At 40.7% G+C, this 72,089-nt stretch overlaps 3 protein-coding genes and 1 long non-coding RNA gene across 4 annotated transcripts; 2 read left to right on the plus strand and 2 right to left on the minus strand.

Moving 5' to 3' along the window:
• The first annotated feature begins 4,349 nt into the window (after window positions 1-4,349).
• LOC139419761 (uncharacterized) lies at window positions 4,350-4,919 on the plus strand. The gene is made up of 3 exons (XR_011635438.1): window positions 4,350-4,425; window positions 4,575-4,643; window positions 4,814-4,919. It is a non-coding gene; the product is annotated as an uncharacterized lncRNA (long non-coding RNA).
• Window positions 4,920-27,352: 22,433 nt separating this feature from the next.
• LOC139419263 (uncharacterized) lies at window positions 27,353-34,525 on the plus strand. Its single transcript, XM_071169217.1, has 4 exons — window positions 27,353-27,361; window positions 27,478-27,534; window positions 28,011-28,257; window positions 34,508-34,525. The coding sequence occupies exons 2-4, from the start codon at window positions 27,485-27,487 to the stop codon at window positions 34,523-34,525; spliced, it is 315 nt and encodes a 104-aa protein (XP_071025318.1). The 5' UTR covers window positions 27,353-27,361; window positions 27,478-27,484.
• Window positions 34,526-42,236: 7,711 nt separating this feature from the next.
• On the minus strand, window positions 42,237-51,668 carry LOC139419264 (uncharacterized). The gene is made up of 4 exons (XM_071169218.1): window positions 51,636-51,668; window positions 51,463-51,519; window positions 50,753-50,987; window positions 42,237-42,290 (listed from the first exon to the last, which is right to left on the minus strand). Exons 2-4 carry the CDS (start codon window positions 51,510-51,512, stop codon window positions 42,237-42,239), a joined length of 339 nt encoding a protein of 112 aa, XP_071025319.1. The 5' UTR covers window positions 51,513-51,519; window positions 51,636-51,668.
• Window positions 51,669-62,594: 10,926 nt separating this feature from the next.
• On the minus strand, window positions 62,595-63,784 carry LOC139419265 (forkhead box protein D2-like). The gene is made up of 4 exons (XM_071169219.1): window positions 63,762-63,784; window positions 63,538-63,603; window positions 63,352-63,408; window positions 62,595-62,873 (listed from the first exon to the last, which is right to left on the minus strand). The coding sequence occupies exons 2-4, from the start codon at window positions 63,601-63,603 to the stop codon at window positions 62,595-62,597; spliced, it is 402 nt and encodes a 133-aa protein (XP_071025320.1). The 5' UTR covers window positions 63,762-63,784.
• Window positions 63,785-72,089: the final 8,305 nt, after the last annotated feature.

The raw sequence follows: 72,089 nt of genomic DNA on the forward strand, positions 1-72,089 counted from the left end.
ATTGATGGATGGTTGATCCTCAAATAGATACAGTGGCAAGAAAGAGTATGTGAACCCTTTGTAATTACCTCAATTCCTGCATTAATTAGTCATACAATTTGATCCGATTTTCATCTTAGTCACAACAATATTATTGTATTTTTCTTGCCTATATTTAATACATCAATTAAACATTCACAGTGCAGGTTGAAAAAATAATTTCAACCCCTAGGCTAATGACTTTTCTAAAAGCTAATTGGAGTCAGGAGTCAGCTAACATGGAGTCCAATCAGTGAGACGAGATTGGAGATGTTGTTTAGAGCTGCCCTGCCCTATGAAAAACACTCACAAAATATGAGTTTGCTATTCACAAGAAGCATTGCCTGATGTGAACCATGCCTCGAATAAAAGAGTTTCAGAAGACCTAAGATTAAGAATTGTTGACTTGCAAAAAGCTGGAAAGGGTTACAAAAGTATGTCTAAATGCCTTGATGTTCATCTTTCCACAGTAAGACAAATTGTCTATAAATGGAGAAAGTTCAGAACTGTTGTTACTCTCCCCAGGAGTGGCCGTCCTGCAAAGATGACTGCAAGAGCACAGAGCAGAATGCTCAGTGAGGTTAAGAAGAATCCTAGAGTGTCAGCTAAAGACTTACAGAAATCTCTGGAACATGCCAAAATCTCTGTTGACGAGTCTACGATATGTAAAACACTAAACAAGAATGGTGTTCATGGGAGGACACCATGGAAGAAGCCACTCCTGTCTGAAAAAATCATTGCTGCACGTCTGAAGTCTGCAATAGAGAACCTGGATGTTCCACAACGCATTTGGCAAAATATTCTGTGGACAGACATCGTAAGAATATTGCTGAACTGAAACAGTTTTGTAAAGATGAATGGTCCAAAATTCTTCCTGACCGTTGTGCAGGTCTGGTTCACAACTACAGAAAACGGTTGGTTGAGTTTATTGCTGCCAAAGGAGGGTCAACCAGTTATTAAATCCAAGGGTTCACATACTTTTCCCACCCTGCACTGTGAATGTTTACATAGTGTGTTCAATAAAGACATGAAAACGTATAATTGTTTGTGTGTTATTGGTTTAAGCAGACTGTGTTTGTCTATTGTTGTGACTTAGAAGATTTTATAGCCACTTTATGCAGAAATCCAGCTAATTCTAAAGGCTTCACAAACTTTTTCTTGCCACTGTATTTTCTGGACTCAGTGTTCTCCAGCAATCAAAGCTTCCCAGCCGAGTGTCAAAACACAACAAAACAAAATATTGATATATCATTCCAGACCTTACAGGCCGTCGGTCGATATCCCAAAACTAATCAAACAAACAAGCAAACAAGCCATCTGGTGAGTAGCGCACTACCACAAACTGATGCTGGCACTAAGACCAGACAGCATCAGATAGATGGCCTACAGAGAGAACAGTATAACAGTACAGAGGGGCGCAGTTTCACTCGTTCGGATGCGTTCTCCTGTCAAAACTTTGAAGAAGCTTGTTTTGTTTAACACTTTTTTGGACACATTTGATACACTGACGATTTTGCAGGTTTTCCTACTTACAAAGCATGTAGAGGTCTGTAATTTTTATCATAGGTACACTTCAACTGTGAGAGATGGAATCTAAAACAAAATTCCAGAAAATCACATTAAGTAATTAATTTGCATTTATTGCGTGACATAAGTATTTCATCACCTACCAACCAGTATGAATTCTGGCTCTCACAGACCTGTTAGTTTTTCTTTAAGAAGCCCTCCTGTTCTCCACTCATTACCTGTATTAACTGCACCTGTTTGAACTCGTTACCTGTATAAAAGACACCTGTCCACACACTCAATCAAAGAAACTCCAACCTCTCCACAATGGCCAATACCAGAGAGCTGTGTAAGGACATCAGGGTAAAATTGTAGTCCTGCACAAGGCTGGGATGGGCTACAGGACAATAGGCAAGCAGCTTGGTGAGAAGGCAACAACTGTTGACGCAATTATTAGAAAATGGAAGAAGTTCAAGATGACGGTCAATCACCCTCGGTCTGGGGCTCCATGCAAGATCTCACCTCGTGGGGCATCTATGATCATGAGAAAGGTGAGGGATCAGCCCAGAACTACACGGCAGGACCTGGTCAGTGACCCGAAGAGAACTGGGACCACAGTCTCAAAGAAAACCATTAGTAACACACTACGCCTTCATGGATTAAAATCCTGCAGTGCACGCAAGGTCCCCCTGATCAAGCCAGCACATGTCCAGGCCCGTCTGAAGTTTGCCAATGACCATCTGGATGATCCAGATGAGGAATGGGAGAAGGTCATGTGGTCTGATGCGACAAAAATAGAGCTTTTTGGTCTAAACTCCACTCGTCGAGTTTGGAGGAAGAAGAAGGATGAGTACAACCCCAATAACACCATCCCAACCATTAAGCATGGAGGTGGAAACATCATTCTTTGGGGATGATTTTCTGCAAAGGGGACAGGACGACTGCACCGTACTGAGGGGAGGATGGATGGGGCCATGTATCGCGAGATCTTGGCCAACAACCTCCTTCCCTCAGTAAAAGCATTGAAGATGGGTCGTGGCTGGGTCTTCCAGCATGACAACGACCCGAAACACACAGCAACTAAGGAGTGGCTCCGTAAGAAGCATCTCAAGGTCCTGGAGTGGAGGGAGCTGAAAGTCTGTATTGCCCAGCGACAGCCCCAAAACCTGAAGAATCTGGAGAAGGTCTATATGGAGGAGTGGGCCAAAATCAAAGCTGCAGTGTGTGCAAACCTGGTCAAGAACTACAGGAAATGTATGATTTCTGTAATTGCAAACAAACGTTTCTGTACCAAATATTAAGTTCTGCTTTTCTGATGTATCAAATACTTATGTCATGCAATGAAATGCAAAATAATTACTTAAAAATCATACAATGTGATTTTCTGGATTTTTGTTTTAGATTCCGTCTCACAGTTGAAGTGTACCTATGATAAAAATTACAGACCTCTACATGCTTTGTAAGTAGGAAGACCTGGAAAATTGGCAGTGTACCAAATACTTGTTCTCCCCACTGTATGTGTTATTTAATAGTTTTGATGTCTTCACTATTATTCTACAAAGTAGAAAATAATACAAATAAAGAAAAACCCTTGATTGAGTATGTTTGTCAAAACTTTTGACTGGTATTGTACATGTTGGTTGATTTGCTCTAGGGTGCCCACAGGCCTCACATGACTTGTCTGAATGTCACCCGATACCAGTTAAACAAATTATGGAAGTACTGTTTATTGCAAAAAAATAATGGTTTAAACACATTGTTTGCAAATCACTGGTATTGCATGAGTTTACAAAATAATGTATATCCATTTATATCACACAATCCCCTGAAAATTCACCTATTAGCTGGATGTAGTTGATATTTTGTCTTTATACAAACATTTATGATGAAGCTGTTTCAAATTCTAATAAATGTTCAGAAATGTGTAAAAACTGTTATATATTATAATAAAGATTTTAAAGGATTATACATTGTATGCTTATAATACTGTTGTAAATAACTAATAATAAACACATTATTGTGAAGAGTTACCAGTTTTTTTTATGCATACAGCACCAGTCGAAAGTTTGGACCCACCTACTCATTCAAAGTTATTTTTAAATTTTTACTATTTTCTACATTGTAGAATAATAGTGAAGACATCAAAACTATGAAGTAACACGTATGGAATAATGTAGTAATTTTTAAAAAGTGTTCAGATTCTTCAATGTAACCACCTTTTGCCTTGATGACAGCTTCGCACACACTTGGCATTCTCTTTGACGAATCTCAAATGTAAAATACATTTAATTAACACTTTTTTGGTTACTAGATGATTCTACATGTGTTATTTCATAGTTCTGATGTCTTCACTATTATTATACAGTGTAGAAAATAAAAAATGTTTAAAAAAAACTTGAATGAGTAGGTGTGTCTTAACCTTTGACTGGTACTGTATATCATACATTTCATGTGTGACTCATCTGTACAGTTATAATGCTAATCCCTTAGTATTACCCACACCTATCCTTCAACAGAGAGATTAAAGATTTCAGAACATTAAACATGATTATTTTCACAATAATACCGCCTAGTATTAGGGGTTGTGACATCAGTGCTCTTAACTCTATTTAAAGAGAACCAACCGACTGGGTAAAGCTCATTGTCTTCGCATCATTACACCTGATCAACTGCTGAAATTAACTGACTCGAAGGTAAGGGAATTGGTTGTGAAGCAGGGCTTTTGAATAGTGATAAATGTACTTACGCTCTAGTGTTAACATTTGACTTCAAAATTCAGAATAAAAAAAGGTCATCTAATTGCTTTTTTATCTTTTTATGTTTTTAGAACTGACCACCAAGATGATGATGAAGACTGTAATCTTTCTGGGCTGCCTCCTGGGCCTGTCATTGGCTCTTCCTGTGAGTTTAGCAAATATCAACATACAATATATTTGCCCCAAAATATATAATATTCTTCTTTATATCATATTTGATGTATATATATTTTAGTATATACTGTATATATAAATACATATGCATATTTAAATAATACAATTATACTTTTTCAGGCTGATGTGGATCATTTGAGAGTTGCACGTTCCAGCTCTGACTCCAACTCTAACTCAAACTCCAAGGAGGTACGTTCCATAGCTCCACAGATTATGAGCAGAAATTATTTAACATATAGTAGTGAACATCAATGTGTATGAAACAAATGTGAATATTCTGAAATATGATTCCATGTGTGGTGTGTATATCAAAAGGACATTGAATGAGAAAAAAACTGCTGTTTTCTTTTCCTATTTAGGCTGGTTCCTTTCTGCCCTCCCTGCCACAGTTGAATTCAAATCAGCTACTTCAACTTCTACTTAAACTGTTTGCTGCCTCTGTCCCAGCACCAGCCCCAGCCCCTGCCCCTGCCCCTGCCCCTGCCCTTGCCCCTGCCCCAGCCCCTGCCCCTGCCCCAGCCCCTGCGCCTGCCCCTGCCCCTGCCCCAGCCCCAGCCCCTGCCCCTGCCCCTGCACCAGCCCCTGCCCCAGGTGGACGTTAAACAGGTGAAAAGTACTACTTAAACAGTTTTTGGGAGTATCTGTACTTTACTTTACTATATATATATTTCTGACAATTTTTACTTTTGCTTCACAAAATTCCTGAAGATAATAATGTACATTTTACCCCATACATTGTCCTTGACATCCAAAAATTACCTTTTGAATGCTTAGCAGGTGTCACGACTTCCGCCGAGGTTGGCTCTCCTGCCTGTTCGGGCGGTGCTCGGCGGTCGTCGTCACCGTCCTACTAGCCACCACCGATCCCTTTTTCGTTTGTCTGTTGGTTTTGTCTTATTAGTTTCACCTGTGTGTATTTTAGTTTAATTGACGTCCTTATATGTAGTAGGTTGTCCCGCCCTTGTTTTGTGCGGGATTGTTTTGGATTCATGGATTTTGGGTTAATACGTGTGTGTTATTTTCTCCGATAATATTTTGATCCTGTGTTGGATTATTTCACCCTGTATATTTGGGTTGACCGTGTTTGGTTTCCGGAGAATAAAAAACTATTGACTCACTGTAACCTGCTCTCTGCGCCTGATTCCACCCACCTTGATATTACGTGACAGAATCCCGCACCAACGATGGAATCAGCAGGAGCAGCCGCGTCTCCTCTCCCATCGATGGAGGAGAGAGTCCTCCACCACACCAGCGTGCTTCATCGGATTGGTTCTGCCATGGACCAAATGATGGAGAGGATGGATCGATGGGAGAGGAGTGGTCTTCCCACATCATCGCTAGCACCCCCTTCTCCAGCACCTCCTGTTCCTGCGACCACATCGGGCTCCGGGGCTCTTCGTTTGACACTCCCACGGGAGTATGACGGAACGGCGGCTGGGTGCCAGGGTTTCCTCCTTCAACTGGAACTATACCTGGCTACCGTGCGTCCTGCTCCCTCTGGAGAGGAGAGTGTGAGCGCCCTCGTCTCCTGCTTGACTGGGCGAGCCCTCGAGTGGGCCAACGCAGTGTGGAATGGTCCGGACTCGGCGAGGGATAATTACCCAGAGTTCACCCGCCGATTCCGAGCTGTTTTTGACCATCCACCAGAGGGTCGGGCGGCGGGTGAACGGCTGTTCCACCTGCGGCAGGAGACGAGGAGCGCACAGGACTTCGCTCTGGAGTTCAGGACCTTGGCCGCAGGAGCAGGATGGAACGACAGGGCCTTGGTCGATCATTTCAGATGCAGTCTCAGGGAGGACGTCCGCAGGGAGCTGGCATGTCGGGACACCACCTGCACACTGGATGAGCTCATTGACTTGGCTATCCGTCTCGACAATCTGCTGGCTGCCCGCGGGCGTTCGGATCAGGCCCTGTCGTTTCCACTTCCCAGCCCTCCTGCCCCTATCCCTATGGAATTAGGAGGGGCAGCTTCGAGGGGGACCGGAGGAGGAGTGTCCTCCTGCACCAGTTGTGGTCGACGAGGGCACACGTCAGACCGGTGCTGGAGGAACTCGTCTGGGAGTCGGGATGGCAGGCGGAGCACTGCTCGATCACCCCAGGTGAGTAAGCACCAGACTCACCCAGAGCCTCCTGTCGGTCATGTGTATGTATTGACTTCTTTCCCTGGGTTTTTTCCCTCTCTACAGCATAAGGCGCTAGTCGATTCAGGCGCAGCTGGGAATTTCATGGATCGTGGGCTTGCGTTAAGGCTAGGGATTCCCCTGGTGTCGTTAGACCAACCCTTCCCCGTGCACTCCTTAGATAGCCGACCATTAGGGTCAGGAGTGATTAGGGAGGCTACGGTGCCACTGGACATGGTAACGCAGGGGGATCATAAGGAGCAGATTAGTCTGTTCCTTATAGATTCACCTGCGTTTCCAGTGGTGTTGGGGGTTCCCTGGTTAGCTCAACACAATCCGGTGATTTCCTGGCGACAGGGGGCTCTTAAGGGGTGGTCAGAGGAGTGTTCAGGTAGGTGTAGAGGAGTTGCCGTTGGTGCGACTACGGTGGAGAGTCCAGACCAAGTCTCCACCGTGCGCATTCCCTCTGAATATGCCGATTTGGCTATCGCCTTCAGTAAAAGGAAGGCGACCCAATTACCACCTCATCGTCGAGAGGACTGCGTGATAAACCTTCTGGAGAACGCTGCACTTCCTAGGAGTCACGTGTATCCATTGTCCCAGGAGGAGACGGTAGCGATGGAAACATACGTTGCTGAATCGCTGAGACAGGGGTACATTCGGCCCTCCGCATCACCCGTCTCCTCAAGCTTCTTTTTTGTGAAGAAGAAGGATGGAGGTCTGCGTCCGTGCATTGATTATAGAGGTCTAAATTCCATCACAGTGGGGTTTAGTTACCCACTACCTCTCATCGCTACGGCGGTGGAATCATTTCACGGGGCGCGCTTCTTCACAAAACTGGACCTGAGGAGCGCGTATAATCTGGTGCGTATCCGGGGAGGAGATGAGTGGAAAACTGCATTTAGTACTACATCTGGTCATTATGAGTACCGCGTCATGCCATACGGGTTGAAGAATGCTCCAGCCGTCTTCCAATCCTTCGTAGACGAAATTCTCCGAGACCTGCTCGGGCAGGGAGTGGTAGTGTACATCGATGACATCTTGATCTATTCTGCCACACGCGCGGCGCATGTGTCTCTGGTGCGTAAGGTACTTGGGCGACTGCTGGAGCATGACCTGTATTGCAAGGCGGAGAAATGTGAGTTTTTCAAGCAGTCCGTTTCCTTCCTGGGATATCGTATTTCCACCTCTGGGGTGGTGATGGAGGATGACCGCGTTACAGCCGTGCGTAATTGGCCGACTCCGACCACGGTGAAAGAGGTGCAGCGGTTTTTAGGGTTTGCCAATTACTACCGGAGGTTTATCCGGGGTTTTGGTCAGGTGGCTGCTCCCATCACCTCGCTGCTGAAGGGAGGACCGGTGCGCTTGCGCTGGTCAGCAGAGGCGGGCAGAGCATTCACTCGTTTGAAGGAGCTGTTCACCAATGCGCCCGTGTTGGCGCATCCGGACCCCTCTTTAGCGTTCATAGTGGAGGTGGATGCGTCCGAGGCTGGGGTCGGAGCCGTGCTGTCCCAACGCTCGGGCGTGCCACCCAAGCTTCGCCCTTGTGCTTTCTTTTCGAGCAAGCTCAGCCCAGCGGAGCGAAACTATGATGTGGGGGACCGGGAGTTGTTAGCTGTAGTCAAGGCTCTGAAGGTGTGGAGACATTGGCTTGAGGGGGCTAAACACCCCTTTCTCATCTGGACTGACCATCGTAATCTCGAGTATATCCGGGCAGCGAAGAGACTAAATCCACGTCAGGCTAGATGGGCCATGTTTTTTACCAGGTTCCGGTTTACCCTCTCATACCGGCCAGGCTCCCAAAACACCAAAGCCGACGAGCTGTCCCGCCTCTATGATACCGAGGAGCGGCCCGTTGAGCCAGCTCCCATCATTTCACCGTCATGTCTCGTGGCACCGGTGGTATGGGAGGTGGACGCGGAGATAGAGGAGGCCTCACGGTCAGAGCCGGCCCCCCCCAACTGTCCAGTGGGAACTCAGTACGTACCGAGGGGGGTCCGGGACAAGCTGATTCGGTGGGCTCATACTCTCCCCTCCTCGGGTCATCCTGGCATCGAGAGGACAGTACGGAGTCTGAGAGGGAGATACTGGTGGCCCACGCTAGCTAAAGACGTGAGATTTTATGTCTCCTCCTGCTCAGTGTGTGCTCAGAGCAAGGCTCCTCGGCACCTGCCTAGAGGGAAATTACAACCCCTCCCCGTTCCACAACGGCCGTGGACACACTTATCGGTGGACTTTCTTACCGACCTTCCCCCGTCCCAGGGAAGTACTACGATCCTGGTCGTTGTGGACCGGTTTTCTAAGTCCTGTCGTCTCATCCCGTTGCCCGGTCTCCCTACGGCCCTGCAGACTGCTGAGGCCTTGTTTACCCATGTCTTCCGGCACTATGGGGTGCCTGAGGACATCGTTTCTGATCGGGGTCCCCAATTCACGTCCAGAGTATGGAGGGCGTTTATGGAGAGACTGGGGGTCTCGGTCAGCTTAACCTCAGGTTTTCACCCCGAGAGTAATGGGCAGGTGGAGCGCGTAAACCAAGATGTGGGCAGGTTTCTGCGGTCCTATTGCCGGGACCGGCCTGGTGAGTGGGCAAGGTATGTTCCCTGGGCTGAACTAGCTCAGAACTCCCTACGCCACTCCTCAACTAACTTGTCTCCTTTTGAGTGTGTGTTAGGTTACCAGCCGGTCCTGGCCCCATGGCATCAGAGCCAGACCGAGGCTCCTGCGGTGGAGGAATGGGTACAGCGCTCCAAGGACACCTGGAAGGCCGTTCAGGACTCACTACGGTTAGCGGGCGAACGGCAGAAGAGGAGAGCTGACCAGCACCGCAGTGAGGCCCCCGTGTTTGCACCGGGGGACAGGGTCTGGCTCTCGACCCGAAACCTGTCCCTCCGCCTGCCCTGTCGGAAGCTGGGGCCGCAGTGTGTGGGGCCGTTCAAAGTCCTGAGGAGAATAAACGAGGTGTGTTACAGGTTACAACTTCCAGGTATTACCGTATTAACCCCTCGTTTCATGTGTCTCTCCTCAGGCCGGTGGTGGCTGGTCCCCTGCAAGAAGGTGAGGTGCCTGAGGTCCCTCCGCCCCCCCTGGACATCGAGGGGTCCCCGGCGTACACAGTTCGGGGCATTCTGGATTCGAGACGCCGGGTGGGGGGCCTACAGTACCTCGTGGACTGGGAGGGGTACGGTCCGGAGGAGAGATGCTGGGTTCCGGTGAGGGATATTTTGGACCCTTCTCTCCTGAGAGATTTCCACCGCCTCCACCCGGATCGCCCAGCACCTCGTCCTCCGGGTCGTCCTCGAGGACGGTGGCGGCGCGCTGCGGGGGCCGCGCGTCAGGGGGGGGTACTGTCACGACTTCCGCCGAGGTTGGCTCTCCTGCCTGTTCGGGCGGTGCTCGGCGGTCGTCGTCACCGTCCTACTAGCCACCACCGATCCCTTTTTCGTTTGTCTGTTGGTTTTGTCTTATTAGTTTCACCTGTGTGTATTTTAGTTTAATTGACGTCCTTATATGTAGTAGGTTGTCCCGCCCTTGTTTTGTGCGGGATTGTTTTGGATTCATGGATTTTGGGTTAATACGTGTGTGTTATTTTCTCCGATAATATTTTGATCCTGTGTTGGATTATTTCACCCTGTATATTTGGGTTGACCGTGTTTGGTTTCCGGAGAATAAAAAACTATCGACTCACTGTAACCTGCTCTCTGCGCCTGATTCCACCCACCTTGATATTACGTGACAGAAGGACAGGAAAATGGACAAATTCATATGCTTATCAAGAGAACATCCCTGCTCATCCCTACTGTCTCTGATCTGGTGGACTCACAAAACACAAATGCTTAGTTTATAAAGATGTCTGAGTGTTGGAGTGTACCCCTGGCTATCCGTAAATAAAGTAAACAAGAAAATGGTGGCGTCTGGTTTGTTTAATATAAGGTTTTTGTAATGATTTATACTTTTACTGTTGAGTATATTTGAGCAATTACATATACTTTTGATACTTAAGTATATTTAAAACCAAATACTTTTAGACTTTTACTCAAGTTGTATTTAAGTGGGTAACTTTATTTTCTATTAAGGTATCTTTACTTTTACTCAAGTACGACAATTGGGCACTTTTCCCAACACTGGATTCCCCAAACATCATAAGTACAATGTTTATCCTATAAATTCATTAATTCGCTTTTCTGTCTATCAGGTATTTCATGGAACTCCCAGACATTGACTATGAAGTGTGATTCCTTTATGCATTTCTGTTTAATAAACACATTTATATTTCAAGCTCAATTGTATGTCTATGCAGTCCTCTGATGAATGCTCATTAAGTTTATGGAAATTGTGAGAAATCTATACAAAGTGTGGTACATTACATTGCGTTATTTAATTTAAAAAAAAATGTTGTACATTATATTGCATGACAGGAGAAATCAAAATAAAGTCTGGTACTTGAGCTATATTGTATAAATTGAGAAATTAAAGTTAAACATTACAATTAAATGTCTTCATTTAGCCTCCGCAATGCCCCAAAACAGGTAGACGAATCATCGACAGTTTCAAAACCTTTCAATTTAGCTAAAGTTTCCTAACACTGATGAGACATTGTTCTTTGTGGGCACTGTGGGATATATAGATTTTGTAGGATTACCCACCAAATGCCTAATTTCATCACATTTTACATCTCCAGGACACAGGACACAAATAGTTTGTTTCAGCTCAGAACAATTATTCCAGCTCTCTCTCTCTCTCTCTCTCTCTCTCTCTCTCTCTCTCTCTCTCTCTCTCTACAGAAGTACAGGGGTTATGGCCGTGGTTTGGGAGGGTTTTACCCCTATCAGCAGCCTCAGTACCCATCCTACTTCCCTTATGCGCAGCCTTCTCAAGGTAACTCTGCCTTGATGGCCCTCCTGCCCTTCCTATTGGCCAGCCTTGCCTCTGCTCCTGCCGCAACTCCTGCTGCAGCTCCAGCTCCAGCCCCGGCAGCGGGTGGAAAATGAGACGGGCGTCGATAGGGGAAGGAGAAAAAACTTGTTTAAATCAAATATGTTGACATTAGCTCCTGTTCAGAGCTGATTATTCCATCATTAATAAATGAAATAAGTTAAGATCCGTCATTGTGTATGTCTTTGTCTGTTGTGTTCTGTTTGTTTGACAAACTATTTGAGATCCTTTCAAAACAAGTGTGAAACCTCTCTGAAATAAGGTGGAAGGCTCTACAAGTCCTAAAACAATTGTAAACAAGTATGAAATCAACAAAACTTCTGAATTCATAATCAGTTCCAGAGGTTTTGTTGTTTCCAAAAAGGGGTCAAGACCCACTAGCAGTTCTTCTTGGGTTGCAGATAACCAAATACACTCCATGGCCCAAAATACACCTGCTCATCGAACATCTCATTCCAATATCATGGGCATTAATATGGATTGGTCCCCCCTTTGCCGCTGTAATAGCCCCCAGCTTTCCTCTAGATGTTGGAACATTGCTGCGGGGACTGGCTTCCATTCAGTCACAAGATCATTATTGAGGTTGGGCACTGACTTTGTGCGATTAGGCCTGGCTCGCAGTTGGAGTGAAAAACAACAAAGACCATTTTTCCTCAACCACCAAACTTTAAAGTTGGCATTATGCATTGGGGCAGGTAGCGTTCTTCTGGCATCTGCCAAATCCATATTAATCCATCGGACTGCCAGATGATGAAGCGTGCTTCATCACTGGAGAGAACGTGTTTCCTCTTCTCCAGAGTCCAATAGCCGTGATCTTTACACCACTCAAGCCCACGCTTGGCATTGCTCAAGGCGATCTTAGAATTGTGTGCGGCTGTTTGGCCATGGAAACCCATTTAATTTACCTCATGACTAACAGTTATTGTGCTGACATTGCTTCCAGAGGCAGTTTAGAATTAGTTTGTGAGTGTTGCAACCGAGGAGAGACGGTTTTTACACGCTACGCACTTCATCATTCTACCGTCCCATTCTGTGAGCTTCCCTGGCTTATCACTTCGGGGCTGAGCCAGTGTTGCTCCTAGATGTTTCCACATCACAAAAACTGATTTACAGTTGCCGGTGGCAGCTCTAGCAGGAAATACATTTGACTAACTGACTCGTTGAAAAGGTAGCACCTTACGTTGGTGCCATGTTGAAAGTCACTGAGCTCTTCAGTACAGGCCAATCTACTGCCAATATTTGTCTGTAAATTGCATGGCTGTGTGCTCAATTGTATTCACCTGTCTGCAACTTGTGTGGCTTAAATTGCCAAATTCACTTATTTGAAGTGGTGTCCACATAGTGCATGTTTTTTATTGGTGGCTAAAAACTTGACCATTTTGAAAGACACGTTGAAAATGGATTGCAACATTAAACGTTTGTGAACCTCAATTCTTTAACTTCAGTAAGAACTCAGGCACTCTATATATATTTCCATAGCTCTGAGTCAGCATCAAGACTTAATAGTATACAATTATCCTGCTTAATTGTTCTGACAATTTATCAAACTTGTTTGCATACTTTCAGACAGTTGCATTAAACATTTGGACCACTTTGTGAGGGAGACACTTATTTGCTGGTAAGTCTGTCTCTACCCAGTCAGAGGTAAAATGGAAACTCACACAGAGAATCACACAGAGAATGTTCTCTAAATAAATGTAGATGTGGAATAAATATTGTTCTGGAATTAACAGAAGATGGGAAATAATGATACAGTAGGCCTATACTGACATTTTCAATTAGCACATTTGATTAATAGCAGTGGCAAGAGGATAATTTGTTTGCCTGTTTTGCAATGCCCAACGTTACATGGAACACCCAGAAATCATACAACATCCTTCATTGCAACACATTTAGGCTTCATTAGGGCTTTGTGATTGGCTGAGAAACACTATATATTGTTTGTGTATTGATGAGTGTGCAAGGACATACAGAGGCACTGAGAAGGCTTTTAACCCTGAGATACGTTGAGGTATGGTTATACTAATAATTCTAACACTTTGTTCAGAGTGAAGGCATTCTTATACACTCATTAACTGTGTAGTAGATTATACATATAATATAATCTGTAACTTGTAGGGAATAGATGGATTAATAAAGTGATGATGTTTATGTTTATACTCTTATTTAGATGAAGACTTTCAGCATGAAGATTGTTGTTCTACTTGGATTTGTGATGCTTCTCTCTATTGCTTTGGTAAGCCATGCATATAGTATGTACAGGAAATGTTGGTTAGACTTAGAAAGATCTTAAAGTTAGTATATTACATCCATATGTATATTAATTCATTGTCTTATTGTTTTCTTTTGAAGGCTGAGCATGAGCATGGCCATCAGCATGTCATTGAGAAGCGCTCTTCAAGTGAAGAGGTGAGTACTATGAATGAATAATCTTTTTTGAAGGAGTATTTTTGCCTTATTTGGGGACAGAGACATTGAGAGAAAGACAGGAAAGGCAAAGTTTGTGCCAGAAGGGTGTGGGCCGCATTCAAACTGAAGCTGCCATATTATACAATGCCTTCAAAAGATATTCAAACCCCTTGACTTTTTCTACATTTTGTTGAGTTACAAGGTGGGATTACAATTATCTACAGAAAATACTCTGTATTGTCAAAGTGGAAGAAAAATTAAAACATTTGTAAAGAAAACATGAAAAATAAAACACAAATATATTACAAAAATACATATAGTATCAGCATCTACATGGCCCTTTCTCTATACAGTTATTCAATAAAAATGATTTACTTCTAAAATAAACTATATACAGTTTTGTGTATGGTGTACACAATTGAGACTCCAGCGACTACATTCGTTTTGATTATCCTTCAATATCCCTCCTTCTTCTAGCGTGTCCGTGGCCCTGGCCCTGGCCGTGGCTTTCCAAACTTTCTGCAGCAGTTTGGAAAGCTGCAGCAGTACCAGTACCAGTACCAGCAGTACCTTCTGCTTCTGCAAAGACTTGGTCTTGTCCCAGCCCCTGCAGCACCAGCCCCAGCTCCAGCCCCAGCGCCTGCCCCAGCTCCTGCCCCAGCTCCAGCCCCAGCTCCTGCCCCAGCTCCAGCCCCAGCTCCAGCCCCAGCCCCAGCTCCAGCTGGTCGCTGAGAAAGGACATGAATCAGAAACTTCAACTCAACAAGAGCAAGCTATGGTTGATGAAATGACCAGAACATTAACTGACAATAAGTACTGTAATAGCTGTCTTCCATATTTTGCTTGAGTTTCCCTTTAATGTATTTGCTGTATGTCTGTCTGCATTGCAATAAAGAGGATTTGAAATGGCATATGTCCCCTCCTGCACACTTTCTTTTGCCTGACAAATTTCATTTTGTATTCAAACATATGTTCACAGTTTGTGCATTTGTTAGTCAGAGTTAGTCAAATCTGAGGATTAGCATCTAGTTTTGTCATTTGATATTTCTTGATATATTTAGTGAGGCTATATTGATTGTGAACAATATTTGAGTTATGTTTTAAACAATTAAACATGTTTTAAATTGTATTCACATTATGAGTAAAGTAGGTTAAAGGAAGTCAAGTAGCCAAATTCAATGGTCAAACATTTAAATCTTTTGGTGGTTGAAATCATTGAAAGCCTTGACATAATACAGTATAAATTTGACATACATTTAATCATTCAACTTATTCCCACTCCACTGCTTATTTTACCAGGCTGCTTACGATGAGGAAGTAAATGAGTCACTGGGTTACAGTTACTGTACCTGGATACAGTACAGCACATATTCTACCCACCACTGCGACCTGTATGCTCTCGTTGGCTGGCCCTCGCTTCATATTCGTCGCCAAACCCACTGGCTCCAAGTCATCTATAAGTCTCTGCTAGGTACTCACTTATCACCATAGCAGCACCCACCCGTAGCACGCGCTCCAGCAAGGTATATTTCACTGGTCACCCCCAAAGCCAATTCCTACTTTGGCCTCCTTTCCTTCCAGTTCTCTGCTGCCAATGAATGGAACAAATTGCAAAAATCACTGAAGCTGGAGACTCATATCTCCCTCTCTAACTTTAAGCACCAGCTGTCAGAGCAGCTCACAGATCACTGCACCTGTACACAGTCCATCTGTAAATTGCCCATCCAACTACCTCATCCCCATACTGTTATATATTTATTTGCTCCTTTGCACCACCGAATCTCTACTTGCACATTCATCTTCTGCACATGTATCACTGCAGTGTTTATTGCTATATTGTAATTATTTAACCTCTCTTTATAGACTTTTCTATTGTGTTATTGACTGAATGTCTGTTTATTCCATGTATAACTCTGTGTTGTTGTTTGTGTTGCACTGCTTTGCTTTATTTTGGCCACGTCGCAGTTGTAAATGAGAACTTATTCTCAACTGGCCTACTTGGATAAATAAAGGTGAAATAAAAAATAAATAAAATACAAATGAAATCATAAAAGGACACGGCAAGGTGCTTGGCTATATGTTGAAGGAATTTAATTCCTCTGTTTTAATTCCCAATCAAAATTTAACACTCTGTCAATTCATAAGAATATGTATGACCCTTATTTTATAACAATGGACAGAGCCCCGGTCTTAAAAGTCAAGTAACAGCCTTTAATTCAAGAGAGTACTGAGTTCATACACATTTTACCACAGGTTATAAACTGAAAAGGATGTCAGCGTTTTCTAAATGTTCCATCTCTTCTTGACACTGGTAGAAAGGCCCTATAGTTTTCAGGCCTTCCCTCCTCGCCTAGTGTCAAGGTCAGTCAGTGTAGATAAGCATTCTAGACAGTCTGGAGATAGTTCATTCATTTGTACAAAGGAACAGACCGTCATTGTTCTAACTTTTGCCCACGTTCACACACCTCCGTTCCAGTACCAAGGCTGTGTCTCAAGCCTTCCCACATCCGTCTCCCTACCAATTTAATATAATTTACGAGTCAAAGTTTTCTTGTGTAGATAAGCATTCTAGCCAGTCTGATTCATTTGTACCAATGAACAGACCGTCATTGTTACTAAACTCTTGACCACATTCACTTCAGTACTGGGATCAGATAAGAAAATTCATACATATACAGTAACATTTAGTATTCTGATTAGTACATGTATAGTAACATAATAGTATTCGGATTAGTCAGTCCTGATTGAAATGTATACATAATTAGTCATCATTGATCAAAATTCCCTTAACACTATACTGAAGGTAAGATTGTTCTAATTTCGGGAGATTTACTCTCAAAGTTACCATCATATCGACAAAGAAAACAAAGAGAAACAAAAAGACAGATTTAATGAAAATTATATGAATCAAGACACTACTGTAGTACTGAATTGTTATGGAAGCTACTTCAAATTCAATCCATTAGTGACACCATGTGGTTAAAGGTAATACCTCTCCTGGAGTGTGTGTGCATTTCCAGTGTGTGTGTGTGTGTGTGTGTGTGTGTGTGTGTGTGTGTGTGTGTGTGTGTGTGTGTGTGTGTGTGTTTGCCTGTGTGCGTGTGTGCGTGCGTGTGTAAGTGTGAAGACATTTTGACAGAGAATGACCATGTCCAACATAGTATTTCTTTAGATCTTTCTTTATTTCTGTCTTAGTAATGTATTTTTCATTGTAATGTCTTCTTCGTTATGTGTCGGACCCCAGTAAGACGAGCCTTCGCCATTGGCTAATGGGGATCCTAATAACAAAACATGTCAAATAATAAAAGACCTTGGGGGAGGATGGGTGATAAGCTGAGGTATGGAGTTGTTTTAACTTCTTGATTCTACTTGAGACGCATATGTCTCAAATAGGCACCTGGAAATGCAAATGCGCTACGCTAAATGCTAAATGTACTCGTTCAAACTCAAACCTTGATCAAAATTCACAAGCAGGGTATTGAATTAAAGCTACACTCGTTGTGAACCTAGCCAACAAGTCAGATTTTTAAAATGCTTTTCGGCGAAAGCATGAGAAGGTATTATCTGATAGCATGCACCACCTGAAAATGCCTGAATGCGACGTAAACAAAGACTCTGCTTATCCGACGCAGCACAAAACGCAGAAATAAAATATAAAACATTCATTACCTTTGACGAGCTTCTTTCTTGGCACTCCTATATGCCCCATAAACATCACTATTGGGTCTTTTTTTCGTTTAAATCGGTCCATATATACCCAAAATAGCTTTCTATGGAAGCTGTGTCATTCAGAAAAAAACATTGTTTTTTAACGCTGCATCATTTTTAAAAATTAAACAAGTTGACGATAAACTTTCACAAAACACTTCGAAATCCTTTTGTAATCCAACTTTAGGTATTAGTAAACGTTTATAATCTATCAAAATGATTACAGGGCGATGTATATTCAATAGCTCCTCGTCTTCAAATCAATGGCTGCCATTGTCCACTTTTACAGCGTCCTGGTGGAGACTGGAAGAAACGGATGCCAGATACTTGGATTTTCCAACAAAAAATTCAATTGAAAATGACGACAATGGCGACATCGTGTGGAATTTGTATGAATTGCATGCAGGTCGATATTAAATTTTGTCCTCTTTTAACAACCCATGAAAGTGACTTATGGAAATTATTTTTAGCTTTCAGAGAGCAGTTTTTCTTGCGTTTTTCAATGAAACACACGATCTGTTATAGTCACAGCCGTGATTTAACCAGTTTTAGAAACTTCAGAGTGTTTTCTATCCACACATACTAATCATATGCATATACTATATTCCTGGCATGAGTAGCAGGACGCTGAAAAGTTGCGCGATTTTTAACAGAATGTTTGAAAAAGGAGGGGGTAGAAGTAAGAGGATGGTCATACTTTTGATAATTTAGCTATTTGATTTTGAATTAGAGGACCGCTTGAGTCATCACAAAATATGTAAATGACTGATTTTAGCCTTTACTCCTAAATCCCATTAGAAATGCATTGAATAACACATTCATAAATGCAAAAAGGACTTTCAAAAAAATGTATAATAATATTGAGTATTGTAATAGTATATAAAAGTATTGAAGTGTCTGTCCTAAATCTAGGAAGAAATATACTCAGGAAATATATGTATATATACTTATTTTTTTGACACATATTTAACCCCTTTTTTTGGGGTAGGCATCAAACTACCTTCATGCTTCCGTTAGTTTTTTTAAACCTGTAACGATTACCTCAGACAAGTCCCGTGTCACTTGTCTGGGCCGTGTAGCAAAATCTGCCCTTTTCACAATGGGGTCCCATAAGATTGTCGCCTAAACGGGTGGTACCAAAAAGAACTTCAGACGACTCTACTGACAATTGTGAGAGACGTGGAGAATAACGGAGAACACCAAATGTTCGGACATTACAGGCATTTTTGTGAGAAGACTGATTTCCGGGATCTCTCATGGTCTGACATACACCGCTCTAGCTCTGACACCTTTCACTGCAGATGTGGAAGTGCGACACTGGTGGATGTGGTGGATTGAGACGCATCCAATGCGAAAATCCAATGCAGATATCTCTATTGTAAACTGACAGATTATGATGAGGATTTTCTTGTTATGTAACTTAGATTGATCCGCCGCTGCATCAATCTACTCTAGGGGGTTATGCCTGAGCAAAAATATTGAGACAGTGATATTTGGGAACAATTTGTATGACAATCCAGACATAATATTATTCCTCTCAGTCTCTACAAAGATCAAGAAGAAGCTAATATTGATTGTTAAATCTGATAAGTAGATAATAATTGTTTTCATTGCTAATTGGCATTTTTATTTCGAGGTTGACATGAGACAAACCACATGCGAATTTTGGCTTGTCCGTCTCCTCACCTGGTCAGAATCTTTGAGCTAAAAAGCTTCATCCTATGGACACTTTTATTAGACCATTAAGTGTTGTGCAATCTCTACACAGTTTGAGAAAACACAGCCTCTGTGTGATGTGTGCAAAAGGGCAATTATCACTCAGGCTTTGCTAATGAGGGTACCCCGTAGAGTAGATGTCCGCGCCCACATGGACATCGAATTAGCATAATATTTATTTTCCAAAATAGTCGGTCAGTTTAAGCTAGAGATATCAGCTAGAAAAACTCTCCGTAACAAACGGTCCTACAAACATTCCTATGCCTCTACGGATAGATGAGACTCCAACAAACACGATGGTGTTCTCCGTTTTGCTCTATGACCCCCACAAGTGTCTTGGGACTTGTCTGAAGTCGGTACAGACGATCTGCCAACTTCTATCTGTAGCGTCCAAACAGACTACTTTGCGTTGAGACACTGACGAACACGTACATGTTGGTTGATTTGCAGAAGGACACTCACAGGCCTCACAAAACGTGTCTGAATGTCACCCGGTACCAGTTGAAAAAATGTGTGGAAGTGCTGTATATGATGCATTCGGGAGGTATTCAGACCCCTTGACTTATTCAACATTTTGTTACATTACAGCCTTATTCTAAAATTGATAATATAGTTTTTTCCCCTCATCAATCTACACACAATACCCCACAATGACAAAGCGAAAACAGGTTTTTAGATTTTTTTGCAAATGTATAAAAAGAAAAAAAAAGAAAAATCACATTTACAGAAGTACTCAGTACTTTGTTCAAGCAATTTTGACAGTGATTACAGCCTCGACTCTTCTTGGATATGATGCTACAAGCTTGATTCTTCTATTCTTCAATGCAGATCCTCTCAAGCTCTGTCATGTTTGATGGGTAGTGTTGCTACACACCTATTTTCAGGTCTCTCCAGAGATGTTCGATCTGGTTCAAGTCTGGGCTTTGGCTAGGCCACTCAAGGACATTCAGAGACTTGTCCCGATGCCACTCCTGCGTTGTCTTGGCTGTGTGCTTAGGGTCGTTGACCTGTAGGAAGGTGAACCTCCGCCACAGTCTGAGGTCCCGAGCACTCTGGAGCAGGTTTTCATCAAGGATCGCTCTGTACTCCGTTCATCTTTCCCTTGATCCTGACTAGTCTCGCAATCCCTGCCACAGCTTGATGCTTCCACCACCATGCTTCACCGAAGGAATGGTGCCTGGTTTCCTCTAGATGTGTCACTTGGCATTCAAGCCAAAGTGTTCAATCTTGGTTTCATCAGACTAGAGAATCTTGTTGCTCATGGTCTGAGAGTCCTTTAGGTGCCTTTTGGCAAACTCCAAGTGAGCTGTCATGTGCCTTTTACTGAGGAGTGGCTTCCGTCTTGCCACTCTACCATAAAGGCCTAATTGGTGGAGTGCTGCAGAGACGGTTGTCCTTCTGGAAGGTTTTCCCATCTCCACAAATAAACTCTGTCAATCTGACCATCAGGTTCTTGGTCACCTCCCTGATCAAGGCCCGATTTCTCAGTTTGGCTGGGCGGACAGCTCTTGGAAGAGTCTTGGTGGTTCCAAACTTCTTTCATTTAAGAATGATGGAGTCCACTGTGTTCTTGGGAACCCTGTGCTCCAAAGACAATTCCTTTGACCTCAAGGCTTGGTTTTTGCTCTGACATGCATTGTCAACCCTGGGACCATATATAGACAGCTGTGTGCCTTTCCAAATCATGTTCAATCAATTGAATTTACAACAGGTAGACTCCAATCAAGTTGTTGAAACATCTATAGGATGATCAATGGAAACAGGATGCACCTTAGATCAGTTTCGAGTCTCATGGAAAGGGTTGAATACTTATGTAATTAAGATATATTTGTTTTTAAATGATTTTTTTTCTAAAAACCTTTATTCACTTGGTCATTATGGGTGTTGTGTGTAGAGTGATGAGGAATTGTTTTAATGTAATACATTTTACAATAAGGCTGTAACATAACAAAATGTGGAAAAGGTCAAGAGGTATGAATACTTTCCAAATGCACTGAAAAAGTGTCATCATTTAAACATTCACTGTGTAGGTTGGAAAAAGTATGTGAACCCCTAGGCTAATGACTTCTCCAAAAGCTAATCAATTGGAGATGCTGGTTAAGAGCTGCCTTGCCCTATAAAAAAACTCACAAAATATGAGTTTGCTATTGACAAGAAGCATTGCCTGATGTGAACCATGCCTTGAACAAAAAGGATCTCAGAAGACCTAAGATTAAGAATTGTTGACTTGCAAAAAGCTGGAAAGGGTTACAAAAGTATGTCTAAAAGCCTTGATGTTCATCAGTCCATGATAAGACAAATTGTCTATAAATGGAGAAAGTTCAGAACTGTTGCTACTCTCCCTAGGAGTGGCCGTCTTGCAAAGATGACTGCAAGAGCACAGAGCAGAATGCTCAATGACATAAAGAATAATCCTAGAGCGTCAGATAAAGACTTACAGAAATCTCTGGAACATGCTAACATGTCTGTTGACAAGTTTACGGTACGTAAAACAATTAACAAGGATAGTGTTCATGGGAGGACACCACGGAAGAAGCCACTGTTGTCCAAAAAAACATTGCCGCACGTCTGGAGTTTGCAAAAATGCACCTGGATGTTCCATAGCACTACTGGCAAAATATTCTGTCTATTGTTGTGACCTAGATGAAGTTCAGATCACATTTTATGACCAATTTATGCAGATGTCCAGGTATTTCCAAAGGGTTCACATACTTTTTCTTGCCACTGGAGAATGTTTAGTGCCAAAAATAAGGGTTTAAATACATGTAAAAAAAAAAGTTTTCTGATCCTTCTTATTGCTCTCAGTTATAGAATAGAATCTTCAGAACAAACTTCCTTTTGATTTTAATGGGGAGACTATCTGTTGTTCCAAGTAGTAAATATGTTATTCATTGAGTTTTTATGGGCTAAGACCATATAAATTTTTTCATCAAATAATTAAAATAAAAGTTTTTTGATGCTTCAAGGGGCCTTAAAAATCAATATTAAATAGCAAAATGATCCTTCTTAAAACATTCCCAAATTCATAGGTAGCACCTCCGTCACTCGATCACGTCATGCCACTGTTATGAACGTCCTCAAGACGCCCTCTATCGGCAGCGCCATAGTGGTGCCCTAAAGTTCTGATAAACCCAGTCATTCTGGACAGAGGCTAACTAATGTTAAGTCTACATTTCAATTAGGTGCCTGAATATTTGATGACATTGCTAAAGTAGCTAGCTAGAATCCGGTGGCCTCCCCTCAATCTTAGCTAGCTAGCTAACATTATACTGCATTTAAAGTCCAACTGGTGACATTGAAATAATGGAGGAAAAAATGTCCTACTAAATATTTGCCTCCTTTTGAATGTCATTGTATTTCCATACCACTGTAATGCACTTTTGATGAAATCTTCATCAGCGCTCATAGTCGATACATTTAGTAGAATGCTCAGTCCAAAACAAATGTTCAAAAGACAATATGGTGACGAAACCCTCCCGCCCCACACCACACTCCCAGCTTAGACAGGGCTTAGACTGTAGTGGGTTAATTGACCTTGAGTTCCGTAATGCCAGTTTGTCAACAGAAAGAGCCCTACAATGGCAGTTTGACAGAAGCTCGGATTAGTGTACTAAAGATGGGAAATATATATTGTATAATGAATATTAGTTTCCTTCTCTAAAGTAACTGATGTCTTAAAAAATGTCTGAACTTATAAAAAGGATCTGAAATAAACATTTTTGCTTGGGGCAACATATACATTCAATAAGTTACAAAAGTTGGACATTTGTCATGGCAAGGTGGGGATTGAGTTGCATATTATACTGTTTAAGCTGGTGACTCAGTTTAACTTGTAATCATAAGCCTACTTAATTCTACAATCAAGTACTTCCCATGATGATTTGGCAACATTCATAGGTGGGGAGTGAAGTGGGTGTTTGTTTGCAAAACAATGGTCCTGCATGTGTTTTCAGAACAAGGAAAATCCATTTCTATCACACATTCAAAAATTATTTCAGCGACTAGCTGGATGCAGTTGACATATTGTCTTTACTGTAAAACATTTGTACTGCATGTGTTCTCAGAATAAGGTGGACTCACAAAACACAAATGCTTAGTTTATAAAGATGTCTGAGTGTTGGAGTCTGCCCAAGGCTATCCGTAAAAAATAAAAAACAAGAAAATGGTGCCGTCTGGTCTGCTTAATATAAGGAATTTGAAATGATTTATACTTTTCCTTTTGATACTTAAGTATATTTTAGCAATTACAATTATTTGAATACTTAAGTATTTTTAAAGCCAAATACTTTTAGACTTTTACTCAAGCAGTATTTTACTGAGTGACTTTCACTTAAAATTGAGCCATTTTCTATTCAAGTATCTTTACTTTTACTCAAGTACGACAATTGGGCACTTTTCCCAACACTGGATTCCCCAAACATCATAAGTACAATGTATATCCTATAAATTCATTAATTCTGTCTATCAGGTATTTCATGGAACTCCCAGACATTGACTATGAAGTGTGATTCCTTTATGCATTTCTGTTTAATAAACACATTTATATTTCAAGCTGAATTGTATGTCTATCCAGTCCTCTGATGAATGCTCATTAACTTTATGGAAATTGTGAGAAATCTATACAAAGTGTGGTACATTACATTGTGTGATTTGAGAAATTAAAAAAAGTGTTGTACATTATATTGCATGATAGGAGAAATCTAAATAAAGTCTGGTACTTGAGCTATGCTGTATAAGTTGAGAAATAAAAAATGTACATTACAATTAAATGTGTTCATTTATCCTCCGCAATGCCCAAAAAACAAGGGTATAAATCATCAACAGTTTCAAAACCTGTCAACTTAGCATAAGTTTCCTAATACTGATGAGCCATTGTTCTTTGTGGACACTATGGATATATACAGATTTGTATAATGACACACCAAATGTCTAATTTCATCACATTTCACATCTCCAGGACACACCATTGATCATGGGACTGAAAGCTCATTGGTTGACAGTGGAATGAAATGGTCCATAAAAAGCATATGTTTGCTGTTAACTTATAATACAGCATTAGTCTCAAGTTGAATACTTTTAAAGCATCTTCACTTGAACAGGTAAGAATTTCAAAGAATACTGTTGTGGAGTTTAGTCATGCGTGTCTAGCTTTGAATTCACTGTATGTCTTTTTCATTTCAAGAACTCCATGGTGACCATGAAACTACTATTCCTAGTGATGTGCCTGATTGGACTTTGTTCTTCCATTCCTGTAAGAATTCTTGAAATACAACATCAACACTGTAATTTACACATCAATACACCAAGAGATTGCTGTTTCCACAGATTGCATTGCATTGGAATATGACAATATCTGAATTATTACAATATGATGGACTTAAGTTCACACTTTGAGTGTTGATTACTTTATACCATAATATAATTCATCCTGGGATTTTGTTTGTGTGCAGTTGTCTGAGGAACATGATCGAGAGGAGCGCTCAGCTAGCAATGAGGTGCAGTAATATTTAGTACTATCTATTAGGTATTCTGTCTATTAGAGTACTATAGTACGGTCTACTATTTGAATATGATTACTAGTTTGTTTCAGCTCAGAACAAATTATCCAGCTCTCTCTCTCTCTCTCTCTCTCTCTCTCTCTCTCTCTCTCTCTCTCTCTCTACAGAGGTACAGGGGTTATGGCCGTGGTTTGGGAGGGTTTTACCCCTATCAGCAGCCTCGGTACCAATCCTACTTCCCTTATGCGCAGCCTTCTCAAGGTAACTCTGCCTTGATGGCCCTCCTGCCCTTCCTATTGGCCAGCCTTGCCTCTGCTCCTGCCGCAACACCTGCTGCAGCTCCAGCTCCAGCCCCGGCAGCGGGTGGAAAATGAGACGGGTGTCGATAGGGGAAGGAGAAAAAACTTGTTTAAATCAAATATGTTGACATTAGCTCCTGTTCAAAGCTGATTATTCCATCATTAATAAATGAAATAAGTTAAGATCCGTCATTGTGTATGTATTTGTCTGTTGTGTTCTGTTTGTTTGACAAACTATTTGAGATCCTTTCAAAACAAGTGTGAAACCTCTCTGATATAAGTCCTAAAACAATTGTAAACAAGTATGAAATCAACAAAACTTCTGAATTCATAATCAGTTCCAGAGGTTTTGTTGTTTCCAAAAAGGGGTCAAGACCCACTAGCAGTTCTTCTTGGGTTGCAGATAACCAAATACACTCCATGGCCCAAAATACACCTGCTCTTCGAACATCTCATTCCAATAACATGGGCATTAATATGGATTGGTCCCCCCTTTGCCGCTGTAATAGCCCCCAGCTTTCCTCTAGATGTTGGAACATTGCTGCTGGGACTGGCTTCCATTCAGTCACAAGATCATTATTGAGGTTGGGCACTGACTTTGTGCGATTAGGCCTGGCTCGCAGTTGGAGTGAAAAACAACAAAGACCATTTTTCCTCAACCACCAAACTTTAAAGTTGGCATTATGCATTGGGGCAGGTAGCGTTCTTCTGGCATCTGCCAAATCCATATTAATCCATCGGACTGCCAGATGATGAAGCGTGCTTCATCACTGGAGAGAACATGTTTCCTCTTCTCCGGAGTCCAATAGCCGTGATCTTTACACCACTCAAGCCCACGCTTGGCATTGCTCAAGGCGATCTTAGAATTGTGTGCGGAAACCCATTTAATTTACCTCCTGACTAACAGTTATTGTGCTGACATTGCTTCCAGAGGCAGTTTGGAATTAGTTTGTGAGTGTTGCAACCGAGGAGAGACGGTTTTTACACGCTACGCGCTTCAGCATTCAGCCGTCCCATTCTGTGAGCTTCCCTGGCTTACCACTTCGGGGCTGAGCCGGTGTTGCTCCTAGATGTTTCCACATCACAAAAACAGCACTTACAGTTGCCGGTGGCAGCTCTAGCAGGAAATACATTTGACTAACTGACTCGTTGAAAAGGTAGCACCTTACGTTGGTGCCATGTTGAAAGTCACTGAGCTCTTCAGTACAGGCCACTCTACTGCCAATATTTGTCTGTAAATGGCATGGCTGTGTGCTCAATTGTATACACCTGTCTGCAACTAGTGTGGCTTAAATTGCCAAATTCACTTATTTGAAGTGGTGTCCACATAGTGCATGTTGTTTATTGGTGGCTAAAAACTTGACCATTTTGAAAGACACGTTGAAAATGGGTTGCAACATTAAACGTTTGTGAACTTCAACTCTTTAACTTCAGTAAGAACTCAGGCACTCTATATATATTTCCATAGCTCCGAGTCAGTATCAAGACTTAATAGTATACCATTATCCTGCTTAATTGTTCTAACAATTTATCAAACTTGTTTGCATACTTTCAGACAGTTGCATTAAACATTTGGACCACTTTGTGAGGGAGACACTTATTTGCTGGTAAGTCTGTCTCTACCCAGTCAGAGGTAAAATGGAAACTCACGCAGAGAATCACACAGAGAATGTTATCTCCATAAATGTAGATGTAGAATAAATATTGTTCTGGAATTAACAGCAGATGGGAAACAATGATACAGTAGGCCTATACTGACATTTTCAGTTAGCACATTTGATTAATAGCAGTGGCAAGAGGCTAATTTGTTTGCCTGTTTTGCAATGCCCAACGTTACATGGAACACCCAGACATCATACAACATCCTTCATTACAACACATTTAGGCTTCATTAGGGCTTTGTGATTGGCTGAGAAACACTATATATTGTTTGTGTATTGATGAGTGTGCAAGGACATACAGAGGCACTGAGAAGGCTTTTAACCCTGAGATACGTTAAGGTATGGTTATACTAATAATTCTAACACTTTGTTCAGAGTGAAGGCATTCTTATACACTCATTAACTGTGTAGTAGATTATACATATAATATAATCTGTAACTTGTAGGAAATAGATGGATTAATAAAGTGATGATGTTTATGTTTATACTCTTATTTAGATGAAGACTTTCAGCATGAAGATTGTTGTTCTACTTGGATTTGTGATGCTTCTCTCTATTGCTTTGGTAAGCCATGCATATAGTATGTACAGGAAATGTTGGTTAGACTTAGAAAGATCTTAAAGTTAGTATATTACATCCATATGTATATTAATTCATTGTCTTATTGTTTTCTTTTGAAGGCTGAGCATGAGCATGGCCATCAGCATGTCATTGAGAAGCGCTCTTCAAGTGAAGAGGTGAGTACTATGAATGAATAATCTTTTTTGAAGGACTATTTTTGCCTTATTTGGGGACAGAGACATTGAGAGAAAGACAGGAAAGGCAAAGTTTGTGCCAGAAGGGTGTGGGCCGCATTCAAACTGAAGCTGCCATATTATACAATGCCTTCAAAAGATATTCAAACCCCTCAACTTTTCTACATTTTGTTGAGTTACAAGGTGGGATTACAATTATCTACAGAAAATACTCTGTATTGTCAAAGTGGAAGAAAAATTAAAACATTTGTAAAGAAAACATGAAAAATATAACACAAATATATTACAAAAATACATATAGTATCAGCATCTACATGGCCCTTGCTCTATACAGTTATTCAATAAAAATGATTTACTTCTAAAATAAACTATATACAGTTTTGTGTATGGTGTACACAATTGAGACTCCAGCGACTACATTCGTTTTGATTATCCTTCAATATCCCTCCTTCTTCTAGCGTGTCCGTGGCCCTGGCCCTGGCCGTGGCTTTCCAAACTTTCTGCAGCAGTTTGGAAAGCTGCAGCAGTACCAGTACCAGTACCAGCAGTACCTTCTGCTTCTGCAAAGACTTGGTCTTGTCCCAGCCCCTGCAGCACCAGCCCCAGCTCCAGCCCCAGCTCCAGCCCCAGCTCCAGCCCCAGCTCCTGCCCCAGCTCCTGCCCCAGCTCCAGCCCCAGCTCCAGCCCCAGCCCCAGCTCCAGCTGGTCGCTGAGAAAGGACATGAATCAGAAACTTCAACTCAACAAGAGCAAGCTATGGTTGATGAAATGACTAGAACATTAACTGACAATAAGTACTGTAATAGCTGTCTTCCATATTTTGCTTGAGTTTCCCTTTAATGTATTTGCTGTATGTCTGTCTGCAATGCAATAAAGAGGATTTGAAATGGCATATGTCCCCTCCTGCACACTTTCTTTTGCCTGACAAATTTCATTTTGTATTCAAACATATGTTCACAGTTTGTGCATTTGTTAGTCAGAGTTAGTCAAATCTGAGGATTAGCATCTAGTTTTGTCATTTGATATTTCTTGATATATTTAGTGAGGCTATATTGATTGTGAACAATATTTGAGTTATGTTTTAAACAATTAAACATGTTTTAAATTGTATTCACATTATGAGTAAAGTAGGTTAAAGGAAGTCAAGTAGCCAAATTCAATGGTCAAACATTTAAATCTTTTGGTGGTTGAAATCATTGAAAGCCTTGACATAATACAGTATAAATTTTACATACATTTAATCATTCAACTTATTCCCACTCCACTGCTTATTTTACCAGGCTGCTTACGATGAGGAAGTAAATGAGTCACTGGGTTACAGTTACTGTACCTGGATACAGTACAGCACATATTCTACCCACCACTGCGACCTGTATGCTCTCGTTGGCTGGCCCTCGCTTCATATTCGTCGCCAAACCCACTGGCTCCAAGTCATCTATAAGTCTCTGCTAGGTACTCACTTATCACCATAGCAGCACCCACCCGTAGCACGCGCTCCAGCAAGGTATATTTCACTGGTCACCCCCAAAGCCAATTCCTACTTTGGCCGCCTTTCCTTCCAGTTCTCTGCTGCCAATGAATGGAACAAATTGCAAAAATCACTGAAGCTGGAGACTCATATCTCCCTCTCTAACTTTAAGCACCAGCTGTCAGAGCAGCTCACAGATCACTGCACCTGTACACAGTCCATCTGTAAATTGCCCATCCAACTACCTCATCCCCATACAGTTATATATTTATTTGCTCCTTTGCACCACCGAATCTCTACTTGCACATTCATCTTCTGCACATGTATCACTGCAGTGTTTATTGCTATATTGTAATTATTTAACCTCTCTTTATAGACTTTTCTATTGTGTTATTGACTGAATGTCTGTTTATTCCATGTATAACTCTGTGTTGTTGTTTGTGTTGCACTGCTTTGCTTTATTTTGGCCACGTCGCAGTTGTAAATGAGAACTTATTCTCAACTGGCCTACTTGGATAAATAAAGGTGAAATAAAAAATAAATAAAATACAAATGAAATCATAAAAGGACAAGGCAAGGTGCTTGGCTATATGTTGAAGGAATTTAATTCCTCTGTTTTAATTCCCAATCAAAATTTAACACTCTGTCAATTCATAAGAATTTGTATGACCCTTATTTTATAACAATGGACAGAGCCCCGGTCTTAAAAGTCAAGTAACAGCCTTTAATTCAAGAGAGTACTGAGTTCATACACATTTTACCACAGGTTATAAACTGAAAAGGATGTCAGCGTTTTCTAAATGTTCCATCTCTTCTTGACACTGGTAGAAAGGCCCTATAGTTTTCAGGCCTTCCCTCCTCGCCTAGTGTCAAGGTCAGTCAGTGTAGATAAGCATTCTAGACAGTCTGGAGATAGTTCATTCATTTGTACAAAGGAACAGACCGTCATTGTTCTAACTTTTGCCCACGTTCACACACCTCCGTTCCAGTACCAAGGCTGTGTCTCAAGCCTTCCCACATCCGTCTCCCTACCAATTTAATATAATTTACGAGTCAAAGTTTTCTTGTGTAGATAAGCATTCTAGCCAGTCTGATTCATTTGTACCAATGAACAGACCGTCATTGTTACTAAACTCTTGACCACATTCACTTCAGTACTGGGATCAGATAAGAAAATTCATACATATACAGTAACATTTAGTATTCTGATTAGTACATGTATAGTAACATAATAGTATTCGGATTAGTCAGTCCTGATTGAAATTAAGCATTCTAGCCAGTCTGATTCATTTGTACCAATGAACAGACCGTCATTGTTACTAAACTCTTGACCACATTCACTTCAGTACTGGGATCAGATAAGAAAATTCATACATATACAGTAACATTTAGTATTCTGATTAGTACATGTATAGTAACATAATAGTATTCGAATTAGTCAGTCCTGATTGAAATGTATACATAATTAGTCATCATTTATAAAAATTCCCTTAACATATCCACCCTTTGATTCAATATTAATATTATATTATTCAATCACACATTGTAGTTATATTGTAATATTAAAAAGTCAATTTCTATTTTTATTAGAGACATTTCTTGTCATCAAAACATCACCTAAACATAACCCAACACTTGCATTCGCCATAATTGTTTCTCAGGCCTACATCAGAATCATAACTCTTCTTATCAGGATTTTCGTTACAATCTTCATAAAAAAACAGTCTATTATTGAAACGTGATACAACCTAGCCTCTCTAAACATTCAAACATAATGTCCCCCGCAACTGAAGGATCCAGATTCGTCCACTTGTCCTATAGACATACAATCAGCACTCCGCGGGTCTGAACCTGGAATCCCCTGGTACCTCACCATCTATTGTCATCGATTTCTCCAGAGTCCTGGAAATAAGGCCTCATACACAGGGAATTAGACAACAGCCCCATAAAACTAAAACAGTCACACAGGTGAATGTAGCCCATAATACAGTGATCATAATTTTTTTCCCCTTTTCCGAACATACTATAAAACCAATTAGTCAGAGAAATATCCACCCCAGAGTTTTCTGCCAAACCGTGAGCCAGGGTGGTCAAACCAGCTGAGGCTTCGGGCACTGATTCCTCCGGAGCTGTGTTATTTGGGATGTAAGCACAAACATGGTCCCGATAATCACGCACACTTCTCCCTTTTCAGCCAATAACATATCTAATGCAATTCTATTCTGCCAAGCCATCAGGCTGGTTGCTTCAGTCTGTTCTGCAAAACCTTTAATAGCATCTCTGGTATAATTGTTAAAGCGCTGTTGATTATAATAAATATAATTAATCCAGTCCACGTCCGTGGAACCCCAATGTTATCAATGTATACTTTGTCAATAAGAGACCCGGATGGAGTAGCTCTTTTTACCCATTTGGCTAAACTTCATGTCTTGGTGTTGAATGAGTGTGAAAGGCATTCCCAAATGTACAAGGGAGCATAATCCTGTCCAATCTGTCGGTAAAACCTCGCCCTGACATCATTTCCCAAGAGTACTGTACCGGGACAAACTGTAATAATCTCCTCCGGTCACTGTAAAGGGAAGAAGTCTTGATTTAAAGGGAACCTGGGGATATAAATAGTGCAAATCAATACAACTGTCATTATCTGGCATTCCTGCTTTCGTGAACAGCTTTACCATACCGGCCTAAACTCCTCTACCCAGAACCGTACTAGGGTGTCGACCAAGACCTGGTCATATCCATACCACAACCCTAGATCCTCCTTAATTTCTGTTTAAAGGGTTAGGCGTATCTTTATGCAATACATCCCTCTCTCCTGATTACAATCAAAAACTCTCACCTTTACTATACTCTATCTTCTTCCATACTGGGTGAGTGGATTCATATAGCCCTCTCTCTCCAAATGAGCTATGACCTGTGTCTTACGATCAATATGGGAACCTGCACCGATATATGCCATAATGGCTCAGAGTCTTAGACTGCCATGTAGTTAGAGACCCCATTTGGTCTACATAAAACTCCATTGAAAGATCCTTCCCAACCTCTACTCTAACTTCCTGTCTACCCAGATCTAGGGATCTCTTATGCTTATTTTGGAACAAAATCCTCATCGTCTAAACCATGGGTCAAATTACCACTCTCCGCATACTCAAGTAGGACGTGCTGTATCAGGAATATGTCACCCACGATAAGACAGCTCAGACGAACAGCTTCCATGTGAAGCCCCACCCTCTCCCCGAGAACACATCACTTAGCAAGAGCCAGACACATCTTCACTTCTATGAACAAAAACAGGGGTGAAAGGACAGGTAGGATTACTTCATTCGAGAGATGGCCCCCGGAATTCTGTTAATTCCAGTTCTCCTTTCGAACACTGTTTATTGTTCGACAGTGTCTTTGTGTCTTACCCTCCCGACGTGCGATATGAATCTGGGTAGCTCTTTCAGCTAGCTGTCACCAGGAGTCCTTGGTATGGTCCCCTCAACAATCCTCTGGGACTGGATTGAGTGACTTCACCTGTAGTTCACCTGTAATGCATAAAATCCTGGACATACAGGTTTGGTTAACAAACAGTTTCTCATATGTTTTATCTGATTATATCTTTAACTTATATGCCTATTTGTTAGCTAAATTTTTTTATTTTTTATTATTTGTATTATTAGTTTCTTATCCAATAGGCCCCTAACTTACCCACCCCCCTTTTGATACCTGGCTCTGCCCAGGTAACAACCTTATATACCCTAAATAATGACTTAGGTAGGATTAGTAAATTATCCTTATTTTCTGACATTATCATGTATGTCCAATTCTCCCTTTTGTCTCCATTCAGTAACTGTTATCTACACATTATGTATCTTTGCTCATCCTGGCTCCCTTCTAAAACTTATCCTCTCTGCTCTCCAACCTTCAAGGTCTCTGCAGTGCGGGGGAGGGCTCTTCTGTCTGCCTTTTCCCCCTATCTGTCTGTAGCTCTTTTTCTCATGTTTCCAAATTTGAACTACATGTCTCACTGTTTGACTATCTAAAATCATTGATTTTAGAAAAAACAAAAAACAAATGCTAACCATATTGAAATCCTTCCTATACTTTACAAGCTCTTTCCTTCAGGGATCCTCAGTATCCTATCTGACAATAACATTAATTTAATATATGTTGCATAGTGTGAAATACCTTATCTACAGTAATTTATCACCCCTATTTATTCTCAATGATAAATATAACTATTTTCTGTTGTAATATCAAATCCATAATAGCCAATTCAAAAACTTCACAGCTAATATTGTAAATCAGCTTCAGTGATTCAAACAATAATTCCAAACCCCAAACTAACACTCCATTATAACTAATTTACCTTAAAATTAGTAACCCAACTGACCACAATTCATTATATAAATGGCTCTCCCCCGGGGCTGATCAGACCCCAAAAGATAGCCACGATAAGGTCAAAAGGTCATACCACCCTTTTTTAGTCATGTTCCATACCATATTAGACATATTAAAGAACCCTTTATCCTTAAAATAAAAAAAATCACTTGTGTAATTAAAACTCACAAAATAAAAACTCATAAGGTTCCATATGTGAGTGTGCCTCTTTAAAATACCTTTGCACTTAAACAAATAGTCCTAACATATGTTTTATGTGTATATATTTGCAAACCTTAATGGATAATCAAGACTTCCAGACCTTTTTCAATTTGGTCGTTTATGGCTGCTCTCTCCCCCACTCTCCCCAAGATTATAATCCCAGGAGGCTTCTAAAAGTGAGACACAACACGCCTAACTAGCATTCACTATGCTACTTCGATTTAGAAACTCAATAAGTGAACTATAACTAAACCTAATGATAATTCCCCTTTGACTCAAATCATTAATCATAAGTTTTAAACATCGTCTACGTATATGTTTACTTAAATGAACATGCTACCCTTAGATACAATTAAACCTGATAACATTATTATCCAATGTATTACTTTTTCCCTCTGCCGCAAATGTCGTACATTTCTCAGTGTAAGAAATCCGTAATTTAATCCCAGATATCTCCCATGGCTCCTTTAATTTACTTATTTTAGATAACTTCCATCCGTCCCGGAATAAAGAATCCTACTTAAACACGCCAGAACACAATGTTTAACTAAGTTAAATCAAACCCTAAAATTGACCATAACCAGTAAACAAACAAACCAAACACTTTTATCAGCAAAAAAACAACTATACGAAAACTCACTACTATAATGCTTCAGATGGCAAAATTACTCAGAGACTCACATTTACATTTGTTAGTTCCTCAAGAAAAAACAACTTGCCCCTGCTCCGGATGTCTACGTATCAGGGAAAAGCTCAAATAACCAAATTCAACCTCCTTATGTATCTGTTTTATAAGTGATTCCAGCTTTTCTACATTTAGACGGCCATCAAAATCGTATTTCTTAGACCGAAATCAATGTTTCTCTTGTCTCTCTGTTCCATATAACGCTCGTCTCCCGTTAGTTCCGGCGCTTCTTTTGAGGCATTTCCACCCATTCTTACCGTTACTTAGCTATGGTATTTAATCACTTATCTATGCCTTTCTATATTTAATTGTAAATCCTATGTGCGTGTCTTTCTACGAATTTGCAATTTACCGTTACTTAGTTACTTTTAGTCCTTTTCTGTCTGACTATGTGTGTGTCTCTTTAAAAATAATCAGTATGTATTTTCCTTCCTGTGAACCGCGTCCATAGAAGACTTTTGATCGGACATCACATTTCACCCATAGGATATTCTTTTTGGGACTTTCAATGTTAATGTCTCATATCTCACTACTCTAGACTAAGTTAACCGCATTATTTGATATTAATTTCTTTCAGCATTGTACAGGTTCAATTATTCTGTTCGCCTAGAATTACCCTGCCTTCTCACCAAGCCTAATTTATCCTCACCTGTTATATATATATCTTATCTGCTACTTCTTGATAGTCAGACTACTTCCCATAAACAGATAGACTACTCAGGTTCAAACTTTATTTAGGTATGTTTTTTGAATTAATGGCTATCCTATTTGTATGGAACAAGCGTCCTAATTCTCCAATGCGTACTATATCTCTCCTTAATAACCTTCTGGCTTGCAAAACCAGGATTTATTAAACTCTAGTTATTTATGGTAGTGCACCTTACCACAGGTCAATTTCAGACCTGTTTCCTTCCTATTGATTTTGGTTAAAACCCAAGGTAGAAACCCATTTTATTTGTTCAGAATATTCAAGCACCTATTATTGATCAAATCCAACTCCTTTATAACATTTTAATCAATAAATATCCTAAATAATCCCTCCCAAATTCGAGAATAAAGGCTACTGACCTGCTGCCGACTGGGAAAAGCACTGTTCGTTTGGATCTGTCATCGTATCTGCCATCTGGGTTAAACACCGGCCTGTTTTTAACCTCAATCCAGAAGCCAGGTCTTTTTAAAAAAATTGATTAACGTGCACGTTTTTTCTGGCGTACGACCTCCAGATGGCAGGGACGGATTTTTAGATCCCGGCTTCGAAGGACCAATTGTTGAAGGAATTTAATTCCTCTGTTTAATTCCCAATCAAAATGAAACACTCTGTCAATTCATAAGAATTTGTATGACCCTTATTTTATAACAATGGACAGAGCCCCGGTCTTAAAAGTCAAGTAACAGCCTTTAATTCAAGAGAGTACTGAGTTCATACACATTTTTACCACAGGTTATAAACTGAAAATGACGTCAGCGTTTTCTAAATGTTCCATCTCTTCTTGACACTGGTAGAAAGGCCCTATAGTTCTCAAGCCTTACCTCTTCGCCTAGAGCCAAGGTCAGTCAGTGTAGATAAGCATTCTAGACAGTCTGGAGATAGTTCATTCATTTGTACAAAGGAACAGACCGTCATTGTTCTAACTTTTGCCCACGTTCACACACCTCCGTTCCAGTACCAAGGCTGTGTCTCAAGCCTTCCCACATCCGTCTCCCTACCAATTTAATATAATTTACGAGTCAAGATTTTCTTGTGTAGATAAGCATTCTAGCCAGTCTGATTAATTTGTACCAATGAACAGACCGTCATTGTTACTAAACTCTTGACCACATTCACTTCAGTACTGGGATCAGATAAGAAAATTCATACATATACAGTAACATTTAGTATTCTGATTAGTACATGTATAGTAACATAATAGTATTCGGATTAGTCAGTCCTGATTGAAATGTATACATAATTAGTCATCATTGATCAAAATTCCCTTAACACTATACTGAAGGTAAGATTGTTCTAATTTCGGGAGATTTACTCTCAAAGTTACCATCATATCGACAAAGAAAACAAAGAGAAACAAAAAGACAGATTTAATGAAAATTATATGAATCAAGACACTACTGTAGTACTGAATTGTTATGGAAGCTACTTCAAATTCAATCCATTAGTGACACCATGTGGTTAAAGGTAATACCTCTCCTGGAGTATGTGTGCATTTCCAGTGTGTGTGTGTGTGTGTGTGTGTGTGTGTGTGTGTGTGTGTGTGTGTGTGTGTGTGTGTGTGTGTGTGTGTGTGTGTGTGTGTGTGTTTGCCTGTGTGCGTGTGTGTGGGTGCATGTGTGCGTACGTGTGTAAGTGTGAAGACATTTTGACAGAGAATGACCATGTCTCATCTATTGATAATTTATTCATTCAGAGTCCATTATAATAGATTAAACATAGTATTTCTTTAGATCTTTCTTTATTTCTGTCTTAGTAATGTCTTTTTCATTGTAATGTCTTCTTCGTTATGTGTCGGACCCCAGTAAGACGAGCCGTCGCCATTGGCTAATGGGGATCCTAATAACAAAACATGTCAAATAATAAAAGACCTTGGGGGAGGATGGGTGATAAGCTGAGGTATGGAGTTGTTTTAAGATGGTCATACTTTTGATAATTTAGCTATTTGATTTTGAATTAGAGGACCGCTTGAGTCATCACAAAATATGTAAATGACTGATTTTAGACTTTACGACTAAATCCCATAGAAATGCATTGAATAACACATTCATAAATGCAAAAAGAAATTTCTAAAAAAAGCATAATAATATTGAGTATTGTAATAGTATATAATGGTATTGAAGTGTTTGTCCTAAATCTAGGAGGAAATATACTCAGGAAATGTACTGCTTATAAATATATGTATATACACTTATTTTTTTGACACATATTTAACCCCTTTTTTTGGGGTAGGCATAAAACTACCTTCATGCTTCCATTAGTTTTTTGAACCCTGTAACGATTACCATCATACAAGTCCCGTGTCACTTGTCTGGGCCGTGTAGCAAAATCTGCCCTTTTCACAATGGGGTCCCATAATATTGTCGCCTAAACGGACGGTACCAAAAATAACTTCAGACGACTCTACTGACAATTGTGAGAGACGTGGAGAATAACGGAGAACACCAAATGTTCGGACATTACAGAAATTTTTGTGAGATGACTGATTTCCGGGATCTCTCATGGTCTGCCATACACCGCTCTAGCTCTGACACCTTTCACTGCAGATGTGGAAGTGCGACACTGGTGGATGTGGTGGATTGAGACGCATCCAATGCAAAATCCAATGCAGATATCTCTATTGTAAACTGACAGATTATGATGAGGATTTTCTTGTTATGTAACTTAGATTGATCCGCCGCTGCATCAATCTACTCTAGGGGGTTATGCCTGAGCAAAAATATTGAGACAGTGATATTTGGAGACAATTTGTATGACAATCCAGACATAGTATTATTCCCCTCAGTCTCTGCAAGATCAACAAAGAGCTAATATTGATTGTTAAATCTGATAAGTAGATAATAATTGTTTTCATTGCTAATTGACATATTTATTTAGAGGTTGACATGAGACAAACCACATGTGAATTTAGGCTTGCCCGTCTCTTCACCTGGTCAGAATCTTTGAGCTTTACGCTTCATCCTATGGACACTTTTATTAGACCATTAAGTGTTGTGCAATCTCTACACAGTTTGAGAAAACACAGCCTCTGTGTGATATGTGCAAAAGGGCAATTATCACTCAGGCTTTGCTAATGAGGGTACCCCGTAGAGTAGATGTCCAAGCCCACATGGACATTGAATTAGCATAATAAAAAAATCCCCATAATACTCAGTCCCCATAATACTCTAACAGACTCCTTTGCGGTGAGACACTCACGAACACGTACATGTTGGTTGATTTGCAGTAGGACACTCACAGGCCTCACACTACTGGTCTGAATGTCACCCGGCACCAGTTGAAAAAATGTATGGAAGTACTGTATACGGTGCATTCAGGAAGTATTCAGACCCCTTGACTTATTCCATATTTTGTTACATTACAGCCTTATTCTAAAATTGATTACATAGTTGTTTTACCTCATCAATCTACACACAATACCCCACAATGACAAAGCAAAAACAGTTTTTATTAAATGTATTAAAATAAAAAACTGAAAAACCAACATTTACAGAAGTGTTCAGAACCTTTACTCTGTACTTTGTTCAAGCACCTTTGACAGCGATTACAGCTTTGAATCTTCTTGAATATGATGCTACAAGCTTGTTTCTTCTATTCTTCAATGCAGATCCTCTCAAGCTCTGTCATGTTTGATGGGGAGCATTGCTAAACAGCTATTAAACAGGTCTCTCCAGAGATGTTCGATCGGGTTCAAGTCTGGGCTCTGGCTGGGCCACTCAAGGACATTCAGAGACTTGTCCCGAAGCCACTCTTGCGTTGTCTTGGCTGTGTGCTTTGGGTTGTTGGAAGGTGTACTTTTGCCCAAGTCCCGAGCGCTCTGGAGCAGGTTTTCATCAAGGATCTCTCTGTACTTTGCTCCGTTCGTCTTTCCCTCGATCGTGACTAGTCTCCCAATCCCTGCCACAGCATGATGCTGCCACCACCATGCTTCACCGAAGGGATGGTGCCAGGTTTCCTCTAGATGTGTCGCTAAGCATTCAAGCCAAAGAGTTCAACCTGGTTTCATCAGACTAGAGAATCTTGTTGCTCATGGTCTGAGAGTCCTTTAGGTGCCTTTTGGCAAACTCCAAGCGTGCTGTCATGTGTCTTTTACTGAGGAGTGGCTTCCGTCTGGCCACTCTACCATAAAGGCCTAATTGGTGGAGTGCTCCAGAGATGGTTGTCCTTCTGGAAGGTTTTCCCATCTCCACAAAAAAACTCTGGAGCTCTGTCAATCTAACCATCAGGTTCTTGGTCACCTCCCTGACCAAGGCCCTTCTCCCCCGATTGCTCAGTTTCGCCGTGCGGACAGCTCTTGGAAGAGTCTGCACAGCACACCAACATCAAAACCTCATCCCAACTGTAAATTATGGTGGAGGGAGCATCATGGTTTGGGGCTGCTTTGCTGCCTCAGGGCCTGGATAGCTTGCTATTACCGGCGGAAAAATGAATTCCCAACTTTATCAAGACATTTTGCAGGAGAATGTCAGGCTACCTGTCTGCCAAATGAAGCTCAACAGAAGTTGGGTGATGCAACAGGACAACAACCCAAAACACAGAAGTAAATCGACAACAGAATGACTTCAACAGAATAAAATACGCATTCTGGACTGGCCCAGTCAGAGTCCTGACCTCAACCCGATTGAGATGCTGTGGCATGACCTCAAGAGAGCAGTTCACACCAGACATCCCATGAATATTGCTGAACTGAAACAGTTTTGTACAGAGGAATAGTCCAAAATTCCTCCTGACCGTTGTGGAGGTCTGATCCGTAACTACAGAAAACGTTTGGTTGAGGTTATTACTGAAAAAGGGGGCCAACCAGTTATTAAATCCAAGGGTTCACATACATTTTCCACCCTGCACTGAATGTTTACACGATGTGTTCAATGAAGACATGAAAACATATAATTGTTTGTGTGTTATTAGTTTAACAGACTGTGTTTGTCTATTGTTGCGACCTAGGTGAAGATCAGATCACATTTAAAAATAAATGTTTTCTGATCCTTCTTTATGTCTCTCAGTTATTGCATAGACTCTTCAGAACAAACTTCCTTTTGATTTTTATGGGGGGACTATCTGTTGTTCCTTGTAGTATAACTGTTATTCATTGAGTTTTTATTGGCTTATAAGACCATATACATTTTATTATTAAATTTGGATTATTATTTTTCTTGATACTTCAAGGGGCTTTAAAAATCAATATCAAATAGCAAAATGATCCTTCTGAAAACATTCCCAAATTCATAGGTAGCACCTCCGTCACTCGGTCACGTCATGCCACTGTTATGAACGTTCTCAAGCCGCCCTCTATCGGCAGCGCCATAGTGGTGCCCTAAAGTTCTGATAAACCCAGTCATTCTGGACAGAGGCTAACTAATGTTAAGTCTACATTTCAATTAGGTGCCTGAATATTTGATGACATTGCTAAAGTAGCTAGCTAGAATCCGGTGGCCTCCCCTCAATCTTAGCTAGCTAGCTAACATTATACCGCATTTAAAGTCCAACTGGTGACATTGAAATAATGGGGGAAAAACTGTCCTACTAAATATTTGCCTCCTTTTGAATGTCATTGTATTTCCATACCACTGTAATGCACTTTTGATGAAATCTTCATCAGCGCTCATAGTCGATACATTTAGTAGAAATGCTGGGGCATCAGTCCAAAACAAATGTTCAAAAGACAATATTGTGACGAAACATGCCAAACACTCCCAGCTTAGAAGAGCCCTCCCGCCCCACACCACACTCCCAGCTTAGACAGGGCTTAGACTGTAGTGGGTTAATTGACCTTGAGTTCCGTAATGCCAGTTTGTCAACAGAAAGAGCCCTACAATGGCAGTTTGACAGGAGCTCGGATGAGTGTACTAAAGATGGAAAATATATATTGAATAATGAATATTAGTTTACTTCTCTAAAGTAACTGATGTCTTAAAAAATGTCTGAACTTATTAAAAAGATCTGAAATAAAACAAATTTGCTTGGGGCAACATATACATTCAATAAGTTACAAAAGTTGGACATTTGTCCTGGCAAGGTGGGGATTGAGTTGCATATTATACTGTTTAAGCTGGTGACTCAGTTTAACTTGTAATCATAAGCCTACTTAATTCTACAATCAAGTACTTCCCATGATGATTTGGCAACGTTCCAAGGTGGGGAGTGAAGTGGGTGTTTGTTTGCAAAACAATGGTACTGCATGTGTTTTCAGAACAAGGAAAATCCATTTCTATCACACATTCAAAAATGATTTCAGCGACTAGCTGGATAAAGTTGACATTTTGTCTTTACTGTAAAACATTGGTAATGCATGTGTTTTCAGAATAAGGTGGACTCACAAAACACAAATGCTTAGTTTATAAAGATGTCTGAGTGTTGGAGTGTGCCCAAGGCTATCCGTAAAAAATAAAAAACAAGAAAATGGTGCCGTCTGGTCTGCTTAATATAAGGAATTTGAAATGATTTATGCTTTTCCTTTTGATACTTAAGTATATTTTAGCAATTACAATTGTTTTAATACTTAAGTATTTTTAAAGCCAAATACTTTTAGACTTTTACTCAAGCAGTATTTTACTGAGTGACTTTCACTTAAAATTGAGCCATTTTCTATTAAAGTATCTTTACTTTTACTCAAGTACGACAATTGGGCACTTTTCCCAACACTGGATTCCCCAAACATCATAAGTACAATGTATATCCTATAAATTCATTAATTTGCTTTTATGTCAATCAGGTATTTCATGGAACTCCCAGACATTGACTATGAAGTGTGATTCCTTTATGCATTTCTGGTTAACTTATTTCATTTATTAATGATGGAATAATCAGCTCTGAACAGGAGCTAATGTCAACATATTTGATTTAAACAAGTTTTTTCTCCTTCCCCTATCGACACCCGTCTCATTTTCCACCCGCTGCCGGGGCTGGAGCTGGAGCTGCAGCAGGTGTTGCGGCAGGAGCAGAGGCAAGGCTGGCCAATAGGAAGGGCAGGAGGGCCATCAAGGCAGAGTTACCTTGAGAAGGCTGCGCATAAGGGAAGTAGGATGGGTACCGAGGCTGCTGATAGGGGTAAAACCCTCCCAAACCACGGCCATAACCCCTGTACCTCTGTAGAGAGAGAGAGAGAGAGAGAGAGAGAGAGAGAGAGAGAGAGAGAGATGGATAAATTGTTCTGAGCTGAAACAAACTAGTAATCATATTCAAATAGTAGACCGTACTATAGTACTCTAATAGACAGAATACCTAATAGATAGTACTAAATATTACTGCACCTCATTGCTAGTTGAGCGCTCCTCTCGATCATGTTCCTCAGACACCTGCACACACAAACAAAATCCCAGGATGAATGATATTATGGTATAAAGTAATCAACACTCAAAGTGTGAACTTAAGTCCATCATATTGTAATAATTCAGATATTGTCATATTCCAATGCAATGCAATCTGTGGAAACAGCAATCTCTTGTTGTATTGATGTGTAAATTGAAGGCTTGATGTTGTATTTCAGGAATTCTTACAGGAATGGAAGAACAAAGTCCAATCAGGCACATCACTAGGAAAAGTAGTTTCATGGTCACCATGGGGTTCTTGAAATGAAAAAGACATACAGTGAATTCAAAGCTAGACACGCATTAATAACCTCCACTACAGTATTCTTTGAAACTCTTACCTGTTCAAGTGAAGATGTAAAATGCTTTAAAAGTATTAAACTTGAGACTAATGCTGTATTGTAACTTAACAGCAAAAATATGCTTTTTATAGACCATTTCATTCCACTGTCAACCAATGAGCTTTCAGTCCCATGATCAATGGTGTGTCCTGGAGGTGTGAAATGTGATGAAATTAGACATTTGGTGTGTCATTCTACAAATCTGTATATATCCATAGTGTCCACAAAGAACAATGGCTCATCAGTATTAGGAAACTTATGCTAAGTTGACAGGTTTTGAAACTGTTGATGATTTATACCCTTGTTTTTTGGGCATTGTGGAGGATAAATGAACACATTTAATTGTAATGTACATTTTTTATTTCTCAACTTATACAGCATAGCTCAAGTACCAGACTTTATTTAGATTTCTCCTATCATGCAATATAATGTACAACACTTTTTTTTATTTCTCAAATCACACCATGTAATGTACCACACTTTGTATAGATTTCTCACAATTTCCATAAACTTAATGAGCATTCATCAGAGGACTGGATAGACATACAATTGAGCTTGAAATATAAATGTGTGTATTAAACAGAAATGCATAAAGGAATCACACTTTATAGTCAATGTCTGGGAGTTCCATGAAATACCTGATTGACAGAAAAGCGAATTAATTAATTTATAGGACATACATTGTACTTATGATGTTTGGGGAATCCAGTGTTGGGAAAAGTGCCCAATTGTCGTACTTGAGTAAAAGTAAAGATACTTGAATAGAAAATGGCTCAATTTTAAGTGAAAGTCACTCAGTAAAATACTGCTTGAGTAAAAGTCTAAAAGTATTTGGCTTTAAAAATACTTAAGTATTAAAATAATTGTAATTGCTAAAATATACTTAAGTATCAAAAGGAAAAGTATAAATAATTTCAAATTCCTTATATTAAGCAGACCATACGGCACCATTTTCTTGTTTTTTATTTTTTACGGATAGCCTTGGGCACACTCCAACACTCAGACATCTTTATAAACTAAGCATTTGTGTTTTGTGAGTCCACCTTATTCTGAGAACACATGCAGTACAAATGTTTTACAGTAAAGACAATATGTCAACTGCATCCAGCTAGTCGCTGAAATCATTTTTGAATGTGTAATAGAAATGGATTTTCCTTGTTCTGAAAACACATGCAGTACCATTGTTTTGCAAACAAACACCCACTTCACTCCCCACCTTGGAACGTTGCCAAATCATCATGGGAAGTACTTGATTGTAGAATTAAGTAGGCTTATGATTACAAGTTAAACTGAGTAACCAGCTTAAACAGTATAATATGCAACTCAATATCCACCTTGCCAGGACAAATATCCAACTTTTGTAACTTATTGAATGTATATGTTGCCCCAAGCAAAAATGTTTATTTCAGATCCTTTTAAAAAGTTCAGACATTTTTAAAGACATCGGTTACTTTAGAGAAGGAAACTAATATTCATTATTCAATATATATTTTCCATCTTTAGTACACTCATCCGAGCTCCTGTCAAACTGCCATTTTAGGGCTCTTTCTGTTGACAAACTGGCATTACGGAACTCAAGGTTAATTAACCCACTACAGTCTAAGCCCTGTCTAAGCTGGGAGTGTGGTGTGGTGCGGGAGGGCTCTTCTAAGCTATTCATGTGTGGCATGTTTCGTCACAATATTGTCTTTTGAACATTTGTTTTGGACTGATGCCCCAGCATTTCTACTAAATGTATCGACTATGAGCGCTGATGAAGATTTCATCAAAAGTACATTACAGTGGTATGGAAATACAATGACATTCAAAAGGAGGCAAATATTTAGTAGGACATTTTTTCCTCCATTATTTCAATGTCACCAGTTTGACTTTAAATGCAGTATAATACCTATGAATTTGGGAATGTTTTAAGAAGGATCATTTTGTTATTTGATATTGATTTTTAAGGCCCCTTGAAGTATCAAGAAAAATAATAATAATAATTTAATTAAAAAATGTATGTGGTCTTATTATTAATAAAAACTCAATGAATAACAGTTATACTACATGGAACAACAGATAGTCCCCCCATAAAAATCAAAAGGAAGTTTGTTCTGAAGAGTCTATCCAATAACTGAGAGACATAAGAAGGATCAGAAAACATTTATTTTAAAATGTGATCTGATCTTCTCCTAGGTCGCAACAATAGACAAACACAGTCTGTTAAACTAATAACACACAAACAATGATATGTTTTCATGTCTTAATTGAACACATCGTGTAAACATTCACAGTGCAGGGTGGAAAATGTATGTGAACCCTTGGATTTAATAACTGGTTGGCCCCCTTTTTCAGTAATAACATCAACCAAACGTTTTCTGTAGTTGCGGATCAGACCTCCACACCGGTCAGGAGGAATTTTGGACTATTCCTCTGTACAAAACTGTTTCAGTTCAGCAATATTCATGGGATGACTGGTGTGAACTGCTCTCTTGAGGTCATGCCACAGCATCTCAATCGGGTTGAGGTCAGGACTCTGACTGGGCCAGTCCAGAATGCGTATTTTATTCTGTTGAAGTCATTCTGTTGTCCATTTACTTCTGTGTTTTGGGTCGTTGTCCTGTTGCATCACCCAACTTCTGTTGAGCTTCATTTGGCAGACAGATAGCCTGACATTCTCCTGCAAAATGTCTTGATAAAGTTGGGAATTCATTTTTCCGCCGGTAATAGCAAGCTGTCAAGGCCCTGAGGCAGCAAAGCAGCCCCAAACCATGATGCTCCCTCCACCATACTTTACAGATGGGATGAGATTTTGATGTTGTTGTGCTGTGCAGACTCTTCCAAGAGCTGTCCGCACGGCGAAACTGAGCAATCGGGGGAGAAGGGCCTTGATCAGGGAGGTGACCAAGAACCTGATGGTCAGATTGAGAGTTTTTTTGTGGAGATGGAAAAACCTTCCAGAAGGACAACCATCTCTGCAGCACTCCACCATTTAGGCCTTTATGGTAGAGTGGCCAGACGGAAGCCACTCCTCAGTAAAAGGCACATGACAGCACGCTTGGAGTTTGCCAAAAGGCACCTAAAGGACTCTCAGACCATGAGCAATAAGATTCTCTAGTCTGATGAAACCAGGTTGAACTCTTTGACTTGAATGCTTAGCGACACATCTAGAGGAAACCTGGCACCATCCCTTCGGTGAAGCATGGTGGTGGCAGCATCATGCTGTGGCAGGGATTGGGAGACTAGTCACGATCGAGGGAAAGACGAACGGAGCAAAGTACAGAGAGATCCTTGATGAAAACCTGCTCCAGAGCGCTCGGGACTTGGGCAAAGGTACACCTTCCAACAACCCAAAGCACACAGCCAAGACAACGCAGGAGTGGCTTCGGGACAAGTCTCTGAATGTCCTTGAGTGGCCCAGCCAGAGCCCAGACTTGAACCCGATCGAACATCTCTGGAGAGACCTGTTTAATAGCTGTTTAGCAACGCTCCCCATCAAACATGACAGAGCTTGAGAGGATCTGCATTGAAGAATAGAAGAAACAAGCTTGTAGCATCATATTCAAGAAGAGTCGAGGCTGTAATCGCTGTCAAAGGTGTTTGAACAAAGTACAGAGTAAAGGTTCTGAACACTTCTGTAAATGTTGGTTTTTCAGTTTTTTATTTTAATACATTTAATAAAAACTGTTTTTGCTTTGTCATTGTGGGGTATTGTGTGTAGATTGATGAGGTAAAACAACTATGTAATCAATTTTAGAATAAGGCTGTAATGTAACAAAATATGGAATAAGTCAAGGGGTCTGAATACTTCCTGAATGCACCGTATACAGTACTTCCATACATTTTTTCAACTGGTGCCGGGTGACATTCAGACCAGTAGTGTGAGGCCTGTGAGTGTCCTACTGCAAATCAACCAACATGTACGTGTTCGTGAGTGTCTCACCGCAAAGGAGTCTGTTAGAGTATTATGGGGACTGAGTATTATGGGGATTTTTTTATTATGCTAATTCAATGTCCATGTGGGCTTGGACATCTACTCTACGGGGTACCCTCATTAGCAAAGCCTGAGTGATAATTGCCCTTTTGCACATATCACACAGAGGCTGTGTTTTCTCAAACTGTGTAGAGATTGCACAACACTTAATGGTCTAATAAAAGTGTCCATAGGATGAAGCGTAGAGCTCAAAGATTCTGACCAGGTGAAGAGACGGGCAAGCCTAAATTCACATGTGGTTTGTCTCATGTCAACCTCTAAATAAATATGTCAATTAGCAATGAAAACAATTATTATCTTATTATTATTAATTATTATCTACTTAGATCAGATTTAACAATCAATATTAGCTCTTTGTTGATCTTGCAGAGACTGAGGGGAATAATACTATGTCTGAATTGTCATACAAATTGTCTCCAAATATCACTGTCTCAATATTTTTGCTCAGGCATAACCCCCTAGAGTAGATTGATGCACCGGCGGATCAATCTAAGTTACATAACAAGAAAATCCTCATCATAATCTGTCAGTTTACAATAGAGATATCTGCATTGGATTTTGCATTGGATGCGTCTCAATCCACCACATCCACCAGTGTCGCACTTCCACATCTGCAGTGAAAGGTGTCAGAGCTAGAGCGGTGTATGTCAGACCATGAGAGATCCCGGAAATCAGTCATCTCACAAACATTTCTGTAATGTCCGAACATTTGGTGTTCTCCGTTATTCTCCACGTCTCTCACAATTGTCAGTAGAGTCGTCTGAAGTTATTTTTGGTACCGTCCGTTTAGGCGACAATCTTATGGGACCCCATTGTGAAAAGGGCAGATTTTGCTACACGGCCCAGACAAGTGACACGGGACTTGTATGATGGTAATCGTTACAGGTTTCAAAAAACTAATGGAAGCATTAAGGTAGTTTTATGCCTACCCCAAAAAAAGGGGTTAAATATGTGTCAAAAAAATAAGTGTATATACATATATTTATAAGCAGTACATTTCCTGAGTATATTTCCTCCTAGATTTAGGACAAACACTTCAATACTATTATATACTATTACAATACTCAATATTATTATGCTTTTTTTAGAAATTTCTTTTTGCATTTATGAATGTGTTATTCAATGCATTTCTATGGGATTTAGTCGTAAAGTCTAAAATCAGTCATTTACATATTTTGTGATGACTCAAGCGGTCCTCTAATTCAAAATCAAATAGCTAAATTATCAAAAGTATGACCATCTTAAAACAACTCCATACCTCAGCTTATCACCCATCCTCCCCCAAGGTCTTTTATTATTTGACATGTTTTGTTATTAGGATCCCCATTAGCCAATGGCGACGGCTCGTCTTACTGGGGTCCGACACATAACGAAGAAGACATTACAATGAAAAAGACATTACTAAGACAGAAATAAAGAAAGATCTAAAGAAATACTATGTTTAATCTATTATAATGGACTCTGAATGAATAAATTATCAATAGATGAGACATGGTCATTCTCTGTCAAAATGTCTTCACACTTACACACGTACGCACACATGCACCCACACACACGCACACAGGCAAACACACACACACACACACACACACACACACACACACACACACACACACACACACACACACACACACACACACACACACACACTGGAAATGCACACATACTCCAGGAGAGGTATTACCTTTAACCACATGGTGTCACTAATGGATTGAATTTGAAGTAGCTTCCATAACAATTCAGTACTACAGTAGTGTCTTGATTCATATAATTTTCATTAAATCTGTCTTTTTGTTTCTCTTTGTTTTCTTTGTCGATATGATGGTAACTTTGAGAGTAAATCTCCCGAAATTAGAACAATCTTACCTTCAGTATAGTGTTAAGGGAATTTTGATCAATGATGACTAATTATGTATACATTTCAATCAGGACTGACTAATTCGAATACTATTATGTTACTATACATGTACTAATCAGAATACTAAATGTTACTGTATATGTATGAATTTTCTTATCTGATCCCAGTACTGAAGTGAATGTGGTCAAGAGTTTAGTAACAATGACGGTCTGTTCATTGGTACAAATGAATCAGACTGGCTAGAATGCTTAATTTCAATCAGGACTGACTAATCCGAATACTATTATGTTACTATACATGTACTAATCAGAATACTAAATGTTACTGTATATGTATGAATTTTCTTATCTGATCCCAGTACTGAAGTGAATGTGGTCAAGAGTTTAGTAACAATGACGGTCTGTTCATTGGTACAAATGAATCAGACTGGCTAGAATGCTTATCTACACAAGAAAACTTTGACTCGTAAATTATATTAAATTGGTAGGGAGACGGATGTGGGAAGGCTTGAGACACAGCCTTGGTACTGGAACGGAGGTGTGTGAACGTGGGCAAAAGTTAGAACAATGACGGTCTGTTCCTTTGTACAAATGAATGAACTATCTCCAGACTGTCTAGAATGCTTATCTACACTGACTGACCTTGGCACTAGGCGAGGAGGGAAGGCCTGAAAACTATAGGGCCTTTCTACCAGTGTCAAGAAGAGATGGAACATTTAGAAAACGCTGACATCCTTTTCAGTTTATAACCTGTGGTAAAATGTGTATGAACTCAGTACTCTCTTGAATTAAAGGCTGTTACTTGACTTTTAAGACCGGGGCTCTGTCCATTGTTATAAAATAAGGGTCATACAAATTCTTATGAATTGACAGAGTGTTAAATTTTGATTGGGAATTAAAACAGAGGAATTAAATTCCTTCAACATATAGCCAAGCACCTTGCCTTGTCCTTTTATGATTTCATTTGTATTTTATTTATTTTTTATTTCACCTTTATTTATCCAAGTAGGCCAGTTGAGAATAAGTTCTCATTTACAACTGCGACGTGGCCAAAATAAAGCAAAGCAGTGCAACACAAACAACAACACAGAGTTATACATGGAATAAACAGACATTCAGTCAATAACACAATAGAAAAGTCTATAAAGAGAGGTTAAATAATTACAATATAGCAATAAACACTGCAGTGATACATGTGTAGAAGATGAATGTGCAAGTAGAGATTCGGTGGTGCAAAGGAGCAAATAAATATATAACTGTATGGGGATGAGGTAGTTGGATGGGCAATTTACAGATGGACTGTGTACAGGTGCAGTGATCTGTGAGCTGCTCTGACAGCTGGTGCTTAAAGTTAGAGAGGGAGATATGAGTCTCCAGCTTCAGTGATTTTTGCAATTTGTTCCATTCATTGGCAGCAGAGAACTGGAAGGAAAGGCGGCCAAAGTAGGAATTGGCTTTGGGGGTGACCAGTGAAATATACCTTGCTGGAGCGCGTGCTACGGGTGGGTGCTGCTATGGTGATAAGTGAGTACCTAGCAGAGACTTATAGATGACTTGGAGCCAGTGGGTTTGGCGACGAATATGAAGCGAGGGCCAGCCAACGAGAGCATACAGGTCGCAGTGGTGGGTAGAATATGTGCTGTACTGTATCCAGGTACAGTAACTGTAACCCAGTGACTCATTTACTTCCTCATCGTAAGCAGCCTGGTAAAATAAGCAGTGGAGTGGGAATAAGTTGAATGATTAAATGTATGTAAAATTTATACTGTATTATGTCAAGGCTTTCAATGATTTCAACCACCAAAAGATTTAAATGTTTGACCATTGAATTTGGCTACTTGACTTCCTTTAACCTACTTTACTCATAATGTGAATACAATTTAAAACATGTTTAATTGTTTAAAACATAACTCAAATATTGTTCACAATCAATATAGCCTCACTAAATATATCAAGAAATATCAAATGACAAAACTAGATGCTAATCCTCAGATTTGACTAACTCTGACTAACAAATGCACAAACTGTGAACATATGTTTGAATACAAAATGAAATTTGTCAGGCAAAATAAAGTGTGCAGGAGGGGACATATGCCATTTCAAATCCTCTTTATTGCATTGCAGACAGACATACAGCAAATACATTAAAGGTAAACTCAAGCAAAATATGAAAGACAGCTATTACAGTACTTATTGTCAGTTAATGTTCTGGTCATTTCATCAACCATAGCTTGCTCTTGTTGAGTTGAAGTTTCTGATTCATGTCCTTTCTCAGCGACCAGCTGGAGCTGGGGCTGGGGCTGGAGCTGGGGCTGGAGCTGGGGCAGGAGCTGGGGCAGGAGCTGGGGCTGGAGCTGGGGCTGGAGCTGGGGCTGGTGCTGCAGGGGCTGGGACAAGACCAAGTCTTTGCAGAAGCAGAAGGTACTGCTGGTACTGGTACTGGTACTGCTGCAGATTTCCAAACTGCTGCAGAAAGTTTGGAAAGCCACGGCCAGGGCCAGGGCCACGGACACGCTAGAAGAAGGAGGGATATTGAAGGATAATCAAAACGAATGTAGTCGCTGGAGTCTCAATTGTGTACACCATACACAAAACTGTATATAGTTTATTTTAGAAGTAAATCATTTTTTTGAATAACTGTATAGAGCAAGGGCCATGTAGATGCTGATACTATATGTATTTTTGTGATATATTTGTGTTATATTTTTCATGTTTTCTTTACAAATGTTTTAATTTTTCTTCCACTTTGACAATACAGAGTATTTTCTGTAGATAATTGTAATCCCACCTTGTAACTCAACAAAATGTAGAAAAGTTGAGGGGTTTGAATATCTTTTGAAGGCATTGTATAATATGGCAGCTTCAGTTTGAATGCGGTCCACACCCTTCTGGCACAAACTTTGCCTTTCCTGTCTTTCTCTCAATGTCTCTGTCCCCAAATAAGGCAAAAATACTCCTTCAAAAAAGATTATTCATTCATAGTACTCACCTCTTCACTTGAAGAGCGCTTCTCAATGACATGCTGATGGCCATGCTCATGCTCAGCCTTCAAAAGAAAACAATAAGACAATGAATTAATATACATATGGATGTAATATACTAACTTTAAGATCTTTCTAAGTCTAACCAACATTTCCTGTACATACTATATGCATGGCTTACCAAAGCAATAGAGAGAAGCATCACAAATCCAAGTAGAACAACAATCTTCATGCTGAAAGTCTTCATCTAAATAAGAGTATAAACATAAACATCATCACTTTATTAATCCATCTATTTCCTACAAGTTACAGATTATATTATATGTATAATCTACTACACAGTTAATGAGTGTATAAGAATGCCTTCACTCTGAACAAAGTGTTAGAATTATTAGTATAACCATACCTTAACGTATCTCAGGGTTAAAAGCCTTCTCAGTGCCTCTGTATGTCCTTGCACACTCATCAATACACAAACAATATATAGTGTTTCTCAGCCAATCACAAAGCCCTAATGAAGCCTAAATGTGTTGTAATGAAGGATGTTGTATGATGTCTGGGTGTTCCATGTAACGTTGGGCATTGCAAAACAGGCAAACAAATTAGCCTCTTGCCACTGCTATTAATCAAATGTGCTAACTGAAAATGTCAGTATAGGCCTACTGTATCATTGTTTCCCATCTGCTGTTAATTCCAGAACAATATTTATTCTACATCTACATTTATGGAGATAACATTCTCTGTGTGATTCTCTGCGTGAGTTTCCATTTTACCTCTGACTGGGTAGAGACAGACTTACCAGCAAATAAGTGTCTCCCTCACAAAGTGGTCCAAATGTTTAATGCAACTGTCTGAAAGTATGCAAACAAGTTTGATAAATTGTTAGAACAATTAAGCAGGATAATGGTATACTATTAAGTCTTGATACTGACTCGGAGCTATGGAAATATATATAGAGTGCCTGAGTTCTTACTGAAGTTAAAGAGTTGAAGTTCACAAACGTTTAATGTTGCAACCCATTTTCAACGTGTCTTTCAAAATGGTCAAGTTTTTAGCCACCAATAAACAACATGCACTATGTGGACACCACTTCAAATAAGTGAATTTGGCAATTTAAGCCACACTAGTTGCAGACAGGTGTATACAATTGAGCACACAGCCATGCCATTTACAGACAAATATTGGCAGTAGAGTGGCCTGTACTGAAGAGCTCAGTGACTTTCAACATGGCACCAACGTAAGGTGCTACCTTTTCAACGAGTCAGTTAGTCAAATGTATTTCCTGCTAGAGCTGCCACCGGCAACTGTAAGTGCTGTTTTTGTGATGTGGAAACATCTAGGAGCAACACCGGCTCAGCCCCGAAGTGGTAAGCCAGGGAAGCTCACAGAATGGGACGGCTGAATGCTGAAGCGCGTAGCGTGTAAAAACCGTCTCTCCTCGGTTGCAACACTCACAAACTAATTCCAAACTGCCTCTGGAAGCAATGTCAGCACAATAACTGTTAGTCAGGAGGTAAATTAAATGGGTTTCCGCACACAATTCTAAGATCGCCTTGAGCAATGCCAAGCGTGGGCTTGAGTGGTGTAAAGATCACGGCTATTGGACTCCGGAGAAGAGGAAACATGTTCTCTCCAGTGATGAAGCACGCTTCATCATCTGGCAGTCCGATGGATTAATATGGATTTGGCAGATGCCAGAAGAACGCTACCTGCCCCAATGCATAATGCCAACTTTAAAGTTTGGTGGTTGAGGAAAAATGGTCTTTGTTGTTTTTCACTCCAACTGCGAGCCAGGCCTAATCGCACAAAGTCAGTGCCCAACCTCAATAATGATCTTGTGACTGAATGGAAGCCAGTCCCAGCAGCAATGTTCCAACATCTAGAGGAAAGCTGGGGGCTATTACAGCGGCAAAGGGGGGACCAATCCATATTAATGCCCATGTTATTGGAATGAGATGTTCGAAGAGCAGGTGTATTTTGGGCCATGGAGTGCATTTGGTTATCTGCAACCCAAGAAGAACTGCTAGTGGGTCTTGACCCCTTTTTGGAAACAACAAAACCTCTGGAACTGATTATGAATTCAGAAGTTTTGTTGATTTCATACTTGTTTACAATTGTTTTAGGACTTGTAGAGCCTTCCACCTTATATCAGAGAGGTTTCACACTTGTTTTGAAAGGATCTCAAATAGTTTGTCAAACAAACAGAACACAACAGACAAATACATACACAATGACGGATCTTAACTTATTTCATTTATTAATGATGGAATAATCAGCTTTGAACAGGAGCTAATGTCAACATATTTGATTTAAACAAGTTTTTTCTCCTTCCCCTATCGACACCCGTCTCATTTTCCACCCGCTGCCGGGGCTGGAGCTGGAGCTGCAGCAGGTGTTGCGGCAGGAGCAGAGGCAAGGCTGGCCAATAGGAAGGGCAGGAGGGCCATCAAGGCAGAGTTACCTTGAGAAGGCTGCGCATAAGGGAAGTAGGATTGGTACCGAGGCTGCTGATAGGGGTAAAACCCTCCCAAACCACGGCCATAACCCCTGTACCTCTGTAGAGAGAGAGAGAGAGAGAGAGAGAGAGAGAGAGAGAGCTGGATAATTTGTTCTGAGCTGAAACAAACTAGTAATCATATTCAAATAGTAGACCGTACTATAGTACTCTAATAGACAGAATACCTAATAGATAGTACTAAATATTACTGCACCTCATTGCTAGCTGAGCGCTCCTCTCGATCATGTTCCTCAGACAACTGCACACAAACAAAATCCCAGGATGAATGATATTATGGTATAAAGTAATCAACACTCAAAGTGTGAACTTAAGTCCATCATATTGTAATAATTCAGATATTGTCATATTCCAATGCAATGCAATCTGTGGAAACAGCAATCTCTTGGTGTATTGATGTGTAAATTACAGTGTTGATGTTGTATTTCAAGAATTCTTACAGGAATGGAAGAACAAAGTCCAATCAGGCACATCACTAGGAATAGTAGTTTCATGGTCACCATGGAGTTCTTGAAATGAAAAAGACATACAGTGAATTCAAAGCTAGACACGCATGACTAAACTCCACAACAGTATTCTTTGAAATTCTTACCTGTTCAAGTGAAGATGCTTTAAAAGTATTCAACTTGAGACTAATGCTGTATTATAACTTAACAGCAAACATATGCTTTTTATAGACCATTTCATTCCACTGTCAACCAATGAGCTTTCAGTCCCATGATCAATGGTGTGTCCTGGAGATGTGAAATGTGATGAAATTAGACATTTGGTGTGTCATTCTACAAATCTGTATATATCCATAGTGTCCACAAAGAACAATGGCTCATCAGTATTAGGAAACTTATGCTAAGTTGACAGGTTTTGAAACTGTTGATGATTTATACCCTTGTTTTTTGGGCATTGCGGAGGATAAATGAACACATTTAATTGTAATGTACATTTTTTATTTCTCAACTTATACAGCATAGCTCAAGTACCAGACTTTATTTAGATTTCTCCTATCATGCAATATAATGTACAACACTTTTTTTAATTTCTCAAATCACACAATGTAATGTACCACACTTTGTATAGATTTCTCACAATTTCCATAAAGTTAATGAGCATTCATCAGAGGACTGGATAGACATACAATTCAGCTTGAAATATAAATGTGTTTATTAAACAGAAATGCATAAAGGAATCACACTTCATAGTCAATGTCTGGGAGTTCCATGAAATACCTGATAGACAGAATTAATGAATTTATAGGATATACATTGTACTTATGATGTTTGGGGAATCCAGTGTTGGGAAAAGTGCCCAATTGTCGTACTTGAGTAAAAGTAAAGATACTTGAATAGAAAATGGCTCAATTTTAAGTGAAAGTCACTCAGTAAAATACTGCTTGAGTAAAAGTCTAAAAGTATTTGGCTTTAAAAATACTTAAGTATTCAAATAATTGTAATTGCTAAAATATACTTAAGTATCAAAAGGAAAAGTATAAATCATTTCAAATTCCTTATATTAAGCAGACCAGACGGCACCATTTTCTTGTTTTTTATTTTTTACGGATAGCCTTGGGCACACTCCAACACTCAGACATCTTTATAAACTAAGCATTTGTGTTTTGTGAGTCCACCTTATTCTGAGAACACATGCAGTACAAATGTTTTACAGTAAAGACAATATGTCAACTGCATCCAGCTAGTCGCTGAAATAATTTTTGAATGTGTGATAGAAATGGATTTTCCTTGTTCTGAAAACACATGCAGGACCATTGTTTTGCAAACAAACACCCACTTCACTCCCCACCTATGAATGTTGCCAAATCATCATGGGAAGTACTTGATTGTAGAATTAAGTAGGCTTATGATTACAAGTTAAACTGAGTCACCAGCTTAAACAGTATAATATGCAACTCAATCCCCACCTTGCCATGACAAATGTCCAACTTTTGTAACTTATTGAATGTATATGTTGCCCCAAGCAAAAATGTTTATTTCAGATCCTTTTTATAAGTTCAGACATTTTTTAAGACATCAGTTACTTTAGAGAAGGAAACTAATATTCATTATACAATATATATTTCCCATCTTTAGTACACTAATCCGAGCTTCTGTCAAACTGCCATTGTAGGGCTCTTTCTGTTGACAAACTGGCATTACGGAACTCAAGGTCAATTAACCCACTACAGTCTAAGCCCTGTCTAAGCTGGGAGTGTGGTGTGGGGCGGGAGGGTTTCGTCACCATATTGTCTTTTGAACATTTGTTTTGGACTGAGCATTCTACTAAATGTATCGACTATGAGCGCTGATGAAGATTTCATCAAAAGTGCATTACAGTGGTATGGAAATACAATGACATTCAAAAGGAGGCAAATATTTAGTAGGACATTTTTTCCTCCATTATTTCAATGTCACCAGTTGGACTTTAAATGCAGTATAATGTTAGCTAGCTAGCTAAGATTGAGGGGAGGCCACCGGATTCTAGCTAGCTACTTTAGCAATGTCATCAAATATTCAGGCACCTAATTGAAATGTAGACTTAACATTAGTTAGCCTCTGTCCAGAATGACTGGGTTTATCAGAACTTTAGGGCACCACTATGGCGCTGCCGATAGAGGGCGTCTTGAGGACGTTCATAACAGTGGCATGACGTGATCGAGTGACGGAGGTGCTACCTATGAATTTGGGAATGTTTTAAGAAGGATCATTTTGCTATTTAATATTGATTTTTAAGGCCCCTTGAAGCATCAAAAAACTTTTATTTTAATTATTTGATGAAAAAATGTATATGGTCTTAGCCCATAAAAACTCAATGAATAACATATTTACTACATGGAACAACAGATAGTCTCCCCATTAAAATCAAAAGGAAGTTTGTTCTGAAGATTCTATTCTATAACTGAGAGCAATAAGAAGGATCAGAAAACTTTTTTTTTTTACATGTATTTAAACCCTTATTTTTGGCACTAAACATTCTCCAGTGGCAAGAAAAAGTATGTGAACCCTTTGGAAATACCTGGACATCTGCATAAATTGGTCATAAAATGTGATCTGAACTTCATCTAGGTCACAACAATAGACAGAATATTTTGCCAGTAGTGCTATGGAACATCCAGGTGCATTTTTGCAAACTCCAGACGTGCGGCAATGTTTTTTTGGACAACAGTGGCTTCTTCCGTGGTGTCCTCCCATGAACACTATCCTTGTTAATTGTTTTACGTACCGTAAACTTGTCAACAGACATGTTAGCATGTTCCAGAGATTTCTGTAAGTCTTTATCTGACGCTCTAGGATTATTCTTTATGTCATTGAGCATTCTGCTCTGTGCTCTTGCAGTCATCTTTGCAAGACGGCCACTCCTAGGGAGAGTAGCAACAGTTCTGAACTTTCTCCATTTATAGACAATTTGTCTTATCATGGACTGATGAACATCAAGGCTTTTAGACATACTTTTGTAACCCTTTCCAGCTTTTTGCAAGTCAACAATTCTTAATCTTAGGTCTTCTGAGATCCTTTTTGTTCAAGGCATGGTTCACATCAGGCAATGCTTCTTGTCAATAGCAAACTCATATTTTGTGAGTTTTTTTATAGGGCAAGGCAGCTCTTAACCAGCATCTCCAATTGATTAGCTTTTGGAGAAGTCATTAGCCTAGGGGTTCACATACTTTTTCCAACCTACACAGTGAATGTTTAAATGATGACACTTTTTCAGTGCATTTGGAAAGTATTCATACCTCTTGACCTTTTCCACATTTTGTTATGTTACAGCCTTATTGTAAAATGTATTACATTAAAACAATTCCTCATCACTCTACACACAACACCCATAATGACCAAGTGAATAAAGGTTTTTAGAAAAAAAATCATTTAAAAACAAATATATCTTAATTACATAAGTATTCAACCCTTTCCATGAGACTCGAAACTGATCTAAGGTGCATCCTGTTTCCATTGATCATCCTATAGATGTTTCAACAACTTGATTGGAGTCTACCTGTTGTAAATTCAATTGATTGAACATGATTTGGAAAGGCACACAGCTGTCTATATATGGTCCCAGGGTTGACAATGCATGTCAGAGCAAAAACCAAGCCTTGAGGTCAAAGGAATTGTCTTTGGAGCACAGGGTTCCCAAGAACACAGTGGACTCCATCATTCTTAAATGAAAGAAGTTTGGAACCACCAAGACTCTTCCAAGAGCTGTCCGCCCAGCCAAACTGAGAAATCGGGCCTTGATCAGGGAGGTGACCAAGAACCTGATGGTCAGATTGACAGAGTTTATTTGTGGAGATGGGAAAACCTTCCAGAAGGACAACCGTCTCTGCAGCACTCCACCAATTAGGCCTTTATGGTAGAGTGGCAAGACGGAAGCCACTCCTCAGTAAAAGGCACATGACAGCTCACTTGGAGTTTGCCAAAAGGCACCTAAAGGACTCTCAGACCATGAGCAACAAGATTCTCTAGTCTGATGAAACCAAGATTGAACACTTTGGCTTGAATGCCAAGTGACACATCTAGAGGAAACCAGGCACCATTCCTTCGGTGAAGCATGGTGGTGGAAGCATCAAGCTGTGGCAGGGATTGCGAGACTAGTCAGGATCAAGGGAAAGATGAACGGAGTACAGAGCGATCCTTGATGAAAACCTGCTCCAGAGTGCTCGGGACCTCAGACTGTGGCGGAGGTTCACCTTCCTACAGGTCAACGACCCTAAGCACACAGCCAAGACAACGCAGGAGTGGCATCGGGACAAGTCTCTGAATGTCCTTGAGTGGCCTAGCCAAAGCCCAGACTTGAACCAGATCGAACATCTCTGGAGAGACCTGAAAATAGCTGTGTAGCAACACTACCCATCAAACATGACAGAGCTTGAGAGGATCTGCATTGAAGAATAGAAGAATCAAGCTTGTAGCATCATATCCAAGAAGAGTCGAGGCTGTAATCACTGTCAAAATTGCTTGAACAAAGTACTGAGTACTTCTGTAAATGTGATTTTTCTTTTTTTTTCTTTTTATACATTTGCAAAAAAATCTAAAAACCTGTTTTCGCTTTGTCATTGTGGGGTATTGTGTGTAGATTGATGAGGGGAAAAAACTATATTATCAATTTTAGAATAAGGCTGTAATGTAACAAAATGTTGAATAAGTCAAGGGGTCTGAATACCTCCCGAATGCATCATATACAGCACTTCCACACATTTTTTCAACTGGTACCGGGTGACATTCAGACCTGTTTTGTGAGGCCTGTGAGTGTCCTTCTGCAAATCAACCAACATGTACGTGTTCGTCAGTGTCTCAACGCAAAGGAGTCTGTTCGGACGCTACAGATAGAAGTTGGCAGATCGTCTGTACCGACTTCAGACAAGTCCCAAGACACTTGTGGGGGTCATAGAGCAAAACGGAGAACACCATCGTGTTTGTTGGAGTCTCATCTATCCGTAGAGGCATAGGAATGTTTGTAGGACCGTTTGTTATGGAGAGTTTTTCTAGCTGATATCTCTAGCTTAAACTGACCGACTATTTTGGAAAATAAATATTATGCTAATTCGATGTCCATGTGGGCGCGGACATCTACTCTACGGGGTACCCTCATTAGCAAAGCCTGAGTGATAATTGCCCTTTTGCACACATCACACAGAGGCTGTGTTTTCTCAAACTGTGTAGAGATTGCACAACACTTAATGGTCTAATAAAAGTGTCCATAGGATGAAGCTTTTTAGCTCAAAGATTCTGACCAGGTGAGGAGACGGGCAAGCCAAAATTCGCATGTGGTTTGTCTCATGTCAACCTCTAAATAAAAATGCCAATTAGCAATGAAAACAATTATTATCTACTTATCAGATTTAACAATCAATATTAGCTTCTTCTTGATCTTTGTAGAGACTGAGGGGAATAATATTATGTCTGGATTGTCATACAAATTGTTCCCAAATATCACTGTCTCAATATTTTTGCTCAGGCATAACCCCCTAGAGTAGATTGATGCAGCGGCGGATCAATCTAAGTTACATAACAAGAAAATCCTCATCATAATCTGTCAGTTTACAATAGAGATATCTGCATTGGATTTTGCATTGGATGCGTCTCAATCCACCACATCCACCAGTGTCGCACTTCCACATCTGCAGTGAAAGGTGTCAGAGCTAGAGCGGTGTATGGCAGACCATGAGAGATCCCGGAAATCAGTCTTCTCACAAAAATGTCTGTAATGTCCGAACATTTGGTGTTCTCTGTTATTCTCCATGTCTCTCACAATTGTCAGTAGAGTCGTCTGAAGTTCTTTTTGGTACCACCCGTTTAGGCGACAATCTTATGGGACCCCATTATGAAAAGGGCAGATTTTGCTACACGGCCCAGACAAGTGACACGGGACTTGTCTGAGGTAATCGTTACAGGTTTAAAAAAACTAACGGAAGCATGAAGGTAGTTTGATGCCTACCCCCAAAAAAGGGGTTAAATATGTGTCAAAAAAATAAGTGTATATACATATATTTCCTGAGTATATTTCCTCCTAGATTTAGGACAGACACTTCAATACTTTTATATACTATTACAATACTCAATATTATTATACATTTTTTTGAAAGTCCTTTTTGCATTTATGAATGTGTTATTCAATGCATTTCTAATGGGATTTAGTAGTAAAGGCTAAAATCAGTCATTTACATATTTTGTGATGACTAAAGCGGTCCTCTAATTCAAAATCAAATAGCTAAATAATCAAAAGTATGACCATCTTAAAACAACTCCATACCTCAGCTTAGCACCCATCCTCCCCAAAGGTCTTTTATTATTTGACATGTTTTGTTATTAGGATCCCCATTAGCCAATGGCGACGGCTCGTCTTACTGGGGTCCGACACATAACGAAGAAGACATTACAAAAAAAAGACATTACTAAGACAGAAATAAAGAAAGATCTAAAAAAATACTATGCTTAATCTATTATAATGGAATTAATAAATAATCCATAGATGAGACATGGTCATTCTCTTTCAAAATGTCTTCACACACGCACGCATGCAAGCACACTCACACACACACACAAACACACACACTGGAAATGCACACACACTCCAGGAGAGGTATTACCTTCAAGCACATGGTGTCACAAATGGATTGAATTTGAAGTAGCTTCCACAACTATTCATTACTACAGTAGTGTCTTGATTCATTTATTTTTCATGAAATCTGTCTTTATGTTTCACTTTGTTTTCTTTGTCGATATGATGGTAACTTTGAGAGTAAATCCCCCGAAGTAGAACAATCTTTCCCTCAGTATAGCCAAGCACCTTGCCTTGTCCTTTTATGATTTTATTTGTATTTGTATTTTTTATTTATTTCACCTTTATTTATCCAAGTAGGCCAGTTGAGAATAAGTTCTCATTTACATGGCCAAGATTAAGCAAAACAGTGCAACACAAACAACAACACAGAGTTACACATGGAATAAACAGACATACAATCAATAACACAAAAGAAAAGTCTATATACAGAGGTAAATAATTACAATTTAGCAACATTGGAGTGATAGATGTGCAGAAGATGAATGTGCAAGTAGAAGTACGATGGTGCAAAGGAGAAAAACAATATATAACAGTATGGGGATGAGGTAGTTGGATAGGCTATTTACAGATGGACTGTGTACAGGTGCAGTGATCTGTGAGCTGCTCTGACAGCTGGTGCTTAAAGTTAGAGAGGGAGATATGAGTCTCCAGCTTCAGTGATTTTTGCAATTTGTTCCATTCATTGGCAGCAGAGAACTGGAAGGAAAGGCGGCCAAAGGAGGAATTGGCTTTGGGGGTGACCAGTGAAATATACCTTGCTGGAGCGCGTGCTACAGGTGGGTGCTGCTGTGGTGATAAGTGAGTACCTAGCAGAGACTTATAGATGACTTGGAGCCAGTGGGTTTGGCGACGAATATGAAGCGAGGGCCAGCCAACGAGAGCATACAGGTCGCAGTGGTGGGTAGAAGATGTGCTGTACTGTATCAGTTACTGTACCTGGATACTGTACTGTATCCAGGTACAGTAACTGTAACCCAGTGACTCATTTACTTCCTCATCGTAAGCAGCCTGGTAAAATAAGCAGTGGAGTGGGAATAAGTTGAATGATTAAATGTATGTAAAAATTATACTGTATTATGTCAAGTCTTTCAATGATTTCAACCATCGAAAGATTTAAATGTTTGACCATTGAATTTGGCTACTTGACTTCCTTTAACCTACTTTACTCATAATGTGAATACAATTTAAAACATGTTTAATTGTTTAAAACATAACTCAAATATTGTTCACAATCAATATAGCCTCACTAAATATATCAAGAAATGTCATCCGGCAAAACAAGACGCTAATCCTCAGATTTGACTAACTCTGACTGACAAATGCACAAACTGTGAACATATGTTTGAATACAAAATGAAATTTCTCAGGCAAAAGAAAGTGTGCAGGAGGGGACATATGCCATTTCAAATCCTCTTTATTGCATTGCAGATAGACATACAGCAAATACATTAAAGGTAAACTCAAGCAAAATATGGAAGACAGCTATTACAGTACTTATTGTCAGTTAATGTTCTGGTCATTTCATCAACCATAGCTTGCTCTTGTTGAGTTGAAGTTTCTGATTCAAGTCCTTTCTCAGCGACCAGCTGGAGCTGGGGCTGGGGCTGGAGCTGGGGCTGGAGCTGGGGGTGGAGCTGGGGCAGGAGCTGGGGCTGGAGCTGGGGCTGGAGCTGGGGCTGGTGCTGGGGCTGGAGCTGGGGCTGGAGCTGGGGCTGGTGCTGCAGGGGCTGGGACAAGACCAAGTCTTTGCAGAAGCAGAAGGTACTGCTGGTACTGGTACTGGTACTGCTGCAGCTTTCCAAACTGCTGCAGAAAGTTTGGAAAGCCACGGCCAGGGCCAGGGCCACGGACACGCTAGAAGAAGGAGGGATATTGAAGGATAATCAAAACGAATGTAGTCGCTGGAGTCTCAATTGTGTACACCATACACATTAACTGTATATAGTTTATTTTAGAAGTAAATCATTTGTATTGAATAACTGTATAGAGCAAGGGCCATGTAGATGCTGATACTATATGTATTTTTGTAATATATTTGTGTTATATTTTTCATGTTTTCTTTACAAATGTTTTAATTTTTCTTCCACTTTGACAATACAGAGTTATTTCTGTAGATCGTTTTAATCCCACCTTGTAACTCAACAAAATGTAGAAAAAGTCGAGGGGTTTGAATATCTTTTGAAGGCATTGTATAATATGGCAGCTTCAGTTTGAATGCGGCCCACACCCTTCTGGCACAAACTTTGCTTTTCCTGTTTTTCTCTCAATGTCTCTGTCCCCAAATAAAGCAAAAATGCTCCTTCAAAAAAGATGATTCATTCATACTACTCACCTCTTCACTTGAAGAGCGCTTCTCAATGACATGCTGATGGCCATGCTCATGCTCAGCCTTCAAAAGCAAACAATAAGACAATTAATTAATATACATATGGATGTAATATACTAACTTTAAGATCTTTCTAAGTCTAACATGACATTTGCACCAGCATTTCCTGTGCATACTATATGCATGGCTTACCAAAGCAATAGAGAGAAGCATCACAAATCCAAGTAGAACAAGAATCTTCATGCTGAAAGTCTTCATCTAAATAGAGTATAAACATAAACATCATCACTTTATTAATCCATCTATTCCCTACAAGTTACAGATTATATTATACGTATAATCTAATACACAGTTAATGAGTGTATAAGAATGACTTCACTGTGAACAAAGTGTTAGAATTATAAGTATAACCATACCTTAACGTATCTCAGGGTTAAAAGCCTTCTCAGTGCCTCTGTATGTCCTTGCACACTCATCAATACACAAACAATATATAGTGTTTCTCAGCCAATCACAAAGCCCTGATGAAGCCTAAATGTGTTGCAATGAAGGATGTTGTATGATTTCTGGGTGTTCCATGTAACGTTGGGCATTGCAAAACAGGCAAAGAAATTAGCCTCTTGACACTGCTATTAATCAAATGTGCTAACTGAAAATGTCAGTATAGGCCTACTGTGTCATTGTTTCCCATCTGCTGTTAATTCCAGAACAATATTTATTCTACATCTACATTTATGGAGATAACATTCTCTGTGTGATTCTCTGTGTGAGTTTCCATTTTACCTCTGACTGGGTAGAGACAGATTTACCAGCAAATAAGTGTCTTCCTCACAAAGTGGTCCAAATGTTTAATGCAACTGTCTGAAAGTATGCAAACAAGTTTGATAAATTGTTAGAACAATTAAGCAGGATAATGGTATACTATTAAGTCTTGATACTGACTCGGAGCTATGGAAATATATATAGAGTGCCTGAGTTCTTACTGAAGTTAAAGAATTGAGGTTCACAAACGTTTAATGTTGCAACCCATTTTCAACGTGTCTTTCAAAATGGTCAAGTTTTTAGCCACCAATAAAAAACATGCACTATGTGGACACCACTTCAAATAAGTGAATTTGGCAATTTAAGCCACACTAGTTGCAGACAGGTGTATACAATTGAGCACACAGCCATGCAATTTACAGACAAATATTGGAAGTAGATTGGCCTGTACTGAAGAGCTCAGTGACTTTCAACATGGCACCAATGTAAGGTGCTACCTTTTCAACGAGTCAGTTAGTCAAATGTATTTCCTGCTAGAGCTGCCACCGGCAACTGTAAGTGCTGTTTTTGTGATGTGGAAACATCTAGGAGCAACACCGGCTCAGCCCCGAAGTGGTAAGCCAGGGAAGCTCACAGAATGGGACGGTAGAATGATGAAGCGCGTAGCGTGTAAAAACCGTCTCTCCTCGGTTGCAACACTCACAAACTAATTCCAAACTGCCTCTGGAAGCAATGTCAGCACAATAACTGTTAGTCAGGAGGTAAATTAAATGGGTTTCCGTGGCCAAACAGCCGCACACAATTCTAAGATTGCCTTGAGCAATGCCAAGCGTGGGCTTGAGTGGTGTAAAGATCACGGCTATTGGACTCTGGAGAAGAGGAAACACGTTCTCTCCAGTGATGAAGCACGCTTCATCATCTGGCAGTCCGATGGATTAATATGGATTTGGCAGATGCCAGAAGAACGCTACCTGCCCCAATGCATAATGCCAACTTTAAAGTTTGGTGGTTGAGGAAAAATGGTCTTTGCTGTTTTTCACTCCAACTGTGAGCCAGGCCTAATCGCACAAAGTCAGTGCCCAACCTCAATAATGATCTTGTGACTGAATGGAAGCCAGTCCCCGCAGCAATGTTCCAACATCTAGAGGAAAGCTGGGGGCTATTACAGCGGCAAAGGGGGGACCAATCCATATTAATGCCCATGTTATTGGAATGAGATGTTCGATGAGCAGGTGTATTTTGGGCCATGGAGTGTATTTGGTTATCTGCAACCCAAGAAGAACTGCTAGTGGGTCTTGACCCCTTTTGGAAACAACAAAACCTCTGGAACTGATTATGAATTCAGAAGTTTTCTTGATTTCATACTTGTTTACAATTGTTTTAGGACTTGTAGAGCCTTCCACCTTATATCAGAGAGGTTTCACACTTGTTTTGAAAGGATCTCAAATAGTTTGTCAAACAAACAGAACACAACAGACAAAGACATACACAATGACGGATCTTAACTTATTTCATTTATTAATGATGGAATAATCAGCTCTGAACAGGAGCTAATGTCAACATATTTGATTTAAACAAGTTTTTTCTCCTTCCCCTATCGACACCCGTCTCATTTTCCACCCGCTGCCGGGGCTGGAGCTGGAGCTGCAGCAGGTGTTGCGGCAGGAGCAGAGGCAAGGCTGGCCAATAGGAAGGGCAGGAGGGCCATCAAGGCAGAGTTACCTTGAGAAGGCTGCGCATAAGGGAAGTAGGATGGGTACCGAGGCTGCTGATAGGGGTAAAAACCTCCCAAACCACGGCCATAACCCCTGTACCTCTGTAGAGAGAGAGAGAGAGAGAGAGATGGATAAATTGTTCTGAGCTCAAACAAACTAGTAATCATATTCAAATAGTAGACCGTACTATAGTACTCTAATAGACAGAATACCTAATAGTGTCACGCCCTGACCATAGTTTACTTTGTATTTTCTATGTTTTGATTGGTCAGGGTGTGATCTGAGTGGGTATTCTATGTTTCATGTCTTGTTTGTCTATTTCTATGTTCAGCCTGATATGGTTCTCAGTCAGAGGCAGGTGTTCGTCATTGTCTCTGATTGGGAACCATATTTAGGTAGCCTGGGTTTCACTGTGGGTTTGTGGGTGATTGTTCCTGTCTATGTGTTTTCACCAGATAGGCTGTTTAGGTTTTCGTTACGTTCATTACGTTCTTTATTTTGTAGTATTTGTATTGATTCGTGTTTTACATTTGTTCATTAAAACATGGATCGCAATCTACACGCTGCATTTTGGTCCGATCCTTGTTCTACCTCTTCATCAGAAGAGGAGATAGAAGAAAGCCGTTACAGAATCACCCACCACAAAAGGACCAAGCAGCGTGTCAACAGGCAGGAGCAGCGCGAGGAGACGCGCAATAAGGATTTCTGGACATGGGAGGAAATCCTCGACGGGAGAGGACCCTGGGCTAAACCAGGGGAGTGTAGCCGCCCAAAGGTGCAGCAGGAGAAGAGGCAACAGGAGCAGCCCAAAGAGGAGGTATGGACATGGGAGGACGAATTAGAAGGAAGAGGACCCTGGGCTCAGCCAGGAGAATATCGCCGCCCCAAAGAAGAACTGGAGGCGGCGAAAGCTGAGAGGCGCAGATATGAGGAGGCAGCACGGCGACGCGGATGGAAGCCTGAGAGCCAGCCCCAAAAATTTCTTGGGGGGGGGCTAACAGGGAGTATGGCTACGCCAGGTAGGAGACCTGTGCAGACTCCCTGTGCTTACCGGGGGGCTAGAGAGACCGGACAGGCACCGTGTTATGCAGTGGTGCGCACGGTGTCTCCAGTGCGGGTGCATAGCCCGGTGCGGTATATTCCAGCTCCGCGTGTCTGCCGGGCTAGATTGAGCGTCGAGCCTAATGCCATGAAGCCGGCTCTACGCAGCTGGTCCCCAGTGCGTCTCCTTGGGCCGGCTTACATGGCACCAGCCTTGCGCTCGGTGTCTCCGGTTCGCCTGCATAGCCCAGTGCGGGCTATTCCACCTCGCCGCACTGGCAGGGCGACCGTGAGCATTCAACCAGGTAAGGTTGGGCAGGCTCGGTGCTCAAGAGCTCCAGTGCGCCTGCACGGTCCGGTTTTTCCAGTACCACCTCCACACCCCAGCCCTCTGGTAGCAGCTCCCCGCACCAGGCTTCCTGTGCGTGTCCTTGGCCCAGTACCACCAGTGCCAGTACCACGCATCAGGCCTACAGTGCGCCTCGCCTGTCCAGCGCTGTCGGAGCCCTCCTCCTCTCCAGCGCTGTCGGAGTCTCCCGCCTGTTCAGAACTGCCAGTTAGCATAGAGCTGCCAGTTAGCATAGAGCTGCCAGTTAGCTTAGAGCTGCCAGTTAGCAAGGAGCTGCCAGTCTGCAAGGAGCTGCCAGTCTGCAAGGAGCTGCCAGTCTGCATGGAACTGCCAGTCTGCATAGAGCTGCCAGTCTGCATGGAGCTGCCAGTCTGCAAGGAGCCGCCAGAGCTGCCTGTCTGCAGGATGCCGCCAAAGCTGCCAGTCTGCAAGGAGCCGCCAGAGCTGCCAGTCTGCAAGGAGCCGCCAGAGCTGCCAGTCTGCAAGGAGCCGCCAGAGCTGCCAGTTAGCATGGAGCAGCCAGGGCCGCCAGTCAGCATGGAGCAGCCAGGGCCGCCAGTCAGCATGGAGCAGCCAGGGCCGCCAGTCAGCATGGAGCAGCCAGGGCCGCCAGTCAGCATGGAGCAGCCAGTCAGCATGGAGCAGCCAGAGCAGCCAGTCAGCATGGAGCAGCCAGAGCAGCCAGTCAGCATGGAGCAGCCAGAGCTGCCAGTCAGCATGGAGCAGCCAGTCAGCATGGAGCAGCCAGAGCTGCCAGTCAGCATGGAGCAGCCAGTCAGCATGGAGCAGACAGAGCTGCCAGTCGACCAGACTCTTCCAGATCTGCCAGTCGTCCAGACTCTTCCAGATCTGCCAGTCGTCCAGACTCTTCCAGATCTGCCAGTCGTCCAGACTCTTCCAGATCTGCCAGTCGACCAGACTCTTCCAGATCTGCCAGTCGACCAGACTCTTCCAGATCTGCCAGTCGACCAGACTCTTCCAGATCTGCCAGTCGTCCAGACTCTTCCAGATCTGCCAGTCGTCCAGACTCTCTCAGATCTGCCAGTCGTCCAGATTCTCCCAGATCTGCCAGTCGACCAGATTCTCCCAGATCTGCCAGTCGACCAGATTCTCCTAGATCCGCCAGTCGACCAGATTCTCCTAGATCCGCCAGTCGACCAGATTCTCCCAGATCCGCCAGTCGACCAGATTCTCCCAGATCCGCCAGTCGACCAGATTCTCCCAGATCCGCCAGTCGACCAGATTCTCCCAGATCCGCCAGTCGACCAGATTCTCCCAGATCCGCCAGTCGACCAGATTCTCCCAGATCCGCCAGTCGACCAGATTCTCCCAGATCTGCTAGTCGACCAGGATCTGCTGAAACCGCCAGCCAGCCAGGTTCTGGTAGTTTCTACTACCTGCCTGGGCTTCCTCTCAGTGCTGAGCTTCTTCTCAGTGCTGAGCTTCTTCTCAGTGCTGAGCTTCCTCTCAGTGCTGAGCTACCTATCTGTCCCGAGTTACCTCTGTCCCGAGCTGTCCCTCTGTCCCATGTTATCATTGTGGTGGGTAACCTATTTAGGGACGTTTAGGAGGGGGATTAAAACTGTCATGGAGTGGGGTCCACGTCCAGCGCCAGAGCCGCCACCGCGGACAGATGCCCACCCAGACCCTCCCCTATAGGTTCAGGTTTTGCGGCCGGAGTCCGCACCTTGGGGGGGGGGTACTGTCACGCCCTGACCATAGTTTACTTTGTATTTTCTATGTTTTGATTGGTCAGGGTGTGATCTGAGTGGGTATTCTATGTTTCATGTCTTGTTTGTCTATTTCTATGTTCAGCCTGATATGGTTCTCAGTCAGAGGCAGGTGTTCGTCATTGTCTCTGATTGGGAACCATATTTAGGTAGCCTGGGTTTCACTGTGGGTTTGTGGGTGATTGTTCCTGTCTATGTGTTTTCACCAGATAGGCTGTTTAGGTTTTCGTTACGTTCATTACGTTCTTTATTTTGTAGTATTTGTATTGATTCGTGTTTTACATTTGTTCATTAAAACATGGATCGCAATCTACACGCTGCATTTTGGTCCGATCCTTGTTCTACCTCTTCATCAGAAGAGGAGATAGAAGAAAGCCGTTACAAATAGATCATATTTAGTACTACTGCACCTCATTGCTAGCTGAGCGCTCCTCTCGATCATGTTCCTCAGACACCTGCACACACAAACAAAATCCCAGGATGAATGATATTATGGTATAAAGTAATCAACACTCAAAGTGTGAACTTAAGTCCATCATATTGTAATAATTCAGATATTGTCATATTCCAATGCAATGCAATCTATGGAAACAGCAATCTCTTGTTGTATTGATGTGTAAATTGAAGGCTTGATGTTGTATTTCAAGAATTCTTACAGGAATGGAAGAACAAAGTCCAATCAGGCACATCACTAGGAATAGTAGTTTCATGGTCACCATGGAGTTCTTGAAATGAAAAAGACATACAGTGAATTCAAAGCTAGACACGCATGACTAAACTCCACTACAGTATTCTTTGAAGCTCTTACCTGTTCAAGTGAAGATGTAAAATGCTTTAAAAGTATTCAACTTGAGACTAATGCTGTATTGTAACTTAACAGCAAAAATATGCTTTTTATAGACCATTTCATTCCACTGTCAACCAATGAGCTTTCAGTCCCATGATCAATGGTGTGTCCTGGAGATGTGAAATGTGATGAAATTAGACATTTGGTGTGTCATTCTACAAATCTGTATATATCCATAGGGCCCACAAAGAACAATGGCTCATCAGTATTAGGAAACTTATGCTAAGTTGACAGGTTTTGAAACTGTTGATGATTTATACCCTTGTTTTTTGGGCATTGCGGAGGATAAATGAACACATTTAATTGTAATGTACATTTTTAATTTCTCAACTTATACAGCATAGCTCAAGTACCAGACTTCATTTAGATTTCTCCTATCATGCAATATAATGTACAACACTTTTTTTAATTTCTCAAATCACACCATGTAATGTACCACACTTTGTATAGATTTCTCACAATTTCCATAAACTTAATGAGCATTCATCAGAGGACTGGATAGACATACAATTCAGCTTGAAATATAAATGTGTTTATTAACCAGAAATGCATAAAGGAATCACACTTCATAGTCAATGTCTGGGAGTTCCATGAAATACCTGATAGACAGAAAAGCGAATTAATGAATTTATAGGATATACATTGTACTTATGATGTTTGGGGAATCCAGTGTTGGGAAAAGTGCCCAATTGTCGTACTTGAGTAAAAGTAAAGATATTTGAATAGAAAATGGCTCAATTTTAAGTGAAAGTCACTCAGTAAAATACTGCTTGAGTAAAAGTCTAAAAGTATTTGGCTTTAAAAATACTTAAGTATTCAAATAATTGTAATTGCTAAAATATACTTAAGTATCAAAAGGAAAAGTATAAATCATTTCAAATTCCTTATGTTAAGCAGACCAGACGGCACCATTTTCTTGTTTTTTATTTTTTACGGATAGCCTTGGGCACACTCCAACACTCAGACATCTTTATAAACTAAGCATTTGTGTTTTGTGAGTCCACCTTATTCTGAAAACACATGCAGTACCAATGTTTTACAGTAAAGACAACATGTCAACTGCATCCAGCTAGTCGCTGAAATAATTTTGGAATGTGTGATAGAAATGGATTTTCCTTGTTCTGAAAACACATGCAGTACCATTGTTTTGCAAACAAACACCCACTTCACTCCCCACCTATGAACGTTGCCAAATCATCATGAGAAGTACTTGATTGTAGAATTAAGTAGGCTTATGATTACAAGTTAAACTGATTCACCTGCTTAAACAGTATAATATGCAACTCAATCCCCACTTTGCCACGACAAATGTCCAACTTTTGTAACTTATTGAATGTATATGTTGCCCCAAGCAAAAAATGTTAATTTCAGATCCTTTTAATAAGTTCAGACATTTTTTAAGACATCGGTTACTTTAGAGAAGTAAACTAATATTCATTATACAATATATATTTCCCATCTTTAGTACACTCATCCGAGCTCCTGTCAAACTGCCATTGTAGGGCTCTTTCTGTTGACAAACTGGCATTACGGAACTCAAGGTCAATTAACCCACTACAGTCTAAGCCTTGTCTAAGCTGGGAGTGTGGTGTGGGGCGGGAGGGCTCTTCTAAGCTATTCATGTGTGGCATGTTTCGTCACAATATTGTCTTTTGAACATTTGTTTTGGACTGATGCCCCAGCATTTCTACTAAATGTATCGACTATGAGCGCTGATGAAGATTTCATCAAAAGTGCTTTACAGTGGTATGGAAATACAATGACATTCAAAAGGAGGCAAATATTTAGTAGGACATTTTTTCCCCTATTATTTCAATGTCACCAGTTTGACTTTAAATGCGGTATAATGTTAGCTAGCTAGCTAAGATTGAGGGGAGGCCACCGGATTCTAGCTAGCTACGTTAGCAATGTCATCAAATATTCAGGCACCTAACTGAAATGTAGACTTAACATTAGTTAGCCTCTGTCCAGAATGACTGGGTTTATCAGAACTTTAGGGCACCACTATGGCGCTGCCGATAGAGGGCGGCTTGAGAACGTTCATAACAGTGGCATGACGTGACCGAGTGACGGAGGTGCTACCTATGAATTTGGGAATGTTTTAAGAAGGATCATTTTGCTATTTAATATTGATTTTTAAGGCCCCTTGAAGTATCAAAAAAATAATAATAATAATTTAATAAAAAAATGTATATGGTCTTATTATTAATAAAAACTCAATGAATAACAGTTATACTACATGGAACAACAGATAGTCCCCCCATAAAAATCAAAAGGAAGTTTGTTCTGAAGAGTCTATC

Source organism: Oncorhynchus clarkii, chromosome 10 (assembly GCF_045791955.1).
Source record: "Oncorhynchus clarkii lewisi isolate Uvic-CL-2024 chromosome 10, UVic_Ocla_1.0, whole genome shotgun sequence".
NCBI lineage: Eukaryota > Metazoa > Chordata > Actinopteri > Salmoniformes > Salmonidae > Oncorhynchus > Oncorhynchus clarkii.

Bases quoted from the DNA above. Each gene is read 5' to 3' on its own strand.
- LOC139419263 (XM_071169217.1), top strand. From the start codon at position 27,485: ATGAGCATGGCCATCAGCATGTCATTGAGAAGCGCTCTTCAAGTGAAG. The intron at 27,535-28,010 runs GTGAGTACTATG...TCCTTCTTCTAG, and splicing joins AGCGCTCTTCAAGTGAAGAG to CGTGTCCGTGGCCCTGGCCC.
- LOC139419264 (XM_071169218.1), bottom strand. From the start codon at position 51,512: ATGAGCATGGCCATCAGCATGTCATTGAGAAGCGCTCTTCAAGTGAAG. The intron at 50,988-51,462 runs GTGAGTACTATG...TCCTTCTTCTAG, and splicing joins AGCGCTCTTCAAGTGAAGAG to CGTGTCCGTGGCCCTGGCCC. The intron at 42,291-50,752 runs GTCGCTGAGAAA...TTGTGTGTGCAG, and splicing joins CCCAGCCCCAGCTCCAGCTG to GTGTCTGAGGAACATGATCG.
- LOC139419265 (XM_071169219.1), bottom strand. From the start codon at position 63,603: ATGAAGACTTTCAGCATGAAGATTCTTGTTCTACTTGGATTTGTGATG. The intron at 63,409-63,537 runs GTAAGCCATGCA...TTGCTTTTGAAG, and splicing joins TGCTTCTCTCTATTGCTTTG to GCTGAGCATGAGCATGGCCA. The intron at 62,874-63,351 runs GTGAGTAGTATG...TCCTTCTTCTAG, and splicing joins AGCGCTCTTCAAGTGAAGAG to CGTGTCCGTGGCCCTGGCCC.